This window comes from Azolla caroliniana, unplaced genomic scaffold (genome assembly GCF_043228905.1).
Source record: "Azolla caroliniana isolate FFs.n. ecotype wild unplaced genomic scaffold, voAzoCaro1.0.p SCAF_9, whole genome shotgun sequence".
Classification (NCBI taxonomy): Eukaryota; Viridiplantae; Streptophyta; class Polypodiopsida; order Salviniales; family Salviniaceae; genus Azolla; species Azolla caroliniana.
In genome coordinates, this window is record NW_028230444.1 from 20,488,110 (window position 1) to 20,560,198 (window position 72,089).

Genomic DNA, 72,089 nt, shown 5'->3' on the forward strand with positions numbered 1-72,089 from the left:
GAAGTTTTTAAGAAGTATGCTAGCATGCTTAAGAGTCCATTCACACAAATGTTTCAACAATGTTAGGATTCTGGTTTCATGCCTGAGAGCTGGAAGGTGGGCTTAATCAAATTGATACCAAAGGTACCATCTCCGGAGTCATTTCATCAATGGAGGCTTATTTCATTGATGGGAGGGTTGTACAAAGTGTTTGCAAAGATATTATCCAACAGACTTAAGAAGTTCTTACCTCAACTTATTCATCCATCTCAATATGGTTTTATTACATAATGTTTTGAATGTTCAAATGGCGACCGATTATGCTCGACATACACATCAAGAAATGGTTATGGTGCAATTAGATTTGGAAAAAGCATATGATCATGTTAATTGGTCTTTCCTCTTAGGTGTGATGTATAATATGGGGTTTGGTCCTCGTATGTGTCGACTTATCTATTTGCTAAGGCAAAATGAAACCTCTTGTGTGATGCTTAATGGCGGAGTCACTCCGAAAGTGTTTCATCTGTGCGGCAAGGATGTCCACTAAGCCCATTGTTATTTGTTATTGTTACACATCATTTGTTAGTAATGTTGTCAAATCTTGCGGCCAGTGGTGATATTGTGGGTTTGCATCTTCCTTCTGGTGGACAATTGGTGGCACAAGCATTGGCAGATGGTTCTCTTATGCTTTTACAAGCCTCAAAAGAAAATCTTAAAAGGAGTATGCAAGTTTGGGATCAATTTGATTTGGCTTCAGGGTTGTATATAAATTGGAGGAAGTCTCGCCTTATTTCTTGTACGGAGAGTGATTTGGAATGTTTGGGATGGCGAGGGTCAGTGATTACACGAGGTTCAATTTATCGACATTTGGGTTATCCATTGGGCATTGATGTTACAAATGTTCAATTGATTGATTGGATTGGTAGTAAATTGAGGGACAAATTTATGTATTGGAAGTCTCAATTATGGCCCGTTCATGTACGACTCAAAGTGGTGCAATGTATCTTGATACCCATGTTATTATATTTTTTGCCTTTACTTCCTTGGACGAAGAAGGCATTACAAAGCATGTTACAACCTATTCGGTTCATGTTGTGGCAGAAGGGAGAAATGAAGGGAGTTACATGGATTTCATGGGACCATTTGGCTACTCCTAAAAGATTAGGTGGTGCAGCAATATTGGATTTGGAAAGGCATTTGATGGCTCATAGATTTACATTATTACAAGATATATGTCAACAAAATCAACCATGGATATCTATGATGCAATCTTTTATTGAGCATGAAGGATTGGTGCATGGGAAAACAAAGATTCAAGGATCATGGTGGTCACTATTGAATGGAAGTATTCCTCTAAAGATTCGACATTCTATATGTGGACAACATTTGGTAAGATCGTGGCAAGATGCATTATCTCTTTTTGAATGCGGACCATCAAGTGATCGAGAATATTGTAATTCATTACAAAACGAATTGCTTGTTTCTTCTCAAGTGTTGTTTTGGCATGGGAAAGAGAAGTTGAGATCTCAATTCAATCGTTTATTTCGATTGGGCATTGTACATTTGGAAGATGTGGTTGATAATGAATCTCAAAGGTTGTCGGATTTTGAAGATGCGAAGAGATGGTTATGTATTCCCCCAAATTATGGATTTATTTGGGAGAAATTACATGATATACCATTATTGCAAGGATCTTTGCCATTGAAAACCAATTTTGCACCTTGGGTAGATTGGCGGTTACAAGATGGTACACGCTTGTTACAGGTCACTACAAATATATTGTATCATCATGCGATGTTATCATTATCTTGGCTATCTCCTAAAGCAACGAAGTTGTGGAATGTATATAAGTGAGATGCAAGGTGGTGGAAAATATTACGTGGTTGGCATTCCCATCTACCATTTCATGCAAAGGTATTCATATGGAGAGCATGATTGGTGGGCTCCCATTAGGTTCAGCCTTAAAGAGACGACTAGGGTCTGGCACTTGTTTCTTTTGCATCGTTCCATTAGAGGATAGTACACATAGGTTCATTAAATGTCCTATAGCGTGTACCATTTGGAAGTACTTATCGGACATTTGACAAGTTTTAACCCGTTGTTGTTTGAGACCTCAACAATGGGTTTTTTCTCATTATGTTCAAAATGGATCAAATGATGAGATGGAGATATTGTTCCAATTTTTATGTTATTGGGGTCTACAACACAATTGGAATATGTGTAATGCTTTCATGTTTGATAATAAACATGGGGTGAAATCCTATATAAAGAAGCTTAAAGGTATTCTCATGTGGAAATTTTGGATGTTAGAGCATGTGGGGATCATTTCCTCAAATGCATATTCAAGTTTTTTAGTAGCATTACAAAACATCCCTCTCCCTACATAGGCATATGATAGGTAGAGGAGACTAAGAAGTGTTGTAACTAAATGGATTTTACATACAATTAATATAATTGTCTGCTTTTACCAAAGAGAGAGAGAGAGAGAGAGAGAGAGAGAAAGAGAGTTTTGACGACGAGTGGGTGCTTCTACAATTCACATAGGTTGACCAAAATTATAGATGGAAATCATTTTCCTGCCTTAGAGGTATTAGGGATCACATCATAATTTGGATATGCGCAATGCTTTCACATTTGATAGTAGGCATGTAGTGAAAGCATACCTATGCAACCCTTTCCATGGCCATGATCTCAACAAGAAGTGATCCCATCTAAAGGAGGGCGTATCACTTTTGCTTATTAACTTGTAGAAATTTTATGAAAGAGAGAGAGCAATAAGTAGCATTTATTTTATATTCTCAACATCAAGTAACATGATGGTCAAAATTAACATTAAAGCTTACCATCCATGAGAGAAGCTTCACCGTGCTCATAATCTTTATTACCAACAATGAAGTGTCCACACAAACCCAAAAGGAATTAAGGAATTGTGACAACTGGAGTGAGAAAAAAAAAAGAATACAATCTCCATCTCTGATTTTGGGTCAACTTGTGTGATATAGTTTCACTGTGACAACAAGAGCAAGAGCCAAAAAGAATACACTTCCAATTTTCATGACCAGCACTACCTCCTACATTCAAACTCTTCCCCACAAGCAAGCAATCAAGCAACTTCCATTTTGCTATCGATAGTTATTCATCGACTTCCACCCTCCAGTTAGTTTTCCAATAAGATTCAAGTTACAATTGGAAACACCATTTCATCATGAAGTGAAAGCAACTTGTTGCGTCCATAAGTGGTTGGTGCATACTTGAATGCAAACTCAGTTAGATACCAGTAAAATAAAATAACTCTCTAGAAGTTTCCCAATGTATTTATTGTTAACAAGCTCTACAATATACTTTTCCTCAACCCAACCAAAAACTCCTGCTGTGCACTTTTCCAAATTATGCCCATCAGATAACATGCTTTTCATGAAGGCCTACCATTTTTCAAAATAATTCTAAATGTAAATTACATGTTTTCCATCATCTAGAACGGTCTGGTACGATTTCTTGGTGCATTTTAAGCTTTACATACCCAACAGTAATGATCATGAACTAACACTGCAACTTGGTTATCAGCTCAATCAAGTGCATGGTTAGAAGAAATGGATCAAACTTGGTAGCATAAAATACTTCAATATACTATGTTTTTATCTATTTATATATATATATTATATGTATCCTTGACAGCTTCTAGTATCTGCACACAAAGACAAGCAAATAAAAAACATTTTGTATATCTGGATATAACTATGTTCAGCATCATCAGACATTCTCTGTACCTCACAAAAATAAGCAACCATTGTCCCTCACTTTGATAGGGGGAATCGTTGCTGTGTTATATCTCAATTCATTTATCCCGATTGTGGTCTGCTGATTGTGTCAAAATTGATGACATGTAAATGTGAGAAGCCGCTCTTTTTGGCTCATCTCAAAGAAATAAAAAGAGCTGCTTCAAAGTTCATCGTGTCCCTCCTCAACTTCTTTCACTTCCTTGATCACCTCTTCAGTGTTGTGGGCATCTTTGCTAACATTTTCGTCTGCAGATGCATTCTCAACATCAGAGGCCTCCTCCTCTGTGCTTGCAGAAGATGATTCATTTATCTTACTAGTGGGTTTCTTTTCAACCTCAGGTTTCGGCTTGGGGGTTTTGCTCAATTTTGCAAACTGCAATTGACATAAATTCATGATACAAAGACAAATGGTCAAGACTAGCACATAAGATACTCAAGAAAGAGGAAGGTGTCAACAACATTACCTTCTCTTCCAGCTTTGAAACCTTAATGTACACATCTTCAGATGAGAAGGCTGGAACTTCCTGAGCTGGCTTCCTACAAGAACGTAACCATGTCATTAGAAAAGAATAAACTGATAATGCTGAAATCAAATAAATTGACATTAACCAATAACTAACTGAGCTTAACGAGTGCAGCTAAACAAGTGACAATCAAGACAAATAAAAGCATGGGCTTTCGCATGAGACCCTTGGCCTCTTTACCATCAAAACTTTGCATGGCTAAGGATTATGTATCAGGAGAATTCCTCTTCAGGGGCAGACCAAGAGAACACACTGAAGAATGTGGGGTTTTCCATAACTAGGGATGTGAGAGATTCCTATACACAGCTGAATGATAAACCCCTTACTATTAGATGGTATGTGAAAACATCCACCCTGTCAAGGTGATTAATATTATTACTGCTTACATATCCACATTATCTCAGTAAAAGAACTAATGAAACAAACACTTAATGAACAGGAATTTCAATACAGATTTTCTTGTAAGACTGCAGAATTTCTTCATGCACTTACTGCTGTTGCTCTTTCTGCTTTTCTACAATCCACTTCTCAAAGCCATCAACCAAATCCAGGAACTGTAAATATAATCAGTAATTCAGTTAGATGAACAAGCATAGACAATGGTCATTTAGACAATAAGTATTGATTTTTACCTCAGTTTTGCTGGCTTCACTGATCCAAGGTTTGGATGCTGCCCAACCGACAACAGTCTGAATCCAGGAAAAGCAGAGATTAGATAAATAGGAAACATTACTTTCAAGCTGAGTGTAGTTTGCAATGCATAATGTTGGCATTACACCTTACAAAAAAGACATCATGCAGATAATACTGGCCTCATACCTCCTTGATGCTTTCTACATATTTCAAGGATTGTTCCACAGCAGCAGGTCTTGCTTCCAGTTCCGTTAACCTGAAAATCACAAAGCAAATCAGACAAACTTAAATAAACATATGCCAGCCCAACACAGTAACACATCTTATAAACTAGTTTACCTGAAAATCATTGAATCACCAGTAGACTTAAGGACATCTAATTTTTTCTTATATTCAGAAGCTGTAGTCTCTTCAGTGTAAAGCCAGTCTTCTGCCTGCCATACCAGAGGAATTTGATGGAATAAACCTTAATCATTCTCATTGCTGGATCCTTCCAAAGCATTGGGGACACTTAAAAGTTCTACTTACCACAGTAAGCTCTTCTCGAAATTTATCCCTCTGTTTCTCTGTTGTGACCTTATCTAAACCATCTAAAGAGTCCAACTGTTGCAACAATAATAACCCAAGGACTTTAGTTGATTTCCATTCCCTCGAAAGTTCATATGTGCTAACTAAAATTGAATGCATGATTGTGACCTTTTATTTTGTCACATACATATTCTATGCAAGACAACATTGCTTACTTTTTCTTTCATCATATAAATATATGCTTCGAGACTGTTTTTAGCTTCAGCAATTTTCCTCTTCTCTTCCTCTTGACGATTGATTTTGTCTAGACGAATGACTGCATCTAAACGGGCATCCTTAGACATTGGCCTGACTAACCCCACAGTCACATCCCCTACCTGCATTTGTTAAGATTTTTAATATTTTCACACATTGAGTTTGCAGGATTAAATCACAGCTCATTTATTTAGATTAAAAGAAATACCTTCAGAGGAACTCTTATTGTTCTCTTTCTCAACTTCTTTTCGGTGATGGTCACATTCTCAACCCCAATGGTAGCATCGATCAACTCTGTGATATTAGAAGCTTCAGTTGAGGTACCATCTAATGTTTGATTACTGTTGCCATCACTCTCTGGACGTGAATCTGATTTTCCTGGCTTGGTTAATGTAGTATTCTTCACAGGTACTTCAATCCATTCAGAAAATTCTACAATGGTTTCAGCCTTGTCAATAGATATCAATCCACTTCTACTCAAGGAGAAGTGGAGATTTGTCTTTATGGGGGAGGAAAGATTTCTCGTTTCATGCCTATACAATTAGAATGAATTAGCACCCAATATTCCTTGATATAATATGTAATGGTGGCAAACATATAAACAGAATAACATACTTTGAATAAGCCTCTGAAACTCCGGAAACTTCATAGGTTACAATCTCATTGGAACTGATACCAGGAGGCAGGATTTCACCTTGTGCATAGAACAATGAAAATTTGAAATCATTGATGTTTCTTGTAGACTTCAATACCTGAACGTAGAATAATTGAACATAATAAAACATATTATTATAGTGAACACAGAATCTGCACACTTCATCTAAAAGAAATGACTAATAATATGTGTGAAAGCTGACCTTACTAGGCATCTTTTTCAACCTTGGGACGAGCACATCATATTTGTCATCCCCTAGATCTCCAACATCTGAACCTATAGTATTTTCCACTTTCGTCAGAATGTTGTAAGTTACTCCATCAATCATTCCAAGCTTCCGATTCATCTTAATGCCATCACTTAAATTAGCAGCATGTAGAGCTGCTCCCAAGGCAATTGCTTCATCTGCGTCAAGATGCCTATCAAGGCTTCTTTTACCAAAGAAGTCTGATAAAACACTCTAAAAGATAAAGAAAACACCATTTATCATTTACTTTGTTTACAAACAAAGAGATCAAAACTTCAACCTTACTGAATCAATGACTGTTTTACCAAAGCATTTTGACAAAACACTAGAAGATCTTGAAAAGACCATTTATTAGCTACTTTGATTACAAACAAATAGACCAAGACATCAGTCTTATAAAATCCTACGCACCCAAAATGCATTTTTGTATATATAAACCAAATAAGCATGATTCCTCTGAAACAAACTACAATCAATAATTTACATGTATTCTAATTTAGCATATTTGTTGGACAATATACAGATACTAGTTCCAACCCTATGGAATATTTTCAGAGTTGCCAACATAAACCATAGTATTCACCTGTAACTTAGGTACACGTGTCGCTCCACCAATAAGCTCCACAGCATGCAGCTGTTCAATGGATAATCCACTGGAGCTCAAAACTTGCTTTATGGGTACTAATGCCTGTTCCCACAAATCTCCACAAAGTTCTTCAAATTCCTTGCGAGTGATGATGCTCCTGTGTTACATAAGATGTGCATTAATGTTTTATATAGAATACATGTACCAGCAAAATAGATTGACAGATAAAACAACACATCTAGGTTTTCATTTATTTTCCCAAATAAAGAAAACTCAAGGGTCTTGGAGGGAATAAAGAAAAGTTCGGCATATTTTGGTGTTTCTTCATAGATTAGTTCCTCTACCACTGAAATCTAATGCAGCAGAATCATGAGGACATCTATATTCACAGTTATTAGTGCCAACCTGAAGTCACGATCATCGTGTAACCCCTCCACAGACAACAAAGCCTCAGAATTTGCACTTAAGATCTCTTTTGTTCTTTTCACTTGCTTTTTCAATTTTGCTAATGCTTTCGGGAACTTTCTTATATCTACACCACCTCCAATTTCTCTATTAAATAAATCAGCAAAATGCTCCATAAGTCTTAATTCCATTTTATATCCCCCAACTGAAGTATCCCAGCTTACATCCTTAACCTGCAAACAAATTAGAAGGTCATGAAAAAAATAAGAATAAGACCCATCTTTTTAATTCTTCAAAGTGTCAAATGCTTGAAACGTTTGCGTCTCAGAAACCTCCTAATCAAGATATAAAATTGTATAATCTAGGAAAACAGATTACACTTTCACACTTTTCTATCCACTCCTTTTTTCTTGAATGCTTTTCTGTCTATGCCATTGGTTTCATTCAGTAAAGTTACATTGATTTTTCATTTCTCTTATCTCATGGGTTAGTTCCATATCATGATGAACAGAAAAAGGATAGATACTCATCCCTAGATAAGTATAATGAGGAAAAGAAAGCTAACCTTGATTTTTTCTTCATAGCTAGGCAAATCATTTTCACTCAGTAAACTTAGATTAATTTTGCTCCTCTGGGTTTGTTTAATTTAGCATGAAAAAAAGATAGATATTCATCACTAAATACGTATAATGAGGGAATGCAGCACTAACCTTGACTGCCTCACATAGCAAGGCCTTAATTTAAATTCAGTGATTCATTTTGCACTTCTCTTATCTCATGGCTTGGTCCATTATCATGTTACACAGAAGAAGAAGAAATCCCCATATTTAAACGAGTAAAAAGAGGAAATGCAATGCCAACCTGAAACTGATTGACTGTTTTGTTCTTCCCAAACTCCTTAGTGGTGTATGCAGAATAATACACCAAGGCAGCATAAGCACCACTTGCACCCATATCATAGAACAGCACATGCTTTGGCTCATCTGCAAAATCTTTAGAGATCCCATATTGCAATGCCACACCTGAATGTTGATTGATTAGTGTGAGAACATTGAGACCTCCAAGTTCAGCAGCAAGGATAATGCATTCTCTTTCCGTCTGTCCCAGGTAAGGTGGCACGGCAATCACAGCATCTTTGATAATAGTTTTTGCATGAGATTCAGCCAATGATTTTGCATAGCTTAGAAGTAAAGCCAGAAGCTCCTCAGAAGAAAATATGGATTCTCCATCATCAATGCGGAAGCTAGCCGAACCTCTTTTATCTTCAATTATATCGAAAGGGAGGTAAGAAGAATCTAAAAGATTCTTTGCACCTGAGAAAGGTTTACCCACTATGTGATGAAGCTGTGAATATACCTTCTCGGGATATCTTGCAACAATTCCTGCTGCTGCTTCACCAACAAGCATATCACCATTTGAAAATGCTACAAGAGATGGAGACTTCCTCTTGGACATCTCATTGATTGCTATGGATATTGGACTCTGACCAGGTTTTATGTTCACAACCGCAACTTTCATCCATTCTGACCCAAGATCGATGCTAAGAACAGCAGATCTCACTGGAGATGAAAAGAATGTGCAAAAAATCACATGCAGGAGTAATATCTTGTGGAGCTTGCTAGCCACCTGGCCGAACCACATCTTTCCACAGAGCAGAATGCAGGAGTTTTTTTCTAGTTGAAGAAGAAAAATAAATAAACGACAAGAAAGAAAGGATCAGACTTGGAGATCGTGAAGTTAATGTTTAATTTAATGGAACCCTAAGGAGATTATGTTTAGAATTCTTCAATGAGTAAGCGGTTCTGTTATCTTTTTTTAGCTTCAACTTAAGAACGCAGGTATTTTCATGTTAAGATAAGACAGGAAAATAAAATATCACATTCTGAATCAGAGATTCACAAAGTTGAGACACTAGAAACCTCAGAACTTGAGAATGTAGGTGTTTCTAGTAGTTGAAAACGACCGAAAAAACAAAGCATAGGATTTTGAAGAACGTAAACCTGAGGTTCTGTTTCTTGAGCTTCTAGAAAAATCAGAAGTTAGAGTGAATGCAGGTTTTCCCAGTTGAGGCAAGAGATAGAGAATAAAGGATGAGATTCTGAATGACAAAGTAGAGGCAAGAGATGGAAACACTGGAAAAAGTAGATCACTCCAAAATGTAGATTTTTTCTTGTTGAAGAATACGATCCGAGTATGAATCACAGAGCTGACATACTGGAAACCTTAGAAGAAAACAGAACTCCCAAATATATAGACCGGATAACAAGAAAAACAGAAGGATCGGACTTGTTCTTGCTTTAGGAAATAATATACCTGAGGTTTTGCTGCAGCGATGGCGATGGCGATGGCGATGGTGATGGTGATGATGAAGAAGCCCTTAGAAGAAAATTACCAGACGAACTCGGCTGAGCCTCCTGCAGGAAACCCTAGAAATTTGCAGAAAGATCAGCAGAAAGAGGTGGATCTCCTGCCTGCAGGAAAACCAGGATTTTCTTCCCGCAGGAAACCCTAGAAATTTGCAGACACGAGCGGATCAAAAACACGAAACGAATACATAGAAAATTTGGGACTGTGTTGTAAAAAAAAACACAAGAAGGAAGGAAAAAGAAAACAAGGAAAGCCTCGTCATTCAGCCAGTCACAGATCGCCACGTGTCGCCCGCTTCCACGCGTCGCCCTCCTATTGGTTGATGGCGGGAGGCTCTGTTTCTATAACGCCTTTCTTGTGTCGTGGCCTTGGCCAGCCAGAGGGAGCCACGTGGCATTCGGCTCCACGTGTCACCATCCCGTTGGGTGGTTTGCTAGAGAGAGAGAGAGAGGGACTCTCTCTAAACACGTGTGTGTTCACACACACACACACACCGGGAGCTTCTCTTGGCCGACCCTCGGTGAAGCGAAGTAGCGAAGTCTAGGCTTTTGCTTCATCATGAAACTAGGTATGTGGTGGCCTCTTGATCCTTATGTCCTCGACGACATGTCCAGGCTTTGCTTCATCACATCCCCGATTAAATCCCCGATGAAATGGCTACCGTGATGCTATGTGTCCATTTACACAAGGGGAGACATGTGAATAGGCAAAAGCATGTGGGCATGCAGAAAGTGATCCGATTTTATCTTGTAAAATAAAATCTCTAGATTCAGTCTCTATCGCCATGTGAAAACCCATAATGTTGTGGCCTGATATCATTAGTTGAATGCACCATGATAGGTTCACGCAAGAGGAAAACCATGGTAGTCCAAGTTAGTACACACACACACGTATAATATGTGTGGTCTAGTAGAACATGCAAGCAAGACACACTGCATGAATCAAGTGATTTGAATTGATCTCGTGAAAATGGGCTAAGTTTGAACTTTGTTGCTCAATGGAGAAACTACGATGTTGTAGCACAAAATCATTGGTCAATTACACAATGATGTAAATTGATTATGGCGATCTATTTTTGAATACATCCATATAGGGAGTGTGGACGGGATGGAGTTTGGTAGGGAAACCAACACCAAGAAATTTATTTGAATCGATCTTGTAAAAATGCAGCTAGGTGCAACCGACGTGGTTAGATGAAGAACGAGCAATTTGGCACAAAAGTATTGGTCACAAGAGGTTCAAACGGGAGAAGAGTGGTTTAGGTTTATATGCATACATTTAAGGATCGTGGGTTGGCATGTGGGCGACGAATTCATGTATGAATAAAGTAATATGAATTGAAAATGTAAAATCATGCTAGCTTCAAATTACATTGCTAGATGAAAAATTTACGGTGATGTTGGCACAAGACCATTGGTTGCAAAAAGATATATGTTCTTAGAGAGAGAGAGAGAGAGAGGATTAAATTGATCTAGTTTAACCAATAAAAAAACTAGGAAAGTTTGGCATTGGCACGAGAAGCGAAATGCTCTTGTTTGTCCCTGCATGATTTGTGACACAAGCTTATTTTTCATATCATGTCTTTCGCCCTTAATTTCGAAATTCAGATTTTATCAGGCCTTCTCATTGCCTACCTCTTTAGCTTTGATTCGTCTATTTGAACTCTGAAATCTGATATCATACGAGGAAGTTATGAGATTTATGATTCACGAGGCCACTCTTGTGTGTCTGTGCCTGATTTTTGCCACATGTTTACTTTTTCTTTTACATCTCTCGCCCTGAATTTCGAAATTCAGATTTTATCATGCCATCTCATAGCCTGCCTCTTTAGGTTTGATTCACCTATTTGAACTCTGAAATCCAATACCATACGAGGAAGCTATGAGCTTTCTTATTCACGAGGGGGCTCTTGTGTGTCCCTGCCTAATTTCTGCCACTAGTTTACTTTTTCTTTTTTTTCTCTCACCTTGAATTTCACAACTTAGATTTTGTCAATGCATTTCATAGCCTACTTATCTAGCTTCGATTCCCCTATTTGAAAATTGAAATCCGATATCATACGAGGAAGCTATGAGCTTTCTAATGCAAGCGGTCTCTCTTGTTTGTCCCTGCGTGATTTTTATTACACAAGCTTATTTTTCATATCATTTCTTTCGCCCTAAATTGCAAATTTAAGATTTGATCAAGCCATATCATAGCTTACTTTGTTACCTTTGATTCACCTATTTGAACTCTGAAATCCGATATCATACGAGGAAGCTATGAGCTTTCTGATCCATGAGGACGCTCTTGTGTGTCCCTGCCTTATTTCTGCCACATATTTACTTTTTCTTTCATGTCTCTCGCCCTGAATTTCGAAATTCAGATTCTATCAGGCCATCTCATACCCTACCTCTTTAGCTTTGATTCGCCTATTTGTACTCTAAAATCCGATATCATACGAGGAAGCAATGAGCTTTCTCATTTAGGAGGGGGCTTTTGTGTGTCCTTGCTTGATTTCTACCACATGTTTACTTTTTCTTCATTTCTCTCACCCTGAATTTTGAAATTTAGATTTTGTCAATGCATTTCATAGCCTACTTATTCAGCTTTGATTCACCTATTTGAAATCTGATACTATGATAAGGCCCTTATGTCCGCATGATGTGAAAGGGGACAATGACTAAGGACTTAACACTAGAACCGTAAACATAAAACCCCAAGTGCTAGCTTTTTATGTCCTCTTCTTTTTCCACTTCTCACTATCTAAGTTAGAGGTTGCATCCCTCTCCTTGATTAATGCTAGGTGTTTAACTCTTAAGTCTTGCACTAATCTTGATTCATTGTAGTGTGTGTCCACTTCTTGATTTGATTTCCCTTTCCTTTAGTATGTTTACGAGTGTTGGTTAAGACTATGGTTATGTTTATGTACTTCTTGATCAAGTTAGTTTATAAGAGAGCGAGCAATAATTCATTAAGATTGTTGGTAGGATCGTGAACAAATGATTATCCAACCTTCCTGAGGAGACATAACTCAATGGTCATTAAGATGTGTGCTTGAAGTAACTCACATAGAAGTGACACAATGAACCAAGGAAGTTCATTGCGTAAAGAGTTGATCCCAAGTAAGCAAATAAATTTCATGAGACTCATCAACTACCTGCTTGAGTCATTGCCTTACAAAAATAGATGAATGATTTGGTTGTTTGTGTGCGTATTGATTAAGTTAGTTTTATAAGAGAGTGACCACTAATTCCGTAAAATTGTTGGTACAATCATGCATACACAATGGTCAATTATAGGACAAATGGCGATCCAATCACGATACAACCTTGGTGGGGAGGTGTAACTCCAATGGAGATTAAGATGTGTGCTTGATGTAACACGCATAGAAACAATACAATGAAGCAAGGAAGTTCATCATGTAAAGAGTTGATCCCAAGTAAGTAAATATTTTTCAAGAGACTCTTTGACTACCCCTTTGACTCGTTGCATTGCATAAATAGATGAATTATTTGGTTGTTTAATTGAGCAACAACTTAAATTGCCCTAAGGAGGTTCTACTAAAATAATTTGGCATGTATATATGGATCAAATTTGATACCTTGGACACATACACATGATGAGCACTTTGAAATATCCAACTTCAAAGCAAATGAAGCAAGGAAGTTCATCACGTAAAGAGTTGATCCCAAGTAAGTAAATACTTTTCAAGAGACTCTTGACTACTCCTTTGACTCTTTGCATTGCATAAATAGATGAATTATTTGGTTGTTTATTTGAGCAACAACTTAAATTGCCCTAAGGAGGCTCTACTAAAATAATTTGGCATGTATATGTATATGGATCAAATTTGTGAACTTGGACACACACACACACGTGATGAGCACTTTGAAATATCCAACTTCAAAGCAAATTATGATTCACAAACATCAAGCTATGTGACTATCAAACCCTTCCAGTAGCCGACCTTACATTTTGAAGTTGTTTTTTATGTGCATTGCAAATTAATGTATGCTTTGCACAAAGCAATATGCAACTGGCAAGTAAACACATGATATAACTGATATTAAACTCATGTGACACACAAATATTACAATATAGGAAGTTTTGTAGATTAATCAATCTCAACCTATTTTTTTCTATAAAGTTCTCCCTTTGTGGCAATTTCCCTATTCAATTGTCAACTTTGCTTTGTCTCTCATGACACATGCATTTACTTACGATCTTGTTGTCGTTCAACTACTCTTCATTGAAAACCATCCCACGAGTCGAGGTATTGGATGTTGTAGCTCCGTTGTTGGATTCAAATGTCTAGATTACATAAACGAGCGTGTGCTTGATAGTCATCATGAAACACCCTATTATTTAGATTGAAGCTTATGATACCTCTTGATGGTTAGTCGTCAATATTTATACATTCATGAGAGTCCTCTAATAATAAGTGTTCCATTACAAGCCCCAAATCTTGATTGTCCTATTTCTTTAGTCGCATGTTTACATATTTGTTTGTCAATATTCCACCTTTCTCATTACTGTTGCACACTATGATTTTTTTCTTATATACACTTTTCTTGTTCGAAGTAGGGTTCAATATGGCAATTATCAAAGACGAGGGAAGGTAATTAAGTTCTAACAATGGAGATGTTTTGTGAGGCTCACAAAAAAACATACATGTGTACATGCGTTTGTTTGTTGATATGAAGAACATTTTAAAAAAGCGGTTTTAAACACCTTTAGGTTAAAACAATAACTTCCTATAACAACTTGATTTTTTGTATCCATTATATGTCACGCATAAGTTGTGCACATGCACCTAATGGGGATTGCGAAACTTTTTTAAAACCAAGTTTTGATGTCATTAAACACGTGGATTCCCTTGATACAATAAAGAGGATTTGTTTGTATTTTCTTTCAAAATGGCCAAGGCTTTCTCCTTGTGTCTTATATATGGAGTATTAATATTATTGCCATGTTCTTGTGTATCTAATATACTAGAGAATCACATAGCAAGGAAATCATAATCTCAATAAAAATTTTCATCTATTGGCACAATACATATATGTAGGGAACTACCTTTTCAGATCATGCTCCGATTATCCTTTCCATATTGAATCAATGTTTTCAAGACTAATATATTCTAAAGATTCTGGAAATTTTGTTTGTTAGACAATGGCTTTTCATTGCAAGTGGCTGAATGATGGTCTCAAAAAAATGTTTTAGGGAACTCAATGCCCATGAGAGTAGCTAATGGCTTACAAGAAATATCAAATTTTATTTGATGTAAATCTAAAGAAAGGTTTTGTATGCTTCGACAATAGGAGAAACGATGTCATACTTCTCTAGTTTCTTTACAACAGTTATATGAACGTTTTCCACGCAATGTTTGGATCATGGAGCAACTTGGGACAACAAAACAAGTACTTGTACTTCTAGAAAAGCGAGTAGAACTTCATTATCATCACATGGTATCTAAGTGGACCCAAATGGGAGATAAAGGCACACTTGAATTTTTTATGCAATGAGAACTCATCATACTGTTGTTTCAATCAAACAATTACAACATCAGAATGGGAACATCTCGTCATACCCACATGTGATGATAGAGATAGTCAGACGCTACTATTTGAGAGTACTATCATCGGAGGCCTTTTCCACTAAGGATTTAACATGTCAGTCATGTGTTTGGAATAAGTTGGAACCTAGAATAACTCATGCATGAATGATCAACGTCATGAAGTCTTTACTTATGACAAAATTAGTGAAGCATTTCAAGCTTTGCCTAAACATAGTTGCCAAATTGACAAGTGCACCTAAAGCCTTACATGATGTAGTTAGGGCCATTTCAATTTTATGGAGGTTATCCAAACCATCTTGTAATATATAAGCAATGCCATCCACAAATTCTATGTCCCTTAATTCAACATTTGAGAATGGGATAGGCAGTCCACGTAAACGAATTCATTAGCATTCAAAAAGGAAATTATTGCCTCCACAAAAGATAGAAATAAGAAAGGAGCCAAAGGGAAACATTGTCAAATTGGCCGTGTAATAGAAAAAAAGGGTCATAATTTCCAACCAATAAGACTCGACTTTGAGTTGAACTATATTATGAGGAAATAATCAAATAATCCCAATCAACATGATCATAAGCTTTCTCAAAATCCAACATCACAATTGCCAACTTTTGTTTGAATTTGGCTGCCAATGCAACAAATTCCCAAAATGTATAACATTATCCAAGATACTTTTTTCTCGAATGAACCTTGTTTGGGTTGGGTGAATAGTTGTAGGCAATATAGTACGAAGGCATATACTAATGACTTTAGCCAAGATTTTATAACCTGTATCGAGTATTGTAATAGGGTGCCATTTCTTGATGTCCTATGAAGGGCCATAGGACTTAGGGATAAGGTAAATTAGTCCTTTTGTAAACTGTGGAGATACACAACTGTCACAAAAAATTTGTTGGAAGGTTCTACATACATCTATCTTGAACAAGTCCCAACCTTTAATGAATAACGCTAGGATTAAACCATCTACAAATCCATGACATTTTGGGTTGGGGATGAAGACCCTCCATTATGGAATCTGCGCTCACAATTTCGGTGGATCCCGCAAGGTACCCCAATTTGGTACCTCGGATGTACAATAGGTATTGATTTATCAATACAAAATCAAGTGGCATCCCTCTTACTGACATTACGAGAAAAATTGTTATTATGGACTTTAGCCAAGTCATCTTTGGTTGGTCGGATTGAAGTTACCAACCAGGTATTGTTGGCAACAACATGGTATGTTTTGTCTTGTTGCATCTTTTCGAAGCCATGCATTTTGCAAACACAGAGATTGAGTCGAAATTTCTTGTGGTCCTGTAAAATGTTGGGCAATGCTTGGTCCAAAGTAAAATGGGATGTTATTACCTTACCTCGTTCTAAAGGAGGGCTATGTATTATTGATCCAGTAGACCAATCAAGAGCATTGTTAACTAAGTTGATTATTAGAGGATTTACTCTAGGGCAAGATATATGGAAAGTATTGTTGCTTGATCATTGTTCAGAATGCTTTCCTCGCTTAGGTGCACCCTGGTTGAAGGATGTAAATTGGATATTTATGGAAAAATTCAGAGTGCCTTAATCCCATGGATGGGAGGAATTATTCGAATTGTTTTTTGTACAAGGAAACAAGTCTTTTTTTTACAAAAAAACCTACTTCGCATTAGTTAACAAACATGGAAACAAGTCTTACATGGCTTGCTCCACAATAAACCTAAACTTACTCATTATGATGAGTATCTAAGACAAAGGGTAGTATGGAACATGTTGTTTACAACATTAGATGTTTTACCATTGGGTTTTAGACAGTGGTTGCCATGGGGAAAAATGGTAGAGGGTCTTGCTAACTCAATCAAGATATAGCATGTTTTTTATCGCGTTCCCGGGAAGAACAAAAACAAGTGTTGGCTAGGATGCATGGAGGACAACTAATGCATCATCAAATAATTTAGGAAGCTATGAGTAGAGTCACCATACCACCCACTAGCTCTTGCCATAGATAGGTAGGTGTTTTTTCAAGATTGGAAGTACGTTTGATTCTAAAGGGGTATTTAAAGGATAAGACCTTATTTCTTTTTGATGTGGATAATGTAAATCAATTGTCTCAGTCATAGGAAACGGTAATCGATTATCCTTATGTTATGGAACACAAGATAAGGGTTAATAGGTTATGTCTACCACAAATGGTATATTGACCCACCGATAGAGGACATAAGGTCACATTGGAAGTTGTGGATGTTGGCCAAACAACCTATGTTTAGAATAGCATGGAACCCAAATTATTATAAGTGGACATATCCATTTACTAGTAACAACTTTAATTTTTTCCAATTTTCCATACAATTGGGAATACATGTATTGTCGTCGGATACATGGGATGTGTTACCAATTGTATTCCAATATTGGAGTCATCAAGGTATTACTCTAACGTTTCTTGCTAAGTTATGGGTTAACCTATAGTGGTTACTTGTGCTTCAAGCTTTGCTTTTTGGCACATGGTTGCATAAGATGGGCATATCCTCTAGTTGTGCTCGCTATCATTCACGAGTTGAAACTAAAAAACATTGTCTATGGGATTCATTAAGTCTCAACTAGTATGGATATACCTCCTTAGAATATTTGCTAACGACTTTTGCCCATCAATATTCACATCGGGCATGGTGGTTTGGACATTGCTTGTCCGCTCTATTTTCAATTACAAACACTGAATCTATGGAGCATGGATTTCCCACTAACTCTTGTAAGTGTTTGTGTACTTCCATCAGTGTCTATGTAGTTTCTAGGGATAAGGAAGGAGGTGCAACCATTATGGGAGATATTGAGTAGTACTACCACATATTACATCTGGAAGGCTCAATTCTCTCTCGTTTTTCATCAAGTTAGAGCCTCACTGTGAATTGGTAAATAATATTTGGTTGGACATGGTTCATACTTTGAAGGATCGATGGGATTGTATTATTAGAGATTCTAATGACAAAGCTGCTCAATGCCTTCAATTTCTTACTTTGTGGAAAACTACACTATTTATGTCCTCGAAGAATAACACTCCCTATTGGCACTTTCAATCACCAAAATGGTTGTTTCCTTAGCCAATCACATTAGGATTTGAACTTTGTAAATTTTATGTACTAATGAACGGATATCTTTTGAAAAAAACAAAACAAAATCTCGATACATTTATATTTGATATGCTTAAAAGTTATTGATGTGTTTGTTGTTTTCATATAAAGAAAATCCTTGAAGGTTTTATTTGAGATCTCAATTTTCTTCAAAAACTATAGTTAAGAATTCTCATTGTTGTGTCATGCAGCGCAATTGGCCTTATAATAATAATCTAAAACTAGCTTGAGTAAGAGCATTTTTTGCAATGTCTACTTTCTGATACAAATTGTTTTCCTTTGTATGTGAATCATGTTTGAAAGTGTTGAACAACTTGATATTTGAAATCAATCTCAAATATTCATGTTTTCTAGCGTTTAAGAGTTACTTGGAAAGACATTATGTGATGCATTGCCTCTTATTTCCATAGTAGTGATGAATTGCAATTGTAAATCACTAAATTAGAAAAGAATTTGACACAAATATTGGTATAGATTATAATAACGTAGAGACAATGATGGTTTTACCAATGAATATGACTTGTTTTTTCTTACCTTCTAAGACATATTCTATTTCGAAAGTAGGATTTTGAAACATTTTGTCTCTAGAGGCAATCAAAACTAACCATCGAATGAATGTAGAATTCCTATGAGCAAAAGGTTTTCCCTCTAGAAACTTGGTTAATGGTTTTATTATAAAGTGCAAAGTATTATAAATTACAAGCCTACATTGCAAATGAGGAGTAATAAAATTAAAAAAGCTTGTTATGTGCCTTATCAAGGCAACTTGTGGGCATTATCTATAAAGAAAACCTATCATTCAGTGAAACCTTTCATATTCTAGCAAAAAAGTAGCCATGCACAAAATAACATGGAAATCAAGTGAGCTCTAAAAAAACACATTTGAAATTAAAGTATGACATGCTCAAAATAAATTGGAATAGAATGTGTCATATGAGTACTCCATGTGAACATAGATGATTAGATGATTGTGAAGATAATTACATTTGAGGCCTCCGAATGTGGGTGTTATAAGAAAGAATGGACGAGTTCTAGGGAACACCAAGTTCATCCATTGGGTCAACGTTAATTGAAGTTTAATCTTAACCATGGGACAAACACACTTACTATTCTAAGCTAAACACCTCACTGACCAAAAAAGATATCATTATGTGATTAGATGGAACTTTTAGACACATGTGGACATATTCATAATTCGCAATTTAATCAATCTAATGATTCAAATAGCAATGCAATGATGGATGATAAGGAAATTTGATGATTCGCTCACAAACTTTGTTCGACATAATCTCGGGGGAACTCATCAATTAATTGTTGCCATGCATTGACCATAGGCCTTGTGAATACATACATACATATACACACATAGAAATGACACCTTAGGTGAACTTCAAAGCGAGAATAGAGTCTCCTTATCAAAGGGCATACATACATACAGAAATACATATATACATATACACATATCTACATACATACATACATACATACATACATACATACATACATACATACATACATACATACATACATACATACATACATACAAACATCCATCCATCCATCCATCCATCCATCCATACATACATTTACATGCATACATACATACATACATAGATACAACCATCCATACATGCATACATACATACATTTACATGCATACATACATACATACATACAACCATCCATCCATACATTTACATGCATACATACATACATTTACATGCATGCATGCATACATACATACATACATACATACATACATACATACATACATACATACACACACATACATACACACATATACACATACATATACATACATACACACACATCTACATACGTACGTACGTACGTACGTACGTACGTACATACATACATACATGCGCCATGGCATGTCATAAGTCATGATCAATCATATCATGCAGCAACACGCATTTATTTTGTATACTTTGGAGAGACTCATCCATCCATATTCATCCCTTCTCTGATCCTGCCTCAGGAGGCGCAGACCGACAAGGCCTTGTTTATACATATACATATACATATATGTATATGAAGAGTCCAGTTAGGAAAACCCTAACCCTAGTCTGTGCAGGATGCCATTGATCCATATCAACAGTATTGCTATCGAAGCATACTGTTTTGTCCTGTCTCAATCATCTCTATCTAGCTATGTCTCGCAATAAGGTGAAGGTGGCTAGACCACCCATTATACTCTGTTTGCAGTGCCCCCTCTGTTCCAACCTGGTTCATGAAGCTACCACAATTTCAGAATGCCTTCATACATGTAAGTAACAGCTACTTTCTTATCCACATGTAAGTGCATGTGCACGAGGACATTCACCACACACTGCATCCACACACACAATATTGTTTACTTTTTTTTAAGCAGTAATAGACTCCCTTAGAAGTACGTATTGACTGGATTCATGGAGGTTTTCTCCCTTCCTATGTCCACTTACACAGAAGAAGACGTTTGCATTTTGATTTTTGTGATGATCCAAACACACATTTTGGTTGATCAGGACCTGCCCTTATATGCTTCTGTCAAGCCTAATGTTGTACATTGCGTGGAAACCTGAGGGGAGGCGGGCTTTTCCTCACATGATAAAATGGTGAGTATTCCCCCCCTGGCCCCATTGCATCTAGATAGGTATCCTCTACCTCACCCGCAGAATCTCATAGTGTCGAACATAGGAAAATGGTGTCTTTCTCACATTGGGAAATGGGAATTTGATCTGGTATCCCCTCCCTTGCTCAATTGCACCTAGTTAGGCATGCAGAACTTTGCATGCAAAAGCTTATAATGTTTAACATTGTGCACAAACATGGGCGAAAGTGGAAAATTCTCCACATTGCTGGTACTGTCGTGGCCCCATTGCACATGGATAGGTAGCCTCAATCTTGCTGTAGACGCTCATAATGCCGAATATTCTATGGAAACATGAGGTATCTTTCCCTCATGGGAAGATGGAAATTTGTCCAGTCCTCCCTCCCCTCCCCAACTTCACCTATCTAGGTATGCAGAGCCTTGGCTGGGGAAGCTCATACTGTTGAACTTCATATAGAAACACGAGATGGACAAAACTTTTATTCTCTCTAGAATTGGGTCGGCAGACCCTCTGCCCTCACCACATAGATGGGTATGCTCCACCTATCCTTTAGAACCTCCCTACATCAAATGTCACGGGGAAACATGAGGAAAAGCGAACGCTTTCCCATGTGAGAAAATGTCTAAAACTTCTTATGAGCTCCTTTTACCCTCATGCTGTTGTCTGTGACAGTCAGTATGAATTAATCCATATTTTTCCTTGATTAGTTCTTTGGTCTGTTGTCTGTGACAGTCAGTATGAATTAATCCATATTTTTCCTTGATTAGCTCTTTGGTAAATATTCATTTACCAAAGAACTAATCAGTTGATGTCCTAAGTCCTTCAGGATTACGATATACATTTGTGTTCTCATGCTTCCGATAAACATTTGCGTCCTAAGAAACCACGGCAGGGTTCTCATTCTTACTTGTTTGATCAGCTAAACAACTGATTTACTCATTATCAGGAAACCTTTCTATCTAAAAGAAAAGCCAACAACACATTTAAAATGATATTTTCTAACACATGAGAAATAATTATGTATATCTTTAAGAAAAGACAAGCCAAACCATATATATATATATAATGAAATAAAAGTTGGCATTGAACACTGGCATTATATAAAATACATCTGACTTTTGGGCCCCATTTTCTTTGTAATGCAGTTTGCAGGGCTTGCATATATCAACATTTAGGGGACAATGAGAATGATTGCTGTCCAATATGTAATGTAAATCTTGGTTGTTCGCCTCTGGAGAAATTAAGGTCTGTATGCTCCATTCCCCCGAGTTGTATGTTCCGACAATTAGTTACTACAGCAACCTAATGGCTATATTCTAGCCACTTTTCTACTCTTAACTACATTTATATTTTTTATGGCACATTGGCTTCTAAAATATGGCTACAATATATCCTGCATTTCTTAGAAAACTTTTCTATTCTAATGGTGATAGGGTTTCCTCTAAATACGTAGGTTTCTGATTTCACTTAGAGCTAGTTAGTTTTATACATAACCATATTGAGCGATCTGCTTGAGCAAAAGAGAAAGGGATTGGTCTTTTGGAGAGCCATCCAAAGGTCCTGAAAATCATAAATTTGAGAAAACTGGAGTGCCACCTCAACATCTCTATGTTCCTTGGTTTAGGTGAATGGATCTCTATATTGAACGATCTGCTTGAGCAAAAGAGAAAGGGATTGGTCTTAATTAGGATATGCATGAATTTTTTTGAATGGATTTGAGTTTATGACAATCAGAGAAGTCCTTTGAATATTAAGAGTTTTTATTTATTATTGAAAGACTCTTTCTTGCTGCATAGGAGGTACCTAGTCCATACTAGATAGGAAGAGAGGCACTGATGAGCTGATGTGTGGAATCCTGTCCAGGATCCAAACATCTTATTATAAGGTTCGGGAGTTTCATGAATAACATCTGTTCAAGCCAAAGCGAAGGTATGGCAACATCACTCTTAGAACTTATCATCAGAGTAGGGAGATGATGTCATGCAAGTGGCAGCTCCTTGCCTCCGTAACAAGGATGCTGAAAGTGGGGATAAACATGTAGGATTCTGAAATGCAAGGTTAGTTCTAGTCACATAGCATAAATATAGATGCGCTACCCCCATTCTAATATAGCTTGGATTTTCCATACCTGAACATGGAAAAAATGGCAAAGAAATAAGTGCTCCAAACTGATAGCATTAATTTGGATAATGAAAGAACATGGGTCGACCCCACAAGGTCTCTTGTTAGGAAGACGGTTCACTATAAGGTGCTCTTTTTAAACTTGTTGCATGATGAATTGATCATCAAGCCTTCTTTTATAGATACACATCTATCTAATGTGCTCTGTTGTGTGATAGGGCAGCTTAGGATCTCTTAATATCAGTTGGAGATTGGGATAGACAAATATGCACTCAATTAAATGAAATAATGGATGTTCCATCGGGGGGTGAAATCTGTAGAACACTACGTTTGCCATTGTGATGCTCTATGTGAAATAATGAGATACCACTCCTCAAAGAAGTCTTTGGACCACACACAAGGTAATGGAGTGCAAAGATCAACAATGCTTGGGACTGCTCTTACTAGAACTCGAGGTACAGAGAGAATTTGTCCAAGGACAACAAGACAACCAAAATATCCATCAACTTAGAATTATCACCAACTTTCTTTAGCTCAATCACTCTGTCTCATGGTACAAGTTAATCGATGGCTACACCAATGGTCTTGACCGAGACACTCAAATGAGGTTACAATAGGTCTGGCAATAGCAGTAGGTCCCAGTCTTGTCACCCGTGTCACTGACCTATAGAGGCCTTTATTACTTGGTATTAAAGGATCGTCCCTTGCTTCAAAGATCTCCCCATCTCGGATCAATATGCACCATGGATGATCAGCACAATGAATATCCCATACTTAGACCCATCTCCTTCATGGGTTTAATGTGGAGGTGGCAGCGGTGGAAAATAAAAAAGGGAACTAATTCAAATTTTTGTTGATTCTTTGGATGAAAATTTTAACATCCTCTTTTTTTGGGGTAAAATTAGGAAGTACGTTTATTTTCACTAGTTCGAATGGAAGAATATATAACTGTATAGAATTGACATTTTGAAGATCTTTCAAAGGCAAAAGTTCAGTCTCTCTAAGTTCATGATCTCAAGTTCTTAGATAATGTGACTGTTTGGTACCTTATATTTAGTTTTGTTTATTCTTGTTCATTCTTTAAAGATGAGATGACATTTGAAGGTTAAATCTCTCGTACAGTCTCTTAGAGGCCATTTGGCCACTTAAAGGACATTATCATTTTCTTTCTTTCTTTCTGTAATCTTCTTGAATGTTCATATGCCATTGCTTATGTCAGACCCTGCCATCCAACTTCTCTGATCTTAATCGTTATGGTCCTAATATAAAAAGGGGCCTTGAACTACAAGGCTTACAATCTTGTCAAAGCTATCTTTCCTTTTATCAAGTACTGTCATGTATTAACATATAGTTGCTTGCACATGAATTGGTAAGACTAACATTAATGTGACAGCACCAGTATATTAGTGGTTTATGTAAATGTCTTTGTAATCTCAATACTCCTGAATTCCAACTTTCGTTGATGCAAAGGTACAATTTGTGCTGGTAGCCGTATTTAATTATGCTATGGGAGAGAAGTTCTCTCCTGTGCGTGCATTTTGTGCTTGAACGTTCTCTTTCATATATTATGAATCCTGATTTTTAGAGTACAATTATATGGATGAGAATATTTGCAAAATTCAAAACAGTATTATTGAATATGTTTTCAAATGAAAAGTGTGCATGGATGCTTTGAAATTTAGTTATAGGCCTAAAAAAGGAAGTATAGAAATAAATTAGTAGTTTGTGTGCATAAGCAGACCAACTGTCAGGTTGGTGCCTTAAAAATGTTAGCATTCTGTGAGATGTGACATTTTTCGATAGTTAAGGATTTCCAGAAAAGAAGTTACATGAAGTAGAAGTGAGTGGTTCTGTTTATTGTTTTCTTATTTTTTTTGCAGGGCTGATCATCAACTCAACGATGTACGGAGCAAAATTTTTCCATCTATAGAAAGGAGGAGAACAGATGATAATGGTAACATTGATGGTGATGTTTCATCACCTGTTCGCAGAAAAGAGAGATCCTTATCCTCCCTTGGTATTGGCGCTGTCCCTTCATCTCATCCTGGATTTGTAAGCAGACGCACAAAGCCAGTTTCTAGAAGGACACCAACAGCAAGGGATACGTCTTCAGATGAGGACATTGTGTATACGAAAGCAGGAAAAGTTCACAGAAAAAAGGTATTTGATAAAGACTCTCCACAAGGATCTAGTTCAGAGAGAGGCTCTACAAAATCGGGAGAAAGTGATGCTTTGGAAAGAGGAGATAACATCTGCGATGATTATGTTCGCGCTCTATCAACATTAAAGAGAGAGCAGCATAGTTCAGGAAAAAAGATGCCTCAGGTATTACATGCTATTGATGGTGCTTCTCAGCTGGGATTTTTTCTGAAGTCTCAAAATTTGGAGACTTCCAAGAGGATACCTCATGAAAGACACTTGCATAGTTATAGGGCACAGACACAGTTTCCTGGGTTGATGAAAGGACGTGGCGAAGTTTCAATTGATAACTCACCATTAGCACAGCTTGCTGAAATTGCAGTAGATGAAGCGCGACAAAGCAGCATGTTTAAGACTAGGACTCGAGGCCCTCGAACAGCACGAGGGAAAGGGAGAAATGATGGGACAAAGTGTCCTGCTGTTGGGGGAATCTTAAGTTGGAAGATGATGCTGGAAAACATCCGCGGTGAAGCTACATTACAAGTGAAGAAGCATAAATCTAATATCCAATCACCTCTTAAGGCTAATTCAACATCCAAAAAGCCTCCGATGAATAAGACAATGGATACAAGTGTAACTAAATTCTCTCAAAGCATTCCTACGCCTATCTCCAATCAGGATAAAGCAAACACTGGTTTTTGGTTTTCACTAGAAGCAGCAGAGAATCAGTAAGTATTCACCTTTTCCTCACCAAGATGTCTCTTAAATATTTTTGTAAATGAAACCAATTTATATCTGAAATGATTACCTGCAGATCTGGTCAATGCTCTCTTCCACAGATATCTTCACGCTATCTCCGAATCAAGTAAGTAATAGACAGAGTGTATGTGTATAGAGGCTGAAGCCCTGGCCTTCTGTTAAGATCATTCTGTTCATATATGTTTTGTAATTATGGGTGTTAAGAGCGTGATGATCATAAGTGAATAACGTATGCAGGAATGGAAAGCTTCCAGTCTCTACTGTAAAGAAGTACCTTGTGAAGAAACTTGATCTCCAAAATGAAAATGAGGTAAGATAATTGAATATCTCACGTTTTGTTAAAAATGAATCATTCAGAGCTGAGGTTAGGTATTTATAATTTCTTGAGAGATTAAATACATGTGTTGTAACTTCGAAGGTAGATATATATTATGCAAACCTCCAAAGAGGCCAAGGTTTACAATCCTGATGTCATGTACTATCTCTTCCACTTGTAGGGATAAAATTGAAAATGTGAAGTATCCTAAATGGTCCCCAGAAATGTTATATTTGAGAACCAAACTATGCGACGAATAGATAACTTAAGCTACCTTACTTCTTGATGTAGCAAATTAATAACTAAAGCCATAATTATCAATTTCTGCAAATTTTCTGAATATGAAAATCAGGTGGATGCCTGTATAATTTAAATTTCATCTTCACCACCATCACTTCTCTCTGATCTATGAATGGTCAAATAGCTGAGACCCACAGCATACATGTATACATACACGCACATACACAGGCACACGCACATACACAGGCACACGCACACACATGCTCAGATGCATATATATAAAAGCTTTGTGGTCATTAATGAGGTATATTGTACTCTGCAGGTGGAAATAAAATGTAGAGGTCAGCCTGTTCTGGGGAACTTGCCTCTTGAAAAAGTCCAAAACATTTGGTTGGCAACTACTACTTCATTTGAATTGCTACCTGCCTTGAAACAACTTAACATTGCTGCACGAGAAAACAAAAACTGGCCTCAATTTATGAGTAGACCTGCTGATGATTGTGTCATGGTTTTGACCTATTCTCGGAAATTCTGACAAATCCATGGCTCCTGAATCAAGTGAAGTTGCACCCAATATATGATCTTGCTTTGTTTTAAGTTCAGATTCCTTGTAGAAGGGAGCAATGGTCATGTAGGTACCAATCCTTTGCAAGCCTTGCCGGTTTGTATGCTAAATTTGGATGTCTACAATTTTTTCATTGAATAATTTATTTAACCTCAAGTTTGTAACGATTTACAAGATATTTTTGTGAAGAGAACACAACAGATTTGATCGAGATTTACAGGTTTAGCATTGAAGCTTAATGCTTCATGCTCAGTTTTCCATATAAATTCATTTTTTTACTGTTATTCAAGTTGATAAATATACCAAATTGTAAATTGAAGTGTCCAAAATTTCAAAATACATAGTTTTTAACAGCCATTTGGGTTGTGAAGCATTCGTGAAAAGTGTTTGAATTTTCGAAGCAGATACTGAAGCACAAGTAATTGAACGAACGGTGTATTTTGCTGTATAGAAGGCAGACAGGAACATGACAGGACTTTGATATGCACCAACATTTTTGAGGATGTTATTCTTGTGCAAAGAAATTGCAGTTTTTGGCAACCAACCGTCGTATCTTATGTACTAGTGGCAAGTGTACTCTTTCAGATCATTGTAGCAAAGGATATTTAATGGTACTTACTTGAAGCACTCAAACCAGTATCTAGTATATTTTACCTTGTCATGTAATAGCCTAATCAGTTTTTCCACAATAACATTAATAGTCAGTGGAGGTAGAGCATGCACCTTGAATGTGGTTGCAGTCTAACTTGTATATTTATCAAGTCATGGGAAAGCACTTTATTGGGTTCATGTGAGTTTAGTTAGTTCTATTATTTATGATTTTGGCACTTTTAATAACAATGAAGAAGGTTGGGTCATGACATAGCACTCCTGAAAATGAAATTTGTTTCCCATACATATACTAGAGCCACATTTTCCTCCATAGACTTCGATATGCACTTTCATGTGGAAGGCATATTCATAACATTTGATATTACTTGCACGATTTCACTTTAGAGAAACTTAAAAGAGTGATAATGTATTAACCCAAAACCCAAGAAGTTGTGTATGGAATTTAGGATGTTACCATGTAGCTAGTGTACACATTTCACATATGTACTACACCTACATAAGAAAATGTAATACGTATAGTGATTGGGAACTCATAAGGAAGCCCTCTCACTCATACAATGAAGGGTGGTTCATGAATCATGACACACGTGACATTTAATGCCATATTGGTCATATAACAACTACCATTATGTGGAAGCGATTGGATCAATCTTTCATTAAATTGAAGTTCTGAAAACTCCACCTTTTGGTTACAATAGTAGTAAAAGATGACACAAGTCTTTTGGTTTCCTAAATAGATAAGGATTCAATGGAAGCTTAGATAATGATAATCTCAATTCCAATAATTATTGATGGATACTTAGTTGTGCTACAAAATGAGATGGTAAGGCCTTGAGTTAGACGTATGTGTGTTCCCTAACCTTAATTATTTACTTAGCTTGACCTTACCTTAAGACCCAAACTCGAAAACTTAAGCTTACATGTTTCTACTAGTGGTTGTAGCTCTTGTGGAGCATCGTTTGTCTCTCAACTAAGTATATTGCCATTTCTTTTGTTTGTTTTCCTTGTTTATTTAAGTGATTAAGTATGTTATGTTAAGAGTTTTGAACATTGGGATTGTCAAGATATTCGACCTTTAACTCCTCACACATAGCATTGATGGTAGATTCCGTAATGCAATGCACAAGTTGACACATCCATTGATAAAGGCGGTTTCTCTCGCCAACACTTATTTTGGGCAACAAGTGGGACCCCATGATTTTTTTGCATGGAATTGACACAACAAATGGCGATAATGTGTTTGCGAGCCATGCCCATTTGCAACAATCAAACATTGACGATCTCTTGCAACCACATTAAATATAACATTATACAATGCCCAACACTTATCAATGACTACGCCATTTGGCCCCACCTTAGACATCCTTGTGAATATGAAATTCAAGCAAGTTCCTAATGCACTTTGCTCATGATTTGACCCCTCATAATGAGGTTTGGGGCAAGGACAACACATCATTAAAATGTGGAGACGATTGCCCAATAGTTGTTTTAGGAAAAATTGATCACACATTTCCAACATCCATTGATATTGAAGTATCAAGATAAATGGTCGTGGGGCAGGAGATCCATTTGAAAATGTAATCTCTCTCTTGCACGTAACTAAGGATGTCATCCACGTTGTTGCTTTGCTTGGCAAGTTGCACCCAAAGTAGATCAATGATGCAATACTTGATAGCGAGAACATTTTAAAATTTCAAATATCCATTTCCAAACACTCAAAAACTTTCACAAAACCATTTTCAAGTAGTAAACAAAAGTAGAGACCAAATAAAATACATACCTTCCAACTCAACAAGTGGGCAATGTAGATGCAAGTGCAGGCGGTGATGGCTTCTTCCCTCTTAAAACTCTTGCAGTCATTTCAAAAACACAAGACACGCCTTAGGGTTTTAGTCAATTACAAGTATAAGTCGGGCTCTTGCTTTTAGTCTGGCAATTGCAAGAGTGTCATGTCGGACAACTAATTCGAGTAGGGCAGTTGAAATTCAAGTTGTCGTGGGCTACCGAATATCGGGTTTTTTGATAGCGCACTTTATTTGGGGATAAAGATTGAAATTCAGGTTGTCGTGGGCTACCGAAAATCGGGTTTTTTGATAGCGCACTTTATTTGGGGATAAAGATTTGACGGTTTAGATCGCACGATGATTCCTCGGAAACACAACCTGCATCGTTCATGGCCCCTCGATTCCCTCGCCACGAATGCCTCTTTATGAGCTGCAGGGTGCAAATATAGACACCGTCACATGTAGAAGAAGAAGAAGACGAAGAAAGAACAAGAAAGAAGACAAAGAAGATTTTAAATTATTCTAATTTATAAATGAAATCCATTTAAATATTACATTTGCTTTTACAATAGTTTGAATTCTTGATCATGCTTATTCATTGTTTCTTTATGGATGCCAAAGCTCATTTAAAGAACAACTATGGTTATATACTACAAGAGGATATTCTTGATCATACTTATTAAATGTTGTAAGCTATTTATCTAATTCTTTAGCATATTTGTTTCTCGAGGTCGCAAGAAGTGTATAATTGGGTTCATTAGTTGCATGACATTAGCCTGATCTCATATTCCAAAAAGATAACATTGAAACTAATCCCCCTTTAATTTCCTAACAATTGGGGTACATTTTTTTAATCTTGTTTGCCTAAAACAAATATGTTTAGTATTCATAAAATCTTTATGATATACATTCATATTCATTGTAGAGCATTTCTTCCATGCCCGTTGTTGCCATTTGGAAAATTGTATAGTGAGGAGTATATATAGCATGGGAAACTATCTTACAAATATCCCAAGAATTATACTAAAAATCATTTAAATTATGCCATCCTAGTATGTTTTTTATTATCTTGACACATTCTTGATCATGCGTGATGAATGTGTTTGGTTATTCTTCACGAACTTTCAATGGTATACACATCCTCAAACAATGCAGAAACACAAGGTGATTACAAACGTATATGGGTGTATGCACGAGGGAGTCGCGAACATATGTTTGAGCCTAACACACTTGCGCACACAATACCATATTGAAATTTTCATTATTTAAATCATGATTCCTAAAAGATTTCATGATTATTCTAAATTTGGCATTTGCACATTCTTGTTTATTCTAAGATAAGTTTCATCATTTGTTCACATTGCAAAAAATGTATTGTCCAAAGAACATGGTTGGAGGAATGTATCGTTGAATCCTAACATATCCGTACATGGCCGTGACAATTTTTACATTATGAATCATCAAATGACAATCACCCTAGAATGAAGTCCATGAGACTTCCTTTAAAGATTTTGAGAACATAATTTTGGATTTGACAATAAAAAGAATAGAAGCCACCTCTTACCTATTTTGGAATTTGCATCATGATTTGCTAATTGTGTAATGCTCTTCCTCAAGTTCCAATTTCTACTAGGCCTTTCATTTCACATTTTATTACATAACTAGTAAAAATCATTATTTAAATGGGAGTTAACTAGCAAATGCTCACGAAAAGCCTTACATGAAATGCACTTAATGTCACTGCAACATTATTGAAATGATTTTGAACAAAAACTTTTTTAGCGACATTCCTCAATCATTGACCATAATCATGATCCATATAAGATTGATGCCATGTCTAAGGCTATTTCCTATACCTTGCTTTGAGCGCTAAAATGTTGATTGGAAATCCTAAATTTTTTAGTTTGAAATATTTATAGAGGCAATAAACCAACAACTATGATGAATTTTTTTACTAAATCTCAAAACATTTTTGGTGGTTTTTCATTTAGTTTCTTATTATTTCATACATGGAATGGAAACTCAACCTAATTGGTAAAGCAAAATTTCTGAACACATTTGCTAATAACCAGTGTGAAAGTGACCCAATAGCAAAAACCAATAGGAGAAGATAAAAATCCTATTAAATTCCAACCCATGTTTGGCATGGTTTGACAATGTCCTATTGTTTCGTACTCGAAAAGGAAGGAAACCTCCCCCAGAAGTTAAAACCGTTCAATTTTGGTTGATGTCCCAAATGCCTTTAGTTCACCCCATGTCAAGCAATTATATGCTCATGCCATCCCCATTGCTTATTAAATTCGATGCACAAATTTAAGGATTTATATGCTCAATCATTTCATGCTCATTATTTTCTCTCTTGGAGGGGTTTAATCAAATAGGATACTTTGGGGGACCAATAAAAACATATTTGGCTCTTATAGGGGCATTTGGGAAAATAACATTTGCAACAATATACAACCACTAATAGATAGGAGAGGGACTTTAATTAAGAGACTGGTTTTCCACAACCACAAAAAAAACTATTGAAGTAATAATTGAAGCCACAACCACAAAAAAAACTATGTTTAGACAGTGCAACATCAATGCAAAAGTTTATTTAGTTGTTTGTTTTGTAGCTCATAGTGTCCCTCCAAGTAACGACCAGAGGCCAAACAAGAACACTTTGGCTACTTTCTTCTTGATACATCTTATTGTGATTATCATTAAATACTTTGTATTTTCTACATTATGCAATGGTTCACATGCAAGCATCTAGATGAAACAACCGACCTCCATGGTTAAATGTGCTAGGATTTTTATCCCATTCGCAATCCTGACTTAGCTCACATGGCGCCTAGTTCCTATTTCACCATACATAATACATCCATCCACACCTTAAATGTTGTGTTCGAAGCTATTATGTTTATTCTCTTCACATGTAGTCAGTCAGTAAAAACAAATTCGTAATTTGGATGTTCTCGTGAGACGAGTTCATCCTCTCAATGAGTGAGATATTGAAATGCAAAAGAAATTGCAATGAGTCTAAACTAGGTATCATCAAAAAGCACAAAGGAACGTTGTTTACAGCAGACACAGACACAGACATACACCTTCTTCTTCTTCTTCTTCAAAATGCCTTGGGCCTCTGATGCCAGAGCGTTGGCTTCCTTCTTCGGTGCCCCATCTCCGCATGCTTCCAGCAGCAGCAGCAGCAGGACTCCTCCATGCTCCCCCCCGCTACCTCTTCCTTCTCCTCCCCAACGCATCCACATGCGACCACACAGAAGTGCCTTCTCCCTAACCGCCGCCTCCTCATCACCATCCAAAGCACACATGCTCACCTCCCTCAAGGTATTTGTATATATGATGTAAGTAAATAAATAAATAAACATATATATGATGTATTTGTATGTGACTATGTGTATGTGTATGTGTATGTGTATGTGACTATGTGTACGTGACTATGTGTACGTGACTATGTGTACGTGACTATGTGTATGTGACTATGTGTATGTGTGCATGTGCATGTGGATGTGACTATGTGGATGTGTATGTGCATGTGCATGTGTATGTGTGCATGTGCATGTGTATGTGACTATGTGTATGTGACTATGTGTACGTGACTATGTGTATGTGTATGTGTATGTGCATACACGTGTATGTGACTATGTGTATGTGTATGTGTATGTGACTATGTGTATGTGTGTATGTGCATGTGCATGTAGATGCGCATGTGACTATGTGCATGTGTATGTGACTATATGTGACTATGTGCATGTGTATGTGACTATGTGTATGTGTATGTGTATGTGTATGTGTATGTGTATGTGTATGTGTATGTGTATGTGTATGTGTATGTGTATGTGTATGTGTATGTGTATGTGTATGTGTATGTGTATGTGACTATGTGTATGCGACTATGTGTGTGTATGTGTATGTGTATGTGTATGCGACTATGTGTATGTGTATGTGTATGCGACTATGTGTATTCGTGTGTGTATGTGTATGTGATTATGCGTATGCGTATGTGTATGTGATTATGTGTATGCGTATGCGACTATGCGTATGTGTATGCGTATGTGACTATGCGTATGTGTATGCGTATGTGCATATGCGTATGCATATATGCGTATGTGTATGCGTATGTGACTATGCGTATGTGCATATGCGTATGCATATGCGCATATGCGTATGCGTGTGTGTATGTGTATGTGATTATGCGTATGCGTATGCGTATGTGATTATGTGTATGCGTATGCGACTATGCGTATGTGTATGCGTATGTGACTATGCGTATGTGACTATGCGTATGCGTATGTGTATGCGTATGTGTATATGCGAATGCGTATATGCGTATGTGTATGCGAATGCGTATATGCGTATGTGCATATGTATGTGACTATGCGTATGTGCGTATGCATATGCGCATATGCGTATGCGTATATGCGAATGCGTATATGCGTATGCGTATGCGTATGCATATAATGTATATGGATATAATGCATACGTATATAATGTATATGTATATGCATATGCATATAATGTATATGTATAATGTATATGCATATGGATATGGATATGTATATGCGTATGTATATCCATATTTATATTATGTATATGTATATGTATTTGTATATTCAATGGAAACTTAATCCGGATGTTTTATATTCATTCCTGAACTTCTCTCGCAGACTGTTAGTTCGACTATGGAGAGCTTCCTCAACAATACTGCAAAAGAAGAGTTAGAGCACTCCGAATTGACGGCAATCTCGCCTCTGGATGGGCGCTACGCTCAGCAGGTGAAGAAGCTAAGGGCCTATCTGAGTGAGTACGGTTTGATCCGTTTTCGAGTGCTTGTCGAGGTTTGATATTCCTCACCTTTCTTCTTGCTCTTTCAATACATCACAATATTGTAGACACATATGTACATATATGTGAATGTGTATACATATACATATACCTAATACACACACATACACAAAGATGTATGTGATATAAAATACATAGTTAAACACAGAAATACACACATTAACTATTTATTTTCCTACATTTGCAATTCTATCAAGGTCTGAGACATATACATGAAAATAATATTGAAAATAAACAACAATATTATTTGGTCATCTATCAGATAGTTTGTGTGTTGTGGGATCATTTAGAGTGTTGGCATAGCAAATCTTGCAGGTGCAGTGGCTATTGAAGCTGTCTGAAATTCCTGAAGTTGAAGAAGTGCCTTTATTTAGTGAAGATGCTCGACTATTTTTGGAGAGTATCTCTTCGAATTTCAGCCTGGCTGATGCCCGTGCTGTCAAGGGTGTTGAAAGAGTTACCAATCATGATGTAAAGGCCGTCGAGTATGTCTTAAAGGACAAATGCCGCTCACATCCTGAACTTGAGAAGGTACATGGTAGTAGCGTTAAGGTTGACTCCAAGAAAAAGTACATTTCTCTTTGATGGAAGGAATTTAAAGATCAAAATATGGCTGACTTTTTCCTTACTCCTCAAATGCCCTTGTTCTATCTTTGAGAATTATATGCACTATTTGAGCAAATACATGGTCGATTCTTCCGTTTTGCCTCTGTATCAAGGGTTGATCATAATGTTTTTTGAAATTTTATTAATGTGTCCTCTGCCTGTGGCACTAGGTGTTGGAGTTCATACATTTTGCATGTACATCAGAGGATATCAATAATCTAGCACATGGATTGATGTTGCAACATTCTGTACACACAATAGTTCTCCCAATTATGGCAGAACTTATCGAGTCGCTTCGTTCACTTTCTCGTGAGTATAGTGACATAGCAATGCTCTCTCGAACACATGGTCAGGTAAACAACCGATGCACTTGAAGTTGACATTTGAGAAGTAGTACTACCTGTGTGAAATTGATTTTATTCTGACTTGTAAAGAATGCTGACTCTCACTCATACAGTTGGGGTGTGTGGAAGCTGTTGCTTCCCACAGATTATGAATAATGTATAATAGTATAATTAAAAGTAATGTGATTTATATAATGGTTTATACAAGCGTGTAATATTTTTTCAATGCATGTAACAGCCTGCATCGCCTACTACTCTTGGAAAAGAGATGGCAAACTTTTGTTACAGGCTCGAGCAACAATATCTGAAAATTTCTGCCACCAAGTTTCGAGGAAAGATTGCAGGAGCCGTTGGGAATTACAATGCTCATGTTGTTGCATATCCTAACGTTAAGTGGGAAGTTATTGCAGAAGCTTTTGTCTCCTCGCTAGGCTTGGATTTCAATCCTTTTGTCACTCAGGTCTAGAAGCTTTTGTTAAGCATTTAGTTCAAGTGTCTTCTACGAAGATTCAGTCTCTTTTGCTTGACTTAATTCCATATTGTATTTGCCAGATTGAACCACATGATTACATTGCAGAACTGTTCGATTCTATTTCACGATTCAACAATATTCTTCTTGGTTTTGATAGGGATATCTGGAGCTACATCTCTATAGGCTATTTTAAGCAGGTATATAATTATCCTTTAATATTATACCCTTCAGGGCATATGACTATATATTTGAAATTGCTTCTCTAATTTCATCCTATTACTGTAGTTAAAGGCCTCTATGGTACATTAAACCCGCGACTTAATTTTCTGCTTTTGGATTGTGTAGCGTGTCAAAGCTGGTGAAGTTGGTTCTTCAACTATGCCACACAAAGTAAATCCTATTGATTTTGAAAATAGTGAAGGAAATCTCGGACTTGCTAATGCTATTTCATCACACTTGAGCTCAAAGCTGCCCGTCTCAAGGTGGCAGGTAAATTCTAGCCAATAAGAATTAGAAACAAAGGGAAATACTTATGGACTAAAATATGCCATGTTTGCATATCATATTGACAGCGAGACTTGTCAGACTCGACTGTCCTTCGAAATCTTGGATTACCTCTTGCTTACTCTGTCATTGCATATGAAAGCACACTCAGGGGCATCGGCAAGCTTCAGGTACTCCATTTGCACAGAACAATGTCGTTTTAATGCATTAGCAGAATGTGCATTGCTACTTTATGTATATGTTTGTTAGTGATGTGTCACTTGCACTTGGGTAGAAATTTGGAAACCCTAGAAAGTTCTACTAAGATCAAGTTACATGGTTGTTCCATCATGCACGTTTGTGTATGATACATTGCATCGTAAGAAACCGTTAAGTGCTTGGGTATGTGCTACCATTGTTTCAACTAGTAAAGATGTGTTTTTTGTTGCCTGTTTTTATTTCTTATATGAAGAGTTCTATGATCCCCCGTGGATTTATATCATCTTGTTCATTGCATTTGAGCTTGTGTTCCTGAATGATGTCATGTTCTCTCCTTGCTTGCTGCTTTTCTCATTTTGAATTTAGAAAGCCATATATTTCTAGCTCGAAAAATGATGTTGTGGCAAGATTTAAATTCCAATAAATGCTTAGTTATCGTATCTTAATGGAATAGTATTAAACCTGAAAATTACTGATGTGGAAAGGTCTGGTTGGTTTTGATACTCTGTTCTTTCATACAATATCCATCTGAATCAATGGTAGAAATTGCACAACCAAAGCCTATGATGAATTTGGATATAGTTGCACCGTGTTTTATTTGCTAGAATAAATTAAGAATAGTCTTGCGTGCCTAAAAATTAGTATAGATTTTTTATGTCTTCTATGTGCTACAATAACAGGTGGATCAAACACGAATAAAAGATGATCTATTTGGAACTTGGGAAGTTCTCGCGGAGCCTATACAAACGGTTTGTTTACTAATTATGATGATCATAATGCAGTATGAACATTTTCTACATTACGGATGCAAGTAGATATTGCTGTTATTAGCATGCAGTCTTTATTAGCATGATAAAATGGATGAGACATTCTTTGCAGGTCATGCGGAAATTTGGTGTTCCTGAGCCATACGAAAAGCTAAAGGCTCTTACTCGAGGAAACACAATAGGAAAAGAGGATTTGCAACTATTCATCGATAGTTTAGATATTCCTTCAGACGTTAAACATGAATTGCTACAGCTAACACCTGAAACGTATATTGGTTTAGCAGCTGAACTTGCGAACAGCATCTAATTTGCCTCTTCCAAGGTCAAATCAGTATTTGTTGTGAGCCGGAAGTTAAGAGGCAATAATAGCTTTAAACATCTGTCCCAATTTAATTCTTCTTGATAAGGTGTGTTTGATTACATTTCTTGATATCAACCTGTATACCATTGCATTTCTTCTCTCAATTTGCCTCTTCCAAGGTCAAATCAATATTTGTTGTGAACCGGAAGTTAAGAGGCAATAATAGCTTTAAACATCTGTCCCAATTTAATTCTTCTTGATAAGGTGTGTTTGACTTACATTTCTTGATATCAACCTGTATACCATTGCATTTCTTCTCTCAATTTGTAAGCTCCGACCATTGTGGTCTGGTAAAGATATATGTTCTTTCGCTACGTGTTCTTAAATAAAAGAGAGCATGTAGCTATATAAGCTTTGAAGACGAAATGATTATTTTGTACCAAAGGGTCTTGATAGAGAAAGCTGGAGAATCGAGGTGGGAATTCTTCCATCGGAGGCAATATGAATGAACATTCTTCTTGTGAATAGTTCATTGATTGAATAGATTTCCTAATCATTATTTTATGTACACTGTCAAGATTGTGTTGATTGAATAGTTGTAACTTGAGTATCATTCTCTTATGAGGATTTTCATACCTTGAAAAAGGGTAAGAGAATGTTTCAAATACTGAAGATTTCTCTTACAATAGTGATTAGATGCTGCAGAGATTTATGGCATTTCTTGTTGTAGTCATTTGCAGGATATGTCTAATCATTTTGATGAGTAAATAAATAAAGATACTTCAAAGGTGCATGAAAATCTATGGAGAAATAAGCATCAAGATGCAATATTATGAAGGTGCAAAGTTTTGGACTAAGCTGCAATGCCACCAGCCTCTTTTGTATTATTACATATAAAATTTTTGTCATATATGCTAATGAAATTTCATGCAAACAAAATGATTTAGATGTGGTAGGCATGCAATCTACAAGGGTCATATTTGGAACTGACATATTCATACTCACACCCCACACATGACAATACTTTGGATTTGCATTTTGTATGGTTGATGTTTTACCCATTAGATGATCCTAAACCTTGTTGCCCTAACGATACGACACGCCCATAATATGTTTGGTTGGAAGGATCATCCTTTGAAAGGTAATCTTCTACATTCATGCTTGGCACATGTGCATTATTGTACATGGCTTATTTGATTCTTCACCTTCCAGCCACACCTAAACCTATTCGTTCAATTTAGTTCTTCATCTTCACCCTCAAATATATTCTTATTCAATTTGATTCTTCACCTTTCAATGTTTTACTTGTTCAATTATATTGAATTCAAACCATGGTTAAGGATACAATGTGCCCATGACATAATTTGGTTGGATGGATCATCTTTTGAAATGTAATATTGTGCATTCACCCATCCCACATGTGCATTGTGTCATACTTGGCTTATTTCAACCCTTTGCTATTATGTACTTAAACTATTTCTAAAGCCATATTTTAAGGAAAGTTGTCTAGAAAGTCATAAGGCCATATTGGAAGTGTGGGATTTGGAAGTGTGTGGGGAGCTACTAATAATTCTTGTGAAATATTGAACATAGCTCCTCTTTTCACACCAATTTGTGGCTTTCGACTCATAGATATTGTGCCAGTATATAAGTTCTTGTGAAATGTTGACCTTGTGAAAATTTAAGTAAAGTCTTGACCTCTCAAATGCATGATTAAGCATTAAATTTGGAGTTTGTTTAGTGCTCATTTATTGGTGTTGGTGAGTAGATTGCATTGACTGTTTAGACTCAAGTGAAACCCACACCTAAAAGGCAATAAGTAAAAAGGTAAGGGCTACTTGTGTAATTACTGCACTACTTTTTACTTATTGTTCATATGCCATGACCGAGGGGTGGAGTACGAAAAAACCAAAAAAATAAGAAAAAACTGAGAGAGTGAAAGACAACGTGGAAAAATAGAGATTATGAGAGAGAGAGAGAGAGAGAGATTAAAAAAAGGCACAAGAGATAAGAATTGGATACAATTAGCACCACAATTTGCTTCAATCATCTTTGGAAGAATCTCTTCTCCATCAATCTCACACTACTCATACATAAAGGTAAATGTTCCCTTTTCTTTTTTGGAAGAAAGAATTAGGGTTTATTTTCCGTATTTTTCGCGAGGACTCCTCTTAGTTCTTCTCCCTTTGGGGTTTCTTATTCTTATTCTTCTTTTGCGACTTCTTCATTTTTCAAGGTATTGACCTACTTATGTCTACTACGGAGGTTTGGACTTCTTCTCCGCAATAGAGAATGCTACACGTCGGCGATTTCGAGAACACTACACCGTCATCTGAGCACGGTAGGCAATGGTGGTAGTTGCGGTTCCGTCGGCTCACTTGACTCACCTTCACCGGAAATTGCATTACCCCCTTTCATTTTGTAAATGACTATTTTGTATTTAAATGACTATTTTGTAAAAACCATCGAAATCGTGATACATTTGCAAAGAGATGACTTGTATATTTTCACCACATTTCTGCCTTAATCTAGTGTACATTCGCGTAATTGTGTGCTTCAATCCTAATCGCGCATTTATCATAATTTGGGTTGTCTTTCCCTTCGTGTTTGAAGAGCCATCGACTCTTAGCTCCCTTCGAGTCTAGGCTCCCTTTGACTCTAAGTTCCCTTTGACATGGGACCTAGGAAGTCATAGATTTAAAAATAACTGCATACATACAATGTTTCATTGACATGAGTTTATATAGTAACTCCAGTGATGAAGCCAAAGCATAATATGTGTTGTGGAAGAAAATCGCGAGTATGTTTGCAACAAAGAATGCCTTGAATAAAGTTTCGTTATTAAGAAAGATAGTAAGATTGAGATATTAGGATGGCTCTAGTATGGTAGAGCATCTGAATGTATTTTAAGGGTTGATTAATCAAATTGTCTCTCTAGACATACCTCTAACAGATGAGGTATTGGCCTTATTATTGCTACTGGCTCTCTCCCAAATAGTTGGAAAACACTTGTGGTGACACTTAAGAATTCAACACAAGGAAAGCTGACATTGGATACATTTAAGTCTAGTCTTCTTAATGAAGAAGCAAAACGAAAGGAGCGTGATCCTTAATTTGAGCATAAAGCCCTAGTCATGTAAACCACCTCGAATAGAGGAAGAAGCTATACCCACAAAAAATAGAAATAACTTTAAGGAGAGGTTTAAATCCAAAAACAAAAAGGATTTTAAGAAAGATTTTTCATGCCAGTATTATGATGGTCCAAATCATTATGAAAGAGATTGTAGAAAGAGGAGAGACCAAAAGAATGGAACAACCAACAACAAAAAAAATGACCTAACAACAACCACACGTTATAGTGAAATTATCATTGTTTGTGGTGATGCTTGTGTAAGTTAAGCGCGCCAACTAACTGATTAGATCATTGACTCGGGAGCCTTGTATCATACTACCCAATATCGGGAGATGTTTACATCATATGCTAGTTGAAACTTTGGTAGAGTCAAAATGACCAACAAGGGTGTGATTGAAGTGGTTGGCATAGGGATGTCATTTTGGTGATAGACACAGATCGTGAGCTTGTAGTTAAGGATCTTAGACATGTTTCGGATATTCGACTAAATATAATTTCTGTAGGTAAGCTTGATAATGAGGGTTATTCAAATTACTTTGAAGGAAGATAGAAGCTCACCAAAGGCTCTTTAATCATTGCCAAATGTCAAAAAAACGAATTCCCTATACCTTATGCATGTTGTGATGTCTAACGGAGAGGTAAATGTAGCTGACAAGTATGTCTTTGCTTTTTAGCTTTACCCACCCAAAGAAAATCTCATCCATTGGATTTGGTGCATATTGATTTGTGTTATATGAAAGATAAAACGCTTGGTGGTGCACTATACTTCGCTACATTCATTGATGATTTCCCGAGGAAATTGTGGTGCTTTGCATTGAAATCTAAAGATAAAGTATTTGAGATATTTGAGAGCTTCCAAGTAAGTGTTGAAAGAGAAACTAGAAAGAATCTGAAATTTATTCGTGCAGATAACGGTCGTGAATATCAGGGTCAATTTGAGCAATATTGTTGTGATTATGGTATTAGGCTTACGAGAAGTGTTCCAAAAATACCTCAACTCAAAGGTGTGATTGAAAGAATGAATAGAACAATTTGTGCGCGGTGTATGTTATCTTACTTTAAATTGCCTAAACCTTTTTGGGGTGAAGCAATAAGGACTATAGTTGATCTTATAAACTTGTTTGCGTTATCCCCTTTGGATGGTGATGTTCCCGAGAGATTTTGGACAAGAAAAGATGTTTCACACAAGCATTTAGGATTGTGAGGCTGTAGGGCTTTTGTTCACATTCCAATTTAAGGTGAAAGATCCAAGCTTGATGATAAGTGCAAATTGTTACGAAACAAGTCCCTCCGGATGGGAAGAGAAGAGCCAAGTCTATCAACCTATGCCGAAACCGAAATCGTGTAGACAACCAACTCGGAAGACTACACTTGTAAGTAGTCGAAATATGCCCTTATGGGCTACAAGTCGGCCGAGGCCAAAACCGAAATCGTGTAGACAGCCAACTCGGAAGACTATACTTGTAAATAGTCTAAATATGCCCTTATGGGCTATACCTATAAATAACCCAAAAGGTGTACTAGTATATAAGTACTTAGGGCAATCATATAATATGATGAGCGATTGTCAAAAGGTGAATCAGAAGGTTGTTGCCTCTGTAATTGTGTAACAGTAAGTGGGTGAGAGTGAGAGTGTGTGTAACTCTGTAGCCGTCTGTTGACGAAGTTGAATCTCGAGGTCGTTGCCTTGGAGCTTCTACTTGTACTCCTTTTAGTATAGTGATTCTGTTTCTCGGAGTTTGTGGACCCCCGTGGTTTTTCCCATTTCGGGTTTCCACGTTAAATTCACGTGCTTCTGTCTCTTGTGCTATTTCTATTTTCGTACTATGTCTGAGTGCATTCTATTTTACGTTCCCTGCACCCGAACATCCGAACGAGAAGCCGGTTGTGGCCGGTCACGATTCTCGACACAAACTATACATATTCTTGGGATATTGTCATGAAGAATTTGGCTATAGATTATATGACCCAACAAATAAAAAGGTTCTTCAAAGCAGGGTTGTAGTATTCCTTGAGGATCAAACTTTACAAGACCTAAAGCTTAGTGAAATATTGAATACATTCCTGATTTAGGGTCACGAGGGATGTGGAGGAATATGATGATGCAACTAATGATGTAGTTGATGATGATGATGAGCAAAATCATGATCATTGTATTCCAGGTGACTAGATTGATCACATTTCAGTAGTTCCACTGCAAGTGGAAGAGGCTAGAAGGTTTATGGGACAGGCAACCTGCTACTAGATGTAGTCCACATAAATATGTGATGCTCACAGATGGGAGAGAGAAAGAAAGCTTTAGAGAAGTCATGGAACATGATCAGAAAGAGAAATGGTTTGAGGTCATGACTGATGAGGTGAAGTACTTGCAACATAATCACACCTATGACTTGGTAAAGCTACCCAGGGACAAGAGAGCACTGAAAAACAAATGGGTTTAGAGGCTCAAGACTAAGGAACATTGGTCACAACTAAGATACAAGGCAAGATTGGTTGTGAAAGGGTTCAATAAGACAAAGGATGTTGTTTTCGAGGAGTTTTTTTCATTAATGGTGAAGATGTGCTCAAACAAAGCTGTACTTGGGATTGCATCCAGTCTTAATTTAGAAATTGAACAAGTTGATGTAAAGACCACCTACCTTCATGGTGATCTAGAAGAAGAAATTTACATGGAACAACCTGAGGGGTTTGGAGTCAAAGTAAAAGAAAACCGTGTGTGTAGGTTAAAGAAGAGGTTGTATGGTCTAGAACAAGCTTCTAGACTTTGATATAATAAATTTGACTCATTCATGTTAGACCACAGGTATAATAGGACTAACTCAGATCACTCAATGTGTTTTCTTGAAGAAATAAACTCAACTTCCCTAGTGTGTGAACATCCCACCTCGTATCATAAACTAAGTGTCATAGAAGTTAAGTCCTATGACACATATTTAGTAGGTAGTTAAGTCTCCACCTCTTTTCCAAGTGGTGGTTGTAGTGAGTGAACATAGAGAGAAGGTGATAACATAAGCACCTTCTCCTCCTCTTTGTAGTTGTTGGCTCATCTTGCTCCTTGTTAATACAATTTTCTTGATTTTCTGTATACCTTGTGTTCTCTCTCTCTCTCTCTCTCTCTCTCTCTCTCTCTCTCATGCATACACGTAGATCACTTCCGCTGCACAAAATCACACCCGATTCTTTACATTCTCCGATTGTGATCTCATCATTCTACTATTGTATGTGGATGATATGTTGATTATTGGTCAAGATACCAACAAGATTGAGAAATTGAAGAGAGAGCTTAACATGTCTTTTGTTATGAAGGACTTGGGACCATCTAAGCAAATCCTTGGGATGAAGATAACCAGGGATAGAGCAAACAAAAAACTTTTGGTTGTCACAAGAAAAATATATCAAGTTCTTGAGAGATTTGACATGGCTAAGTGTAAGCTAGTCAACAGTCCACTTGCATGCCACTTTAAACTCAACTTTGAATAGTGCCCTACAAGTGAGAAAGAAAGATATATTAACGTCTTCTAAGGCCAAAATTGGCCCATGAGACAAATGGATTACAACAAAAAATGGGATATTTACCCATTCATCAAAAGAAAAAAGAAAAAAGAAAAAAGAGATAAAAATAGAGTTTTAAGCTAAATAGTTCTAGTAAAATAACAAACATGTTCTATATAAAAACATGTTCTACAATGAAAATGATGTTATACTAGGCCTAATTTCATTTCCATCCAAGTCTCTAGAAGAGAAGCGGGATGTCAAAGGGTTTCAATGTGGATGTGGCCCATGGTCCCAATGTAAAAGGTACCCCAACCATAGCTTCTAGTCGACGTAGCTCATGTTCCCTTATCTTCTTAATATTTTCTACTCCGTGTCGACTTGTTTTGAAGCCCAAGATCCGAGGGCGTTTGATTGTTCTTTGCATTTCGGCCTCTCAAGATGAATGTATCCACATTCATCGTTTCCCCTTGTTCCTGAAAAATTACACTAATTACATGTTGATGAATAGTAGAAGGGTTATGGTTAACACTTTGTAATTTATTCTCCCTATGTTGTTTTAGCTCTAATATATACCTACCTAGTCTCTTTACATCCGGGGTATCTAATAGTTTGGAGAGATATGTCTTGGTATTCCGCCCGTATCTCGCCATAAGTTGGGCACTTGCATGTGAAGTGATACTCATCCTCTATCTCTATGTGGCATAACCTACATAGTCTTTCCTCTCTAGGGACTCTATTAGCCCGACCATTCTCAATCTCAAGTTGGTGAGAGACAACAAGAAGAAATCAAACAAATACCATATACTTCTGCAGTGTAGTTTGTTTTATGTTATGATATGCACAAGGCTTGAAATTGCTCATCTAGTTGGTGTAGTAAGTCGTTTTCTCTTGAATCCTAGAAAAGATAGTTGGGAAGCAATGAAACACATTCTCCAATATCTTAGGGACACTTTGGACGTTTGTCTGAATTTTTTTGGTGATAACCAAACTGTTATGATACTTCTGTAGTGTAGTTTGTTTTATGTTATGATATGCACAAGGCTTGAAATTGCTCATCTAGTTGGTGCAGTAAGTTGTTTTCTCTTGAATCCTAGAAAAGATAGTTGGGAAGCATTGAAACGCATTCTCCAATATCTTAGGGACACTTTGGGCGTTTGTCTGAATTTTTTTGGTGATAACCAAACTGTGTTAGATGGGTATACATATGCAAACGTGGTTGGTGACATTGACCCTAGAAAATCCACATCATGGTATTTATAAAGAATCGCGTATGATTCTTGTGTAGTGGAAGAGATGTGTGTTATGTGTATGTGTGAGAGGAATTAGAGGAGAGAAGAGAGAACACAAGATAGATAGATAAAGGAATACTCAAGAAGAAGATGTATATTCACAAGTAAAGTAAGAGATACAAAAATGTAGCATTACAAGGAGTCACAACCGACTTAATATGAAGTATGAGGAGGGTGCTTTATATATAGTCACCCTCTCTCTTCATTAACTAACTACAAAAACCACTCTCTCTTGGGGAATGTGAAGACTGGTAGTCATGGGGAATATGTAACTCATTAGTTATGTGTCATAGAATATGATTCTATGACACATAGTTAATGTGTAGAGAGTAGTGGTGTGACTCTTGACCTTTGAGCAATCATAGATTCTCAAAAGGTGTGTTCACACGTTGCACTATGTTGAGCTTGATTCTCAACACCCCCCCTTAAGCTCAACTCGGGTCGGTTCCTTTCGATTGATGTCCGCTTCGGCTGGTATCCGGTACATGCTTGAGCTCGTACCCAGTTCGGACGATATCCGGTTCTCGCTTGTACTCCCCCTCAAGCTTGGCAAGTCAAGGATCGTCAATCCAAGGTCTGACATGAATTGCCGAAGCTTTTCGGCTCCTAGGGCCTTGGCGAAGATGTCAGCTGTTTGAAAATTCGTGTTGATGTGTAGAAGATCGACATCTTCGGCTTGAACATGCTCTCGAATGAAGTGGTAGTGCACTTCGATATGCTTTGTGCGTGCGTGGAACACCGGGTTCCGAGCCAGATATATACTGCTCATGTTGTCGCAGTAAATGAGAGTCGGATCCTTCAAAATCCTCTTGAGCCATACGACTTCACATGAAGCTACGGTTGTGCCCATGTATTCGGCCTCCGTACTCGAAAGTACAATGGTAGGCTGCTTCTTACTACTCCAAGATATTCCGCCGCTACTGAGCGAGAACACAAATCCGGAGGTCGATCGTCGATAAGGTCTATAGCCGGCCCAATCGGCGTCCGTGTACCCTTCGAGTTGAATTGGTGTTGCCGACGCGTAAAGGATGCCGTAATCCATTGTGCCGCTCACGTATCGTAATACTCGCTTAGCGCAATGGAAATCGATATCTTGTGGAGTTTGCATGAATTGGCTAAGGAGACCAACCCGATAGTTGAGGTCGGGTCGTGTGATTGTGAGATAGATGAGGCACTCGATCAGTTGTCGATATTGAGTCGGCTTGTACTCGTCTGTGCCAGAGTCGACATCTAGTTTGAGGTTTCGATCAAGAGGGGTTGACACAAATTTGTACTCTGTCATCCTGAACTTGTATAATAAGCTGAGAATGTAGTGCCGTTGAGAGATCATAATGTCGGTCGGAATCCGAATTACTTCGATGCCTAGGAAGTAATGAAGTTCCTTCATGTCTGTCATCTCGAATTTATTGGAGAGGAGGGATTTCACCTTGTTGATGTCAACTAAACTTTCTCCTCCAATGACTGTTAAGCGCTGGAATAACAACACAACCAGTCACGAATAAGAATGCATCAACAAGGAGGTAGTACGAAGAGGAAACGACAAGAGGAAAGGAAAGCAAAGAGACGGTCAAGTGTGAAAGGCCCATACCCTAAACATGAAAGCTATATAAACCACATAATAGTGGCTTTGTGGGGGTTCTCCCATTTGTAAAGATCTCCTATTGATGAGAGCTAGAGCTTCCTCTCCTCCTTCTTGTAACCTTTGAGCTTAAGAGAGATTAGTGAAGTGTTTAGTTAGAGAACACTAATCTCTCTCCTTGTTGGTGCTAGACCTCTTAGCAAAGAGGGTTAATAATAGACGTACTCTTCCTTCTTATTGTCTATATCTATTAATCTATTGTCTATGAGAGAGAGCTTGAGAGAGTGAGAGAGATATCATGCTCAATCATTTACTGATTGTTGAGTGAGTGTGAGGCTCTGAGGTATCTGACAACCATCTCTGCCTGATTCACCATCAAGAGGGTATACGCTGGTCCGAATCCCGCCACGATATCGAGGAGCTTACTCCATCGATACATAGATCCTTAACATCTATTTGGTGCCGATGTCGGGGATACGACCGACGCTTGAAGCCTATTTTCGAGTAGCCGAAAACTCGGAGGCAAACCACTCAATGGAGGAAGAAATCGCACGAGAACCACCATTTTCTGTTTTTTTTTCATTATTTCATAGTTTAATTAAGTCCATTTTCTGTTTTTTCTCATTATTGCATAGTTTAATTAAGTCCATTTTCTGTTTTTTTCATTATTGCATAGTTTAATTAAGTCCATTTTTTGTTTTTTTCATTATTTCATAGTTTAATTAAGTACATTTTCTGTTTTTTCCATTATTTCATAGTTTAATTAAGTCTATTTTCTGTTTATTCGCTTGGTTAACATTAAGCATTGCGGAGATTGAGCCGCTACAAGGCAAGCATAATCACCGTGAGTCTCACGGCTTACGATCACCCCACGGGTCACGAAACGACCGTTGGCGCCAAAAAGTTTGAATTTCCCACGCAAAGTTCATCGAAAGAACAACCTTCGACGAAGATTCAACCTTCAACGAAGATTAAATCTCTGACGAAGATTTAACCTTCGACGAAGATTAAATCTCCGACGAAGATTTAACCTTCGACGAATATACAATCTTCGACGAAGATTCAATCTCCGACGAAGATCCAACCTTCGATGAATCTTCACCCTCTGACGAAGATTCAACCTTTGACGAAGGCTCAACCTTCGACGAAGATTCAATCCATCTTGAAGATCCAACCTTCGACGTAGACTCACCCTTTGACGAAGGTTCAACGTTCGACGAAGATTCGACCTTCAACGAATATTCATCCTTCGATGAACCTATAAAAGCTTGACCAGAAAACATGGCCGGATCCTGATGGATAGAGATGTTCAAAACCCGACCCGCACCCCAGGAGGAGTCCACACAAACCAACCAAACCCACGATGTCGTACCACCTAACCCGACTCGGTACCACGGAGGGTGGCTAACTCCAGGGATACTACCAAACATGAACCTCCCATTGAGCCCAGGAGCTAAAGCACTTCTCAACATACGCCCACTATAGGAAAGCCCAATGGCAGACCCACTCAGTGTAGAGCGACACATATGAGACGCAACGCAAGAGTTACGGGTGATAGAACACGAAATCAATCTATGGACGGTACAACTTGTGAAAGGAGGACAACCGGAAAACACCACTCGAGATATCGAAGCTGCTTTGGTAGAAAGGAAGGATAGATTCGCACAAGTGCAACAAAAACTTCACCTCCTAGAAACAATGTCGCACATGCACCGCCAAGGTCAAGAGCACAACCCTGTACCACATTCAAGCACAACGGGCGACAGCCCGAACGAAGCCCGCACACAACGACACCCGACACCACCACGCATTGGCACAATCCCTATACCTAACTAAGCTACCCCTACACCTCCAAACGCCGAACTCACACTAGCGATACAATCCATCCAAACTCTTGTAGCATTGATGGAAAAAGAGCGAGCACCCACAGCCCATCCGAGAAACCTTACAAATGACAGTGGGAAGAGTGCTTCAATCTCTAAACTAGTACCCCGTTTCCTCGGTTTCGGCGATACCTATGACCATGTCGAGAGGTTCAAACAGATTTGTCGCGCTTATGAACCCCTCACAGAGATCACCAAAGTAGCCGCGTTTGGACTTACACTTGATGACCAAGCCGGAATTTGGTTTCGAACCTTGAATGAAGACATCGCCGCCGATTTCGAGTATGTCATCGAGGATTTCTTGATAAACTTCGCTCGCAGAGGGAATAAATGGAACCCGATTGACCAACTTTTCGCCCTCAAGCAAGAAGAGAACGAAACGGTTAGGGACTACATACGTTGCACGAAAAGCTTGCATCATCATTGTAGTCCGGGCGACAAGATGTCAGATGACAAGTTGATGAGTCGTTTCATCAATGGGTTGTTTGATCCGACACTCCAAAATTTCCTAATTGCCAGGATGTGTCGATGGTTCGCTGAAGCCTGCACAATAGTGATGACCTTTGAAGATTCAATGAGCGGGTTACAAATACCCACTCAAGCACCTACGAACAACCGCGAGAAATCCTCAGACCCCACCCCTGCTCTAGCCACACCACTGCGAACACCCCGAATAGAAAGACCCCAAGCATACACCCAACGAGAAAATGTAAGGTGCACGGTATGCCTCGGCCACCACACTGGACATGAGTGTCCCCTCCTTCATCAATGATGACCGCAATACTGTAAGTGGTGCAAAGCTTTCGTGATGCATACACAAGAGAATTGATGGCAAGCCCCCACTTGAAGGTACATGCAAATGCCAATGGTGGAACACCCATGCTCACCTCCACCAGTTAGCCGCCCACCACTACCAACAATACTCCCTCAACAACCCCCACTACCGCGCATCGACGCCCACCTCGCCGAACTGGAATATACCACAGATAACCAAACCCAGGTCGGGGCGAGCACCCCCGAATATGAAGACTCGTACCGAGAGTATGGCATTGAAGAAGAGATGTTGTCCCACTTCGTGGACTTCGAAGGTGACCAAATACCAGTGTACGTCCTGAGTGGGGAACAACGTGGACCCCCTATGGGATACCGCAACAACAATGGTCTAAGGAGGTCAGAATTGAAATGCTTTAACTGCCAAGGCCCACATATGGTTAGCGAGTGCCCAACCAAACATGAATACTACAACCGGATGGCCCAACGACCACGACACCTCCCACTCGACACACCCCCACAACCACTGGCGCAAGGTCTCACCCAACAGTCGCAAGACCTTATCGAATGGTTCCAAAGAGAAGCATCATGCCCAGGGTGCGGTAAAGAACACCTAGTACCTGATTGCCTAGAGAAGAAGAAAAGGGTCGGCACAAATATGTTGTCCATTGTACCATCCACAATCGGTGCCAATGTCATCACATGAGCCCAACGAGTAGTGCACAATTTAAAATACTAATATCAAGGTCTCCCCATGACCGCACGTAAGAGACGAAAATCTAGAAAGAATAATTCCACGCAGACCTCAAAGCAAGATCAAGAACAAGAGGGAGACACAGAAACATTACTTGTCAATCCGAATCAAGAACTACCGGCACACCTAACAGCATACCCAAACCCAGTAGCTGAGAAACAAAAGGTAGAAGAATACATCAAGATCATACACCACGAACAGTTTGAAAAATCACTTAGCCTCCCCAACTTAAACTTCGACCAACTAGAAGAATGGGTAAACCCCTCACCTCCCCCTGTCGTCACACCAACCGACACCCCCACTTGCCATCCTACCCCAATCAAAGAGGTCAACACAACCCTACTCTAGAAAATCTTAAATTTAAGATTGCGACTCACATTACGCAAAGTGCAAAGCTACACTGGCACCTTCGCCGCTGACAACCCCCTGCTACGACCTCTACTCGCCAAGGAAATAGAGTTCACGCTCGAAGAACTACTCAAACTCGACATTCAACCGTGGCACGACGTCCTCCGATGCTTGAATGGTGGCCTATCAGCAGGATATGGTGAAGGGATACACACCCACACTCCTCACATGTCCACAATCCTCAAACAACCCGAAGGACCGCTAGTCGACGTCCACGAAGCTCACTTCGAGAGCGACGATACTAGTTTCACTCTACCAGTCTGCATCAATGGTAAGACGTGTGACACAATCATTGACACTGGAGCAGGGATAAGTATCGTTAGTTACGAATGTTGGTGTAAGTGGGGGAGCCCAAGAATGCTTCCTTCCGATGTCAAACTACGAATGGCAGATGGGTCCATCCAAAGACTAGAAGGCATGATTCCTGCGCATCACTTCACTATCCACGGAGTGGAGTTCAATCTCACCTTCGTCGTCACAAGATCGTCCAACCATGTAGCCTACGAGTGCTTACTAGGAAGACCATTCCTACGTATAAGCCGCCTGGTAATGGATTTCGGGAACGATATAATCTATATGCGTAAGGACAACAAAACCTTCCGCATCAAAGCATACACGCAAAAAGTGCATGAACAAGAAGGCAACCCTCTCGTAGACGATTGGTCAGAAACCACTGAGTTCGAGACCAACCTCCTAGCGTGCAACCCCACAAAGACATTTCAACTCTTGACCAGAGGCCAACACTTTCCTCAAAGCCTCACCACTTCCAAAGAGGAGAACACACGTGAGAGAGACGACCAATCCATCGCTTCCAAGACGTCACAGATGAATTGGGTGCACACTCTCGTTAAAGTGTTGTGAAGAGGACGGAGAAACAATCTCGTGCTTCAACGTCACCACCTTGGGACCCCGGCGAAAAGAAGTAGACGGAAAGGACGAAGAACTGGTACAACGAGTCACACGTCCAGGTGATGTCATGACCACTCAGAAGACTGTGACGGAAGCGAACTTCCCAGAGCATTTCAAACTCTATGAACAAGGGAATAGGGCAGTGGCTTGTAAGAGACCACAATGCACCCCCCAAGGCCTAAGAGAAATCAACCTCAGGAAAGGGATAGACTCCAAACCGGTGTTCATAGCCGCAGATCTCCGACCCGACGAGGAGGCGTCCTTGATCACCCTCCTCACGGAATTTAGCGACGTGTTTGCATGGTCGTACGTTGACATGAAGGGAGTCCCAGCTGAGGTCGTCACCCATAGTATCCCCATGCGAGCCGACGCCCGCCTGATCTAGCAAAGGCCACGTCCAATGAACCCTAACTGCGCCCAACAAGTAAAAGCCGAAATCAACAAAATGTTGGCTGTAGGCATTATCTACCCAATCGAACGAACTACTTGGGTCTCCCCGATTGTAGTCATCCCAAGGAAAAACGACCAGATCCACATATGTGTCGACTACCGCCATGTTAACAAAGCCACTATCAAGGACAATTACCCGATACCCTACATCGAGCATCTACTCGAAAGAACTGCGGGAGCACAAGCTTATAGCTTCATCGACAGGTTCTCCGGGTACAACCAAATCTTGGTGGTCCCTGAGGATCAACACAAGTCAACCTTCGCCACGGAATTTGGTACGTTCGTGTATAAACAGATGCCTTTCGGACTCACAAGTGCCTTGAGCACCTACCAAAGAGTGGCAGACCATATCTTTGCAACAAGGTTACGACAAGGGGTGGAGTCTTATGTTGAGGACTTATGTTGCAATTCGAAATGGCATGACCACTTGGGGCTACTCCATTTGACGTTTGAAAAATGCAGGACCTATCAACTCTCTCTCAACCCGCTCAAGTGTCAGTTCTGGGTCAAGCACATAATAATATTAGGACACCTCGTGTCCCGCCATGGGATCTCGACCGATGAGGCAAAAGTAAAACTCATCCTCGACATGCCACCCCCCACGAATGAGAAACAACTACAAGGGTTCATGGGATACGCGGATTACTATAGATGCTTCATTAAGATGTTCGCGGACAAGGCTAGACCACTCTACACCCTATTAAAGCAATTCGTGTGGACAGAAGAATGCACACACTCCTTCAAGCTCTTGAAAGAGTGCCTAACTAAGGCCCCCATCCTCTGGCCTCCCGATTGGACCAAAGAATTCCACGTTCACACCGACGCTTCCGCCTTCGCGATTGGTGTAGTGCTAGCTCAACCGAGTGAAGGGGCACTCGACCTACCGGTCACCTTCGCTAGTCACCAACTAAATGCTGCGGAACAAAATTACTCCACGACGGAACGGGAGGCTTTGGCCATGGTTTACAGCATAAAGAAATTCCGCCACTACCTTTTGGCGTCCCGGTTCTCATTTTTTGTAGATCATCAGGCCCTACTCTACTTAGTTACGCCACCGGACACATCTCACGATGGATCGTAACGTTACTCGAGTTCGACTTCAAGGTAGTAGTGAGAAAAGGGAAAGACCATGTACTCGCCGATCATTTCTCCTGGATTCCCAACGGAGAAGAAGCCACTGGGGTTGACGATGAAACACCAGATGCAGCATTATTCGCGATCGACACCGTACTAGCATGGGCATCAGACATTGTTCGTGTCCTAACTAAGGGAGCGTCCTTCCTAAAACAACTACCACGGACACACGCGCATGTCTTGCTAAAGAAATGTGCCCCCTTCATGATGCTTCGTGGCAATTTGTACCGTTGGGGTAACGACGATCTACTTCGGAGGTGTGTAACAGACCATGACGTCGTCGCCACCCTCGAACAAGCTCATTGCGGGAGCGGAAGTGGTCATTTCAATCACGAGACCACTACGCGCAAGATCCTCCAGCTTGGCCTATGGTGGCCAACACTCTTCAAAGACGCATACGCGTACGTACGCCGCTGTGATGAGTGCCAACGTTTCAAACACCTGCTAAAAGCGGATTTCAATATGTTAAACTCGGTGGTGGCATGGCAACCATTCGAGAAATGGGGTATCGACTTTATCGGCCCAATCAGCCCAGCTTCCAACCTCAACTGATACATAATAACCGCCACCGACTACGCCACCAAGTGGGTCGAAGCTAAAGCTTGTGTTAACACCGACGCGCGTAGTACTGCCAAATTCCTATATGAAAATTTCATAGTACGGTTTGGATGTCCGCTCGAAATCATTAGTGACCAAGGCTCTCATTTCCTGAACGAGGTGATAGCACATTTACTAGGCGAATATATGGTGACACACTGCAAAAGTTCTCCTTATTACCCTCGATGCAACGGACAAGCGGAAAGCACGAATAAGGTGCTATGTGCAGTGCTCACAAAGATAGTCGCTGCCTCACGATCTGATTGGAGCACCAAACTCCAAGCAGCATTATGGGCTTTCCGTACTTCCTACAAAGTTGCAACTCGCCACACACTATTCAAACTAGTGTACGGGCAAGAAACAGTATTACCCATCGAGTTCCTTGTCCCTAGCCTCAGGATCGCCATACAAGAACGATGGGACGGGGACCCCCTCTTGTCACGCCTAGAGAACCTAGAACGACTGATAGAAACCCGCCTTCTCGCATTCCAAGCACTCTTGGCAGAGAAAGCCAATAGAAAGGTGTGGCACGACAATAAAGTCAAGAACAAAGACCTCGCTGAAGGCGACATGGCCCTCAGATTCTCCTCTCAACGACACAAGAAGAAGCTTAAGTTACGGGGTGAAGGCCCGTATGTGGTTTCAAAGATTACCAAGACAGGAGCATGTCGCCTACGCACGCTCGAAGGTTTTGACATCCCCGGGTTCATCAATGGGAGCAAGCTCAAATGTTACTATGGACCCCTCACACTCGAGGTTCTACTCACGGCTCGGCAACGAGAGGTAGAGGCCAAACTTAAAGCCTCCGAAGGCTGAATGGCCCGGCTTGAAACCGACCTGCGCAATACGCTAGCGAAATTGAAGCGATAGGGACACACCCATCCGGCAACCATGGCTCAGGCGGCCAACTCTAATGACAGAACAATACAACTACGATGTTGCGTCGACGACATGCCTTTGACGGCGGTAATCGACACCGGAGCATCGCTAACCCTTTTCTCCTTCAAAACATGGAGACGTCTAGGTTTCCCAGACCTCGAAGTGTGCAACGACAACTTCCGTGGCTTCGATGGGTCCACATCATGCTGCTTGGGAACTTTCGGGTGTAGCATCAAGACAAAATACGGTGCGCACTCAATCCAAGTTCGGTACTCCCACCCGGAGTGATGTACACACAATACCTCCTCGGTTTAGATTGGTGTCGCATAAGCGAATGTCTCCTATCACCTAGCAAACACATCGTCTCCTTCCAAACAGGAGATGGACTGAAGTCCGAGGACCTCATCGCAACAACACTCGAATCACATCCTGCTGACCTCGTTGATCCCCAAAGCGTGGAGTTACCCAAACAAACAACACACCAACACCCACGGGCCATCCATGGCCAGCGCGACACTACCATTAGAACACAGACACCCAAACCACGGGAATGGGTGAACGTCCACACAGTTTTCGCTGACGGCCCACGCTACGGAGAACGTGCGGTGTGGCGAGTCAAAAAAATACTCACAACCGCACAAGGTTGGCACAATGGCGCCACTAGCTTTTGGGTTCCGAAACAAAACCAACTCCCCGCTCGCGATCGAACCACCCCTACATGGGACATCGATGAACCCCAAGGCGCGGAGTCGCTCAACCAAACCAAATGCCAACACCCACTGGCCACCTAGGATCAGCGCGACGCTAACGTCAGAACGCAAACACCCAAACCACAGGAATGGGTGAACGTTCACGCTGTTTTTGCGGACGGACAACGCTGTGGAGAATTAGCGAGTCAAAAAGACACTCACAACCGCACAAGGTTGGCACAAAGGCGCCACTAGCTTTTGGGTCCCGAAACGAAGTCGGCTCCCCCGTCACGATCCTACCACGCCCGCACGGGACACCCGAAAAGCACACACATCAGTCCGATATCCTGCCCAGGTTAAAGCCACAAGAATCGACAAGCCTAAACAACTGAGAGGCCGAACACCCCGTAGAAAGACTTCACAAATCCTCCCCATCCCCTTAACAAACATGCCGCAGGTCTGGGTCCTCAAAAGTCACGGGCCCGGAACCTCACACGATACCCGCGTGACACTCCTTCCACATTTGCACCCTCAAGGTTTCTCAAAAGCTCTTAATCTCCCTAATCCCTCACCACGTTCCCCGTAGACCCCCGTTCAGACCTCCCGCCCGTACGCCAACCTTAGCCACCTCGCAGTTTCTTAACTATCGTCGGTACTCCTTGCCCTTCTGGCCTCACGTTGTCGTGTTATTGCGCAAGTGCGTATAGAAACGAGACGGGACCACGGGGGTCTTGAACCGAAGAGCAAGGGAGGGTGGAAAGAGAGAGGACCGGTTACGCAGGACCGGGGATGCACAGGGACACGGCCCTACAACACAGAGAACGCGAATAGACGCCGACACAGGTAGACGCAAACAAATGAATATATATATATATAAATGAGCAAATGTCTGATCAAGAAGCTACAACCCGCGATGGGGCACAGGATGGTTACAACCGAACAGGCCGGCGAACAGATGCCGATGCCTGTTCGCTGCGTCGCACAAAAGGGACCAGGTCGGAGGTGCTGCCGGAAGCACTCGGGCGTTCCTCGAAACAGCGCGAGCCTCCTCGAAAGCCTGCACAGGAAAGCTATGGAAAAGAAGAAGGAGAACAGAGAGAGAAGCGCCCAGGATCGGTCCGACAGCACTTCGTCCTCTCTGCGCGTGATCCTCGGTTCCTTCCCGTCCTCCTCCTTTTATCGGTCAAGAAGGAGCCGTTTCGTATTAAATTCCCACCTACCGTATCTAACCACTTCGATCCTCCTAGGTACCTAATTCGCCTCTATGTACAACTTGGCGCGCACGTGCGTGAAGAGCCGGTTCCCACGTCTTGGTGCCCCAATTCCACCCTTGGACGGTTTTCTTCACGACATCCGCCCCCACCTAACCGCGCATCCACAGGCATGCGCCAAATTAAGTTGGGACGGAGAAAACCGGCCCGCCTTCACTCTTCGCCCATCAGTCCTTCCTCGGTCTCGGACCGGTCGTCGCTGCTGTCTAGGAGAACCGGGTCTGGCTCGTCGTCGTGTCGCTTCTTGAAGGCTTTGATCCTCTTTCCAGCCACGGGTATCGCCATTCTCGTGCCGTCGAGTTCCGCCAGGTGATACGTCCCGTTGTCGTTGGCGCTTTGTACCGCGTACGACCCAAACCATCTCCGCGCGAACTTCCGTGTAGCCCTGTGCTGGTTGTCGAGGCTGCTGTCGTAGACGAGCACCCAGTCACCTTCCTAGATCTTCTTCGGTCGGAGCCGGTGCGTTTGGTCGAACCTGGCTTTGTTCTTTGTCCTCGCCACCCGGAGCTTCTCCGCAGCCAGCTCCACGTCCTCCGGTCTCCGCTCGAGTTGTCGTATACGCGCGGCCAACAACTCCTCCCGGCTCATCTCGTCCCTCCAGTCGACCGTTGCCCATGAGGAGATCGTCCGTTCCATCGGCATGATCGGCTTCTGGCCGAACATGAGCTCCGTCGGCATGTACCCGGTTACCGAACTGTCCGTAGTCCGGTCTGCCCACAAAGCATAAGGTAGCAGCCGCGGCCAGTTACCGACTTGGCCTCCGCATGCCCGAACCAGCGCCTTGACGATCGGCCCGTGTTCGCGCTCCACCTTTCCATTCGCCTCCGGATTGTACGCAGTGGTGAGCGAGAGCTTAACTCCCAGCCGGTCGAACAGCTCCGCGGCTTCTTCGGCGTCCAACTCCCCTCGGTCAGCCACGATCTTCCTGACGCACCCGTACCGGCATATCACGTCCTCGATTAGGAACCGACATATGGCCGCGGTCGTTTTGTTCTGAAGGGCTCGGCCTTCCACCTGGTTCGTCAGGTCCTCCCGCGCTAGGACCAGATACCGCATCTGTCCTACCCCCATTGGCATCGTCACCAGATCTACCATCCATTTGAAATGGATGGTCGGAGGGTACGTAGGGTGAAGCTCGTCCCGGTGTCGGACTACGGAGTGCATCTGACAGTTTTCGCAAGTCGTCACGAACCGATGCACGTCCCGGTACAATCCCGGCCACCAGTACTTCCCCTTTAGTTTCTCGAACGTGGCCCACGTTCCACGATGTCCAGCCCAAGGGCTGTCGTGGTAGGCCGCCAGCAGCTCCTCCTGTTCTTCCTTCATCGCCACCACCCGGAGCGGGACGCCGCTCCCCTTCTTCGGGTGTTTCCATAGATAGCCATCCCGGAGAAAGAACCGGTACGCTTTCTTCCAGATCCGGTTGGCCTCGTCTTTCGTCCATGACGCATCCGGCACCATTGTCCTCAAGAACCCGCCGATCTGCAGCCACTCCCCGTCGTACTTGCTCGCGTCGAAGTCGTTAAGCGCCGGAGTGCTCGTCCCGTCGGTTGTTACGTATGCTGCTTCGAAGAAGTCCACGCCGACCTCTTCGTCCTCCGAAACCATGCCGCCCTCGTCATCGAACCTCGCCCTCGAAAGCATGTCGGCCATGGCGTTGTCCTTTCCGGAAATGTGTCGTATCTCTGGGTCCAGGGACTTGATGTACGCTATCCACCTGAGCATTGCCAGGTCCGGTGTCGCGCATCCGGAAACCATGCCAAGAATTGGCAGGCAATCCGTCTTGATAATCACTTCTGCCCCGATCAGATAGTCTTTGTCGGCCTTTACCGCCGAAACGATACCCCAGAGTTCGCGTTTAACCTGGGCGTATCCTCGCTGCCGCTCACTGAGGACTTTCGCGCCGAATCGGATTGGAAACCGATTGCCGTCCTCGTCTTGTTGGTTGACGACCCACCCGATTCCGGTCGGACTCGTGTCAACCGTTATGTATACTGGGGTGCCTTTCTCGTAGACGGCCTTCCGGAGCGCCGGTGCTGCCGAAAGAGCCTCCTTCAGCTTCCGGACCGACTCCGTGTGCTCATCAAGCCATTCGAACCTTCACCCTTTCTTCAGCAACCCGTACAACGGCTCCGCGACGTGTGCGTAATGCGGGATCCATATGTGGTAGAACGCGCATGCTCCCAAGAATCTTCGTACTTCCGTGACCGAGCTGCAGTCGGGCTTCATCGCGGAGATGGCTTCTACCTTTGCCGGAGACAGTTTCCGGCCATATGGCCCACATAAGTGTCCGACCACCATGATTTCCGACTGCCCGAAGGCTGATTTCTCCCCCGAGAAGGTGAGCCTTGCATCCTCTAGCCTTTGCAGCACCTTTTCGCAGTCGTCGATGTGTGTCGCCACGAATCGTCGGCATCCGTCCGGCCCGATCGTCTCGTCCTTCTCTGCTACCGGGCATCCCTTGATCGGGATGTCGTCCAGAAACGGCATGGTGATGTCCGGGATGCAGTCCCTCAGTGTTAAGAAAACGTGAAGAAGGCACTCGGGCTCTTCTTATGTGCGCGGCGGATCGTAGTGTGCTGGATCGTTAGCGTGCTCTAAACAGACAGAGAAAGGAAAGGGGACTTACCTCTGTAGTAGCAAAATGGTTTTCTTCTATTACATGTAGAGCTCAACTTGCTCTCGTCAGTCTTCTGGTCTCACACTCTCTCTCAGAGTTCTCTACTCACTACTCTCTGTTTTTTCTCTTACTTCTTACTTCCTATTCACTCTCACTTACTTTTACCTAAGTCATAAGTTATTACACATGCAGCTAATTAGCTGCCAGTAGCTAATTAGCTGTCAGTCGCTAAATAGCTGTTCACTAGCTAATTAGCTGTCACTAGCTAAATAGCTGTTTTACCTTTTTGTTCACTAGTAGCTAAATAGCTACTATAGCTTATTTCTCATAAGCATCACATACCATGTTGAGCTTGCTTCTCAACACTCCCCCTCAAGCTCAACTTATTCTTGCTTGAGGTTCTCTTCAATCTTCTTTTCCATTTTGCTTTTTAGCCATCTCATCAATGTTTACAACTCCCATCATGTTCCGAAACTGTGTATGCTTTTCCACACTCAATCCCTTTGTGAGAATATCAGCAACCTGCTGATTTGTATTCACATACACCAGATCAACTTCTCCTTCAATCACTTTTTCTCTAACAAAGTGATAATGCACTTCAATGTGCTTTGTTCTTGCATGGAACACAGGGTTCTTTGCAAGTTGAATGCTGCTCATGTTGTCACACCAGATTGTGACAGTACCGTCTATATACTCTCAGATCAGCAAACAGTCTTCTGATCCATACTTCTTCACATGTGGCTATTGCAGCCCCTCTATACTCAGCTTCTGTACTGGACAATGCAACAGTAGCCTGTTTCTTGCTACTCCATGAAATTCCTGCACTTCCCAAGGTAAACATGTATCCACTTGTGGATCTCCTGTCTGTTTGGCTTCCAGCCCAATCAGCATCTGTATATCCTTCCAGATTTATGTCTAGATCAGCCCTGTAAAATAGTCCAAAGTTCTGAGTTGCTTTTACATACCTCAGAATCCTTCTGATGCAGTCCAAATGTGGCTTTGTTGGCTGTTGCATAAACTGGCTGACTAATCCAACAGCATAGCTCAAATCAGTTCTTGTTATAGTCAAATAAATAAGGCTGCCCACCATAGACCTGTACATGTTTACATCTTCTATCTTGGCTCCCAAATCAGCCCTCAACTTGCAGTTTTTATCAAGTGGTACTCCAATAGGTTTGCATCCAAGCATACCATACTTTTTCAACATAGTTGTTGCATACTGTTTTTGCAGCATACATATACCACTTTCAGATCTGATGATTTCAATACCAAGAAAATATCTCAGATCTCCCAAATCTTTCATATGAAACTGCATTTCCAGATTTTTTTTCAACTTTCTTATTTCATCCACGGAATCTCCTCCAATAATCAAATCATCTACATAAATCAGAATAATAACAATGCAATCATTTTCACTTTTTACATACAAAGAAGGATCAGCTTTTGACATTTTGAAACCAAGATTTTTCAGAGAATCTGAAAGTTCTCTGTGCCATGCTCTTGGTGCCTGTTTCAGTCCATAGAGAGCTTTTTTTAGCTTACATACATAATCAGGATGTTTCTTGTCTTCAAAACCTGGTGGTTGACTCATATACACTTCTTCTTCCAAGTTACCATGTAAAAAAGCATTTTTTACATCCATGTGATGCAAAATCCATTTTCTGGCTGCTCCTACAGCAAGTAGTGTTCTCAAGGTTGCCATCTTTGCAACCGGTGCAAAAGTCTCATCATAATCAATCCCTTGCATCTGAGCATATCCTTTTGCAACCAATCTTGCTTTATGTCTACTTACATTCCCATTGGAGTCATGCTTTGTCTTGTATACCCATTTGCAGCCTACCACATTTTTCTCTTTTGGTAACTTCACTAAATCCCACGTTTTGTTCTCAGCCAATGCATCAATCTCTTCTTGCATTGCATCCATCCATTTCTTCTCAGATTTTGCTTCTTCAAAGCTGTTTGGGTCAGGGATCTGTACCACCTTAGACATATATGCATAGTGCATAGCCATATATGTATCATACCCAAATCTTTCCACAGTCTTTTTCTCTCTATCTGATCTTCTCAGTTTCTGATTTGCATTCTTTATTGCCTTTTCCATACCAGGGATTTTCATTTCTTGTATTCCAAGGAAATCATCCAAAGACATATCTGAATCTTCATCTTCCATGTTTTTTGATAGATCATCCGGGATTTCATACTCTGGCATTTTCTGTTTTCCTTTTTTGTCATCAGATTTTTTCTGTCCAGTTTTTCCACTCCATGAATTTGAATCAGATTTACCATCTGAGCTTTTTGATGGTCCAGAACATTCTGTTGATGTTGGACTTTGCTGTCCAACCTTGTCTCCATCTCTGTGACAGTCTTCTACATTTTCTGATCTGTCTTTGTCTTCATTTTGACAGTCTTCATCAGTCTCTAGATTCTGTTTTGGGCTGTACCAACTAGCCAACTCATCAAATATCACATCTCGACTTGTCACAATCTTTTTAGTCACAGGGTTATAACATCTGTACCCTTTTTGTTCTTCTGAATATCCAACAAAGATACATTTTTCTGCTTTTGGATCCAACTTACTTCTTACTTCTGCAGGCACATGTACATATGCAAGGCATCCAAACACTTTCAAGTGTTGTAAGCTAGGCTTCCTGCCATAAAAACACTCTTCAGGAGTTGCCTCATGTACTCCTGATGTAATACATCTATTTAAAATGTAATTTGCTGTATTTACAGCTTCTGCCCAATAGTATAATGGCATGTTCTTCTCAGTCATCATTGCCCTTGCTATGTTCACCAAAGTTCTGTTTTTCCTCTCAGCAACTCCATTTTGCTGTGGAGTATATCGGCATGTGAACTGTCTTCTTATTCCCTAATTACACAAAAAATCAGAAAATTCATTGGAGAAATACTCTCCTCCTCCATCAGATCTCAAACATTTTATCCTTGTACCAGCCTGCTTTTCTACCATGCATTTAAACTTACGAAAACAGTCAAATACTTCACTTTTCTCCTTCATGAAGTACACCCATGTCTTCCGTGAACAATCATCGATAAATGTAACATAAAATCTGCATCCACCAATAGATGCATTCTTTGTTGGTCCCCATACATCTGTATGTACCAAATCCAACAGATTTTTGCTTACATGTCTCTCATGAGGGAATGGCAACCTGTTTTGCTTACCATATTGACATGCTTCACATACTTTTCCCATTTCACACTTTTTCAAGTTCGGCAGTCCAGCCACTGCATCTTTTCTCAACATATTCTTTAATGTTTGCATACTTATATGGCCAATCCTTTTATGCCACATTTCCACATCTGAGATTACACTCGTTCCATTTGCAAACATGGCTGAAATCTGTTTGGGCATTTCGACATCCAAGATAAACATTCTTCCTTGTCTCTTCCCTTTTGCAATGAGCTTCCCATTCTTTTCTATGTAGCATCCACTTTGCTTAAACTTCACTTGCATACCTTGCTCTACTATCTGTCCAACAGAAATCAGATTCTTAGCAAGGTTTGGAACATGCATCACATTCAACATATACTTGGTTTTTCCTCTTTCTTCCCACAATGGGATATCTCCAACATGTTTTATTTGGTGAGTTGTGTCATCACCTGTTTGTACATAACCAGGAACCTCTGGTTCTCTTAAACTCTCAAACCAATTTGCATGTCCAGTCATATGGTTAGATGCCCCCGAGTCTACATACCACGTAAACTCTTCATTACATTTCTGTGAGCTTTCAGCCACTGCTGCTATCTCATGTTGCACTACAAAAACACCTTCCTTTTCACAATCTTCACTAGTAGAGGCATAGTTACTCTGTTGTCCTTTTCCTCTTTTCTCATCATTTTGTTTCTTGTAACATTCAGCCTGTGTATGGCCTGGTTTACCACAATACCAGCAGCCATCATCATTTACATAAGTTTGCTTACCTCTACCTCGGTTGCTCCCCCTGCCTCTGTTGTTGTTTCCTCCTCTATGAGCTTGTTGTCCTCTTCCTTGAAAGCCATTATTATTGGTTCTTCCTGAGCCAAATCTTCCATGGCCTCTTCCTCGGCCTCTTCCGGCATTATTATAGAGGGCTTGCCCCTCGTTCTCTGAGTTTCCTTTATTTGCATCATCCATCTGATTCATTTCCTCTACCACAAGCATTGAGACCAGATCTGAAAAACTTGGGATACTATCCCTTGTGAGCATAGAAGTTTTAAAACTCTTGTATTTAGGTCCTAAGCCTCTTAAGCATATTTCCACTTTGTCATCATCTTCTATCTTCACATTGATAGAAGCAAGTGATTCACATATACTCTTGATTTTTAGGGCATATTCATTTATTGAAATCTTACCTTTCTCCAAGGTATTTAGCTCAGTCTTTAACTGGAGCTTTCTAGCCTTTGTGTTCACAGCAAACAGTTTTACCAAGTTGTCCCAAGCTTCTTTTGGGAGCATAGCATCTTGTATATGCCCAAGCATTGAATCTGAGATGTTGAGTGATAGCCAATGCATTACTTTCCTTGCCCTTTGATTCCAATCTTTAAATGCCTTAATATGTGCAGCTGTTGCATTCTCTTCTGGGATCTCTGGAGCCTTTTCTAGGTCTCCTTCAATGTAATCCCAGTATCCTTTCCCCATCAGAAAGTTTGTCATTCTGAATTTCCACGCCGGGAAATTGTTTTTATCTAATTTCTCTGTGACCATTTGGCCTACATTCTCTGCAGCCATTTTTTCCTTCCAAAAACCAGGGTTTTGCTTTAGTTACTTCAACAAGTAACTTTCTGATTTCTGATCAGCAACCAGAGAAATAACTTTCTCAGATTAAGGCACTGCTATACTCTTCCTTACGAGCTACTCTGCTCTGATACCATGTTAAGAAAACGTGAAGAAGGCACTCGGGCTCTTCTTATGTGCGCGGCGGATCGTAGTGTGCTGGATCGTTAGCGTGCTCTAAACAGACAGAGAAAGGAAAGGGGACTTACCTCTGTAGTAGCAAAATGGTTTTCTTCTATTACATGTAGAGCTCAACTTGCTCTCGTCAGTCTTCTGGTCTCACACTCTCTCTCAGAGTTCTCTACTCACTACTCTCTGTTTTTTCTCTTACTTCTTACTTCCTATTCACTCTCACTTACTTTTACCTAAGTCATAAGTTATTACACATGCAGCTAATTAGCTGCCAGTAGCTAATTAGCTGTCAGTCGCTAAATAGCTGTTCACTAGCTAATTAGCTGTCACTAGCTAAATAGCTGTTTTACCTTTTTGTTCACTAGTAGCTAAATAGCTACTATAGCTTATTTCTCATAAGCATCACATACCATGTTGAGCTTGCTTCTCAACACTCAGAACCTTGTTCATCGCATTCACCATGTGGGCCACCGAGTTGGTCCCTCCTTGCGGCAGCGTACACATCCGCACTAGGCCGAGGGGAGTTCGCATCGTCGTAATGTCTCTGCTCTCCACGGCTAGCTGGAACTGGTCGTACCCTGAGTATAGATCACCGACCGAGTAAATCGACCTTCCGGCGAAGGCCTCCGCGAACTCGTCTATGGTCGGTCCGATCCCTGCGTTCCGAATGGTCACCCTATTGACCGGTTGCAGGTCTTGAATGAAGCGCAATGATCCGTTTTTCTTTGGTACGGTAAACCATCGGTTTGAATACGGGGCGCTCGACGGCTCGAGAATGCCCATATCAACTTTCTGCTTCAACAGCTCCATCAACTTCGGGATGTGAGCTCTCGGTACCGGAATCGGCTTGAGATTCCACGGCACATGCGGTACCGTGAATATCACCATCGGCTCCACGATCGTCGGGTCTACGCACCCGATCTCTTCCGGTGAGAACGCGAAGGCTTTCCCGTGCCTTCCGAGCATTCTCCGAAATCGGTCTTCCTCCGCCGGCAGTAGGAACCCGCCCCCACCGATTTTGAGCTCCCGGAGCGTCTCGTTGGTGAAGGTGTGTCCTATGCAGGCCGGATCTCGTAAGCTGGGGTCCGATGCAACCCCTTTGATTCGCGACTCGCTGCCCTCCGGTAAGGGTACCGCGACTGGCCTTACCTTCCGGTCCACAGTCTTGTACTTGGTGCTTACTCGGGCCGTCCGATCCGACTCTAGCCCCCGACCAAAGTCCGCGATGACTTCGTACATCTCTTCGGAACATACCGGTATCGTCCGGTCTTCGTTAAGGTCTTCTTCGATTACCTTTCCCAGCATTCCCAAGGTGTCGTCGAAGGAGACCGCCTCCACGGCTCCGTTGATTTCCTCGTCAGGGCCGAGAACTCCGCACGCTCGAAATCTCCCCTCCGTCTTTGTCTTTTCTCGGCCTACGATGCCGACCGTCATACACCCTCCGTTGTCGGAGAAGCAAAATCTCCTACCTATTGTACACGGTTTTATCATACAGATGTGGGGTTTTCCCGGAGCATCCGGACTGTCGCGGCCCCACGCCTTGGCAGTCCTCTCTAAAAATCCTCTCGGTTTTCGGAACCGAGGGAGTCGCGGTTACGTTCGTGGTTCGGCCGTACCGTCAGAAACTGGACCGAATGGCGCCCGTCCTGGCTTTTGACCCTTGCATAGGCCGAGCCATTATTCAGCACCTTGGTCTCCATTCGCGCCGCCGTGATGTACGGCTCTCCCAATATTACCGGATGCGAGGACGTCTCCTGTACGAAGAAGTGCTGGTCAATCTCGACGTCGCCGATCTTGACCCGTACATTCGGGCAGGCCCCGTGCAGTTCCTCGGTGGCGCGCGTCGCCGCCCGTATCTTCCACCCGTGCTTGGTGTTGATTGGCCATTTGCCCTTCTTGTAGAAGTCCATGGACATTAGGTTGATCTTCGAACCGTGGTCCACCAAAGCTACCACCGGCTCCTGGACATCTCCGATCTTCACCGGGGTTTCCGTGGTCGCTCGGGCCCAGTGTGGCCTCGAATAGTGGCTCTCCGTCCACTCATCTTCCAGCGCCATGTCGTCTAGGTGCGTCGTCCTCACCTCTACCGGTCTTTCCGCATCCGTCTCCGTTGACAGCCTCTTCCGTTTCACCAGGTCCACAATGGAGTCGTGGAATTCCTTCTTGGCGATCCCTAGCACCTCTCGCAATGACAGCTCCACTTTGCCGTCGAGGATCCGTTCCTCTAGGACCTTCCGTAGGTCCGTAGTCCTTTCTATTTCTGTCCCCAGTCGGTACCCGCCCTTCCTGGGGTTATCTTGCGGGCCGGGTCCACCGGCATCGTTCCGTTGTTGTCCGAATCGGGTCTCGTACCGTTGTGAGGGCCCGGTCGCTCCGGCTTTCCCCACTCGTTTCTCTTCTACCAAAGCCTCGTAGTTCCGGCAAGCGGCTTCTACGAAGCCCGTCTTCTCCTCGACCGGATCGCTCCACCCGGTTATTTCCCGGACCCGTCTCTCAGCGTGGTCCGTTTCATCTTTCCTCAGTCGCGTGCCGGCGAGGCCTTCCAGCATTGCCGACCAGAATCCGTCTTGGCTCTCCTTTCGGGCCTCGCTGCCCCCGACCCGAATGCCGGCCGATGCCGAGTAGTGGATGGCCTCCACGTGTCAGGCCGCTGCCTCTTCCATCAGTCTCTTCATACCACCTCGCCCGTCGTTTCGGCTCAGGGCCCTCCTAGTGTCGCCAGCGTGCACCCGGCCTTCCCACAGGTACACCACCTGGTTTCTCAGCGCCTCTGCGAAATCGCCGCAGTCCTTCCGAATGTGGCCGACCTCGTCGCACCACATGCACCTGTTCCCCGCTGCCGGCCGTCGGTCACGAGCCGGATCACCGCCTTCCCTTCGAGTCTGGGCGATCTGGAGATCCTTTATCGCCCGCGTTAACTCCTCTATCGCTGCTCCTCCGGACGAGCCATTGACCATGCTGGTCGAAGCCGGATCGGTTTCGAGCCATTCCCGGGTTTCTTCCCTTCGCACTTGCGGCGCCGGTTCAAGCCTCCTTGCCGTAACAGAGCCCGCACCGGCCGCCCCGTTGTCAGCCCATTCTCGCCGTTTGTCGAAACGGCCACAGACTCTCTTAACCGCAGCCCAGAGGGTCGTCAACCCGTCTTCAGTTTCCAGCAAGGAGCCGACTTGATCCCGGTCCCGCTCGTCCACCGACTTGACGAACAGTAGGACCCGGCTCGTATCCAGGATAGTTCGGACAAGCGCCGAAAGGCGCGCAAAGCGTTCTTCGAACTCCCGGAGGAGTGCCGACGCGTTTCTTCCTTTGCCGGGGGACTCCACCCATTCCATGATGTCCCGTTTCGAAAGCCGGAGCGCGTCGTCCAGCCCATATTTCTCTAGGAGTCGGCCTTCGAACTCCTCCCAGGTACGGCTCTCCGCCCGTACCTCGAGCACCTCCGCATGGATGCTCGGCATCGCCACCCGAGGGAAACCGGCAAGACGCCTCTCTTCCGGAATGTCCCGCATCAGCATTTCCGCCCCGTAGGACGTCAAATACCTCGTGGCATCCTTTCCGCTGAAACGGCCGATCGTACCGACGACCGCCTCAATGGCTCTGTCGAGGGCACCGGTGCCCTCGCGTGTGCTCAATATTCGATCCACGGCCGAAGCCATGGCCTCTGCAAGATCCGACCCCCTCATCTTCTGCTCTTCTGCCGCCTCTTTCACGTCGGGTTCACCAAGATGTCGTGTTATTGCGCAAGTGCGTATAGAAACGAGACGGGACCACGGGTATTAGAGATTAGGTACTAAAGTAAGCATAAAATAAGGATATATCAATGATAGATCTAGAAAGAATAGAGAGAAAAGAGAGAAAGAAGGGTGCCGATCCACCCGACCACCCCCGAGCGAAGGGATCGAGACGGACTCGAGCCTCGATCAGCGTCCCATACCACCGCCTTGGCGTCGAGTCGTACCTGGACGATAGCGCGCTTGCTACAAGAGTCGTTCCACTCACGGACAGAGTCTCGACGTAGTCAATGCATGATGAAATGAGGATAGCTAGGCCTCTTATTTATAGTAATTCTCAAGGCCCCCAGCCATGTTCACACTTGGCCTCATGGGTTGTCTCAATCCCGAGGATTAAAAGTAATCCTCCCCTTCTTTAGACTCTTTGTTTAACCCTCACACTTATCCACGTGTATAGAATACTACGACAATTCTCACCACGGGATATTATATGGTCATGCCCGTAACATACTCCCCCTCTTTAAAACATTGCACTCTTGCAATGGAAAGTTAGGAAAGTTAGTTGTTAGAGTCGTTTCGCGTTCCCATGTGGCATCTTTGATTGATTTATCCATCCATTTTATTTTAAATTCTCGGATTTCCTTAGTACGTAATTTTTTTGTTTTAACATCGAGAATTCTTTCTGGTACATGTGGTTTAGAAGATAAATCTTCAGAAGTAACCAGAGTTTCAGTTGTAACTGTATTGTCGCCAGAACCTAGAAGTTCTTTTAGACGACTTACATGAAAGACTGGATGGATTCCAACACCATCGGGAAGAGCGAGACGATAGGCTAATGATCCAATGCGTTTGAGGACTGTAAAAGGTCCACAAAACCGTGGGGCTAACTTAGCGCACTTACCCGTAGACAATGTCTTAGAATTGTGAGGTACACGTAAAAATACCTTCTGTCCAGGGCTGAATACACGAGGTTGCCTATGATGATCGGCATAAAAACGCGCTCTATCCTGAGCTGTTTTTATATTATCCCGTGCAATATGCAACATATCTTGCATATCCCGAAGAAAGTTTTGCGTACTTCGCAACTCATCATGATGTATATTAACATCAATCGGGGCTCGTGGCTGAAATCCATACATCAACATAAAAGGACTATATCCCGTCGACGTATGCTTGGAGCTGTTATAAGCAAACTCCAAAATTGGGAGGTAACGTTCCCATTTTGTTGGTTTTGCACCAACGTATGCTCGAAGCATGTCCTCAATAATTTGATTTACTCGTTCTGTCTGTCCATCGGATTGAGGATGATCCGTGGAGCTCATGCTCAACGTAGTTTCTAACTTCTTAAAGACTTGCGTCCAGAAGTCACTAGTAAACTTTGGATCTCGGTCACTCACGATATCCATCGGTAACCCGTAAAAACGAAATAACTCATCAACGAATTGGTAAGCCAATTCAGGAGCTGTTACCGTGGTTTTAGTAGCAATAAATCTGGCCATTTTAGTTAGTCTGTCAACCACAACCCATATGGCATCATGACCTTTTTGGGTGCGAGGAAGGCTAACAATAAAATCCATGGATATACTTTCCCACTTATTATTGGGAATGTCCAAGGGATGTAAAAGTCCTGCGGCTTTAAGTCGCTCGGCTTTGTTAACCTGACATTGGTGACATTTAGTCACATAGCTATGTATGTCAGGACGCATCTTAGGCCAATAAAATTGAGTGGAGATGAGAACGAGTGTACGATGTATTCCAGGGTGCCCTGCTGAGGGTGCATCATGGCATTCAAAAAGAATTCTCTTTTTGACCTCAGGTAAATCTGGAACACAAACCTTCCCATTACGGTAGAGCAGACCGTTAGCAATGTGGAAGTATTCCTTCGAGGGTGTGGTGGTGTCTGTTCCAGACTCGACTCTTGCCCAGTATTTTGCAAAATAATTGTCATCAGGATACTTTCCTCGAAGGTGATCATAAAGATCTGATGTTATTTCAGTGAAGCTAAGCATGTTAACTTCACGGATGCGACTTAGTGCATCAGCGACAGTATTCATGGAACCTTTACGATATCGTATGGAAAAATCAAAGTCCTGGATGAGATCAGCCCATCGTGCCTTACGACCTTTCAGGTCTTGTTGGTCACAAAAATATTTCAAGGACTCGTGGTCCGTAGTTACCACAAAGCGATTTCCATAAAGATAATGGCGCCATGTTTTGAGCGCATGTATAACCGCAAATAATTCCTTTTCTTGAACGGTATACCGACATTGAGCAGAATCAAGTTTCTTACTCTCGAATGCTATTGGTTTACCATCTTGATACAAGACAGCACCTATAGCATAATCGCTTGCGTCGGTTTCAACCTCAAAAGGTTTTGAAGGATCGGGTAAAAGAAGTGAAGGAGCCTTGCATACCAAGTCCTTGAGTTCCTTAAAGGCGAGGTCTAGTGTAGCATTCCACACAATAGGTTTTGTAGACTTACGCGTTTGACCTTTTAGAAGATCAGTAAACGGCGTCGTCAATTGTGAGTAATTACGAAGAGATTTTCGCAAAAATCCGACAAAACCAAGGAATGATCGAACTTCTCGAATATTCCGAAGAGTGGGCCAAAGCTTGATTTTCTCGATGCGAGAAGGATCAATTTCAACTCCTCGTTCGGTTATGAGATGTCCAAGATAAGTAATTGATTTCTTGAAGAACTCACATTTTGAGATCTTCGCGTAAAATTGTTTGTCACACAATATTTGTAAAACAAAGCGGACATGTCTAGCATGTTCTTGTAATGTACGGCTATAAACTAAAATATCATCTAAGAAGATGACGACAAATTTTCCAAGTTGTTCTCGGAAAATGTCATTCATTTCTTGTTGAAATGTAGCCGGAGCATTGGTCAAACCAAAAGGCATAACCAAAAACTCATAATGGCCGTAGCGCGTACGAAATGCTGTTTTAGGAACATCGTCCTCACTTATTCGTATTTGATGGTAGACAGTACGGAGATCAAGTTTCGTAAAATACCGAGCTCCCTGGAGACGGTCAATTAGATCGTCAGCCCGGGGCAATGGGTACGAATTCTTGATCGTCACTTTATTAAAGCGTCGGTAATTAATACACATACGCCATGTGCCCTCTTTCTTTTTAACCAAGAGAACTGGTGCACCCCATGGAGATTTACTATAACGTATATAACCCATTCGTAAATAGTCCTTAAGTTGCTTAGCTACCTCATCCTCTTCAGATCGACTTAGGCGATACGGAGGTATACTAATGGGTGCAATGCCAGGTACAATATCTATACGATGGTCTATATTACGTTTAGGAGGTAAACCATTGGGTAGTTCACTCGGAAAAACATCACGAAAATCGTTTACGATTTCATCAAGTTGTTTTTGTTCAAAATATGTTAATTGACCCGAGACATTATCGATATTGTAAACGTGAATGTCCGGATCAAGTACACAATAAAATAACGTAGAACAAGACAACTCGGATATTGATGGACACGAGGAAACAATCGAGAGGGATTGTTTTGTTACACATTGAATAAAATGCGTACAATCGTTGAGTACAAAAGAAATGGAATGGCGAACCCAATCAATAAATAAAGAAGAGCTTTTATTATAAAACCTGGGATAACCCAGTATTACATCGGTGGTACTAAGATTCATTACATGGAAGTCTACTTCCTCTATATAGGTATCAATAGAAATTCCTAAAGAATGAATCGCCCCGTTGATGTGTTGTACTCTTCCATCAGCCAAGTGCACCGTGTAGGTGTGATCACTTACGCTG

The 72,089-nt window shown here is 40.9% G+C and overlaps 4 protein-coding genes across 4 annotated transcripts; 3 read left to right on the plus strand and 1 right to left on the minus strand.

The window, feature by feature from the left end:
- Nucleotides 1-3,685: 3,685 nt before the first annotated feature.
- Nucleotides 3,686-10,031, minus strand: LOC147860542 (heat shock protein 70 (Hsp 70) family protein). Its single transcript, XM_087324363.1, has 15 exons — nt 9,905-10,031; nt 8,453-9,264; nt 7,592-7,824; nt 7,184-7,343; nt 6,556-6,813; nt 6,314-6,450; nt 5,907-6,231; nt 5,659-5,820; nt 5,444-5,518; nt 5,255-5,349; nt 5,102-5,171; nt 4,915-4,971; nt 4,775-4,836; nt 4,223-4,295; nt 3,686-4,131 (listed from the first exon to the last, which is right to left on the minus strand). The coding sequence occupies exons 2-15, from the start codon at nt 9,230-9,232 to the stop codon at nt 3,919-3,921; spliced, it is 2,700 nt and encodes an 899-aa protein (XP_087180489.1). The 5' UTR covers nt 9,233-9,264; nt 9,905-10,031; the 3' UTR covers nt 3,686-3,918.
- Nucleotides 10,032-20,578: 10,547 nt separating this feature from the next.
- Nucleotides 20,579-27,652, plus strand: LOC147860543 (E3 ubiquitin protein ligase DRIP2-like). The gene is made up of 6 exons (XM_087325054.1): nt 20,579-20,898; nt 22,369-22,468; nt 25,225-26,211; nt 26,298-26,348; nt 26,480-26,552; nt 27,121-27,652. Exons 1-6 carry the CDS (start codon nt 20,784-20,786, stop codon nt 27,331-27,333), a joined length of 1,539 nt encoding a protein of 512 aa, XP_087181180.1. The 5' UTR covers nt 20,579-20,783; the 3' UTR covers nt 27,334-27,652.
- A 5,286-nt stretch (nt 27,653-32,938) lies between these two features.
- On the plus strand, nt 32,939-38,366 carry LOC147860544 (uncharacterized). Its single transcript, XM_087324756.1, has 10 exons — nt 32,939-33,092; nt 34,433-34,603; nt 34,926-35,141; nt 35,387-35,569; nt 35,799-36,020; nt 36,113-36,229; nt 36,378-36,521; nt 36,605-36,706; nt 37,415-37,483; nt 37,614-38,366. The coding sequence occupies exons 1-10, from the start codon at nt 33,012-33,014 to the stop codon at nt 37,806-37,808; spliced, it is 1,500 nt and encodes a 499-aa protein (XP_087180882.1). The 5' UTR covers nt 32,939-33,011; the 3' UTR covers nt 37,809-38,366.
- Nucleotides 38,367-54,351: 15,985 nt separating this feature from the next.
- LOC147860545 (uncharacterized) lies at nt 54,352-55,020 on the plus strand. Its single transcript, XM_087324118.1, has one exon. It carries the CDS (start codon nt 54,352-54,354, stop codon nt 55,018-55,020), a length of 669 nt encoding a protein of 222 aa, XP_087180244.1.
- The last annotated feature ends 17,069 nt before the right edge of the window (nt 55,021-72,089 follow it).

Coding starts and splice junctions, on each gene's coding strand:
- LOC147860542 (XM_087324363.1), bottom strand. CDS start 9,232: ATGTGGTTCGGCCAGGTGGCTAGCAAGCTCCACAAGATATTACTCCTG. Junction 6,451..6,555: donor TGAAAAAGATGCCTAGTAAG/GTCAGCTTTCAC, acceptor TTCTACGTTCAG/GTATTGAAGTCTACAAGAAA. Junction 5,350..5,443: donor TTCGAGAAGAGCTTACTGTG/GTAAGTAGAACT, acceptor CTGGTATGGCAG/GCAGAAGACTGGCTTTACAC.
- LOC147860543 (XM_087325054.1), top strand. CDS start 20,784: ATGTCTCGCAATAAGGTGAAGGTGGCTAGACCACCCATTATACTCTGT. Junction 26,212..26,297: donor CTAGAAGCAGCAGAGAATCA/GTAAGTATTCAC, acceptor GATTACCTGCAG/ATCTGGTCAATGCTCTCTTC. Junction 26,553..27,120: donor ATCTCCAAAATGAAAATGAG/GTAAGATAATTG, acceptor TGTACTCTGCAG/GTGGAAATAAAATGTAGAGG.
- LOC147860544 (XM_087324756.1), top strand. CDS start 33,012: ATGCGACCACACAGAAGTGCCTTCTCCCTAACCGCCGCCTCCTCATCA. Junction 36,021..36,112: donor TCAATCCTTTTGTCACTCAG/GTCTAGAAGCTT, acceptor TGTATTTGCCAG/ATTGAACCACATGATTACAT. Junction 36,522..36,604: donor TGCCCGTCTCAAGGTGGCAG/GTAAATTCTAGC, acceptor TCATATTGACAG/CGAGACTTGTCAGACTCGAC.
- LOC147860545 (XM_087324118.1), top strand. CDS start 54,352: ATGGTGACACACTGCAAAAGTTCTCCTTATTACCCTCGATGCAACGGA.